The sequence below is a fragment of the Daucus carota genome, chromosome 3, assembly GCF_001625215.2.
Source record: "Daucus carota subsp. sativus chromosome 3, DH1 v3.0, whole genome shotgun sequence".
NCBI lineage: Eukaryota > Viridiplantae > Streptophyta > Magnoliopsida > Apiales > Apiaceae > Daucus > Daucus carota.
This window is the reverse complement of record NC_030383.2, coordinates 16,085,953-16,158,041: the sequence shown is the minus strand read 5'-3', so window position 1 is coordinate 16,158,041 and position 72,089 is coordinate 16,085,953. Positions and strand designations below refer to the sequence as shown.

The window sequence follows — 72,089 nt, the reverse complement described above, 5'->3', positions numbered from 1 at the left end:
TTAGGCCCTCGGACCGGGCCGGGCCAGACCGGGTTTTTTTCGGATCGGATTTTTCAGATTTTTTTTTCAGATCGGATCGGATCGGATTTCAGATTTCAGATTTTTTGAACATCTCTAGTGACGAGTGGGGGGCGACTCATTCAAAGTCAAGTGTAATCAAGCTATTAACCTTTACACCGTTTGTACCTTTGTGCTTTAATCATGCTGTGTGTACATTTCCCCCGAATACACGTAGTGGGTCCTCTGTATTTGTTAAGGGTCCCATGTAAAGTTCTCATGCTGCACGTGGCGTGATGCGATAAAAGGAAGGGGAGAGGGTGAGGAGATGACAACCAACGTTCGAATCTCATAGCTGTAATTTCATGTGTTTTCAGATCTAGGGACTATAATTGACAGTTGAGGCATTCACGAAATCATGTTAAATTCACTGGATTTTTTTATTGAAAAATTATTGCTGCGTTACTACGTGGTTTAATGAAATTCTAATTTACAGGCTGGGTCAAGATAAATTACGGATATGTTTCTTTTGTCAGGATTCAGATGATCGCAGATGAGTTGTATCGCTCGCAGATGAGTTGTATCATAAATACAATAACCGCATCATAGATTTTTTTCGTCCTAAAAATTTTATCATCTAACTGAAAGATACGCAAATATATTTGTAGACGTTTAGATAATAAGACTTTAAAGTCTGAAACCCAATCTCTTTCCATGATCCTGAAAACCAAACAATCAAAGAGAAATATAAGAATAATGAAATTACACACCTAGAGGGGGGGTGAATAGGTGTTATAGCTAATATGACCGATTTTTAATGTTACCGAATAGTTATACTGTCACAGACAGCTTGCTGTTAATTATCAGAGTAAACAGTTAGCTAGCTAACAATGCAGATGCAATGCAAAACAGATATAATCAGTAAGCTAGCAACACAGAGAATTTTAGCCAGGTTCGACCCCTAACCCTAATGGTCTACGTCCTGGTCCCCTACCAACTGGTAAGAGATTATATTATTAATCAATAATGTTAACAATTACAATGATTCAATAATATAACTCCCTTTAAACCTTGTTCCTGTTATCAGCTTGCTGAAACCCCTGAACCACGAACCAAAAGCTCTCCAAGACCTATACTTCCCAAGTATACTCTTCTAGCTAACTAGTCCCCTTGTTCCCTTGTTTCACAAGCTCGATACACAGCAACAAACCTTTACACTTTGAACAATACAATGTATGAGTGTAATACAACCGAAACTATGAACTCAATATAGATATATAATCAAATATAAGTACTAGAGCTCAAGTAAAGATTTTGCAATGTAAGTGTGTTGTATTTCAGAAGCTTGAAGTGTGTTCTTGTTCTCTACCAAAACAGAAACCACACTCAAGTTTATATACACAAAAATCCAACGGTCAATTTGCTAACAAATTCCAACGTTCTTGTTCCAACCGAACTCACGTATAATTTGTTCTCAATTTGAACGTTTAAACTTGTGAAGTTTACTGAGTAAAAAGCGTAGAAACGTTGAGAAGATATCTCAGTAAAACGTTTATATAAAAACCACAATTTGAAATAGGATAGGAGTAGTTTTAGAGATAAGATCGAAAGATATAAAAACTCCTATAAGTTAGGAAATCGTTTTTGTTTGAAATACTGATTTAAAACTGAGCTCTAATATTTATATAAGTCATATATATAAATATTAAAGTTCTTAAAAATCGATTCCTAATAAATCTCCTTGCTTTTCGACTTTGATCCTTATCCATTTGTTATTCTGTTCACGCTGTAAGCTCGCTGATAAGCCTGAATGACAACCTGTAAGCTTGCTGACAGTTGAACATAATACTAAAACAAATTAAGCTGTTAGCACAAGTATATATAACTTTAATAGCTCGCTAACAAGCACTAGTTTTATGCTATTAGCTTGCTGGCAGTGTGATCATCAAAACACTGAGAGTATCAATCTCCCCCTTTTTGATGATTACACCATATTTAGGAAAAGTAATAATACTCCCCCTGAATACAGCAATCTAATATCATTAAAACTTAACAAGTATAGCATTTAACCAATTAAAGCAAGTATAACAGATATAACAGCTATGCAACCAAATATATAAAACAAACTTGCATAGATAACTTAAATAGAATCCTAACCAGGATAAACCACCTGGTATCCAACAATTATCCAAAAACAACTTAAACAAATTCAACTCAGGATAAACCACCTGAGAACCAAACAACTTAGTACTTAGTCTGAATCAAAACAAATAGAGCCATAAAGTTGCACTTAAACACATAAGCACACACAGGTTTTATTAATTAAGTTCCTAAATTTCTCCCCCTTAATCATCGAAAAGGTGAAAAATTTAAGCCTCGTCATCGTCCACAGACTTCTCCTTCTCAGAGCCCAACTTCTTGGCAAGCTCCACAGCAGCAAGAGCTTCAACCACCATCACATTCCCAGCTGCATCCTTTTGAACTGTGCCAGCAGCTTCCTGTAGAGCATCCATCGCAGTACGTGGCCTTGGACTCTCAGTAGCCTCATCCGTAGAAGTAAAAGTGAACTTAACATCAGAAGACCCGCAAGACCCAAACATCCTCTTGCGTAACTCATACCCAAAACTTCCAGAACTGCACATCTCAGGAGAATTACCAGTTTTTCCTCCAAAGACAATATCCTTCCAAAAATCGAACTGATTTGACAATTCCTCCATCTGTTCAGAAAGCTGTTTCTGACCATCCACCAACTGCTTATGGTTGGCTCGCAGTTCCTCCATGTATTCCAAAATTTCTTTGGCAGAAATACCCAAATCAACACCAGCAGGAGCAGCAACAGGTGGAGGAGTAACAACAGGAACCTCCAACACCGACAAACTACCATCTTTCTCAATTTTTAAATTTGACTGATTCAAACATTTAACATCCAAAAATTCTTTTGCAGTAACAGACTCAACCCCATCCAAACTTACCCCATACCACTCAAAAATTCGAGTGAGAAGTAACCCATAAGGTAAACCAGCAGTGGTTTTTCCTTCAACAGCAGCAATCATATTGTTCAAAACTAAATCCCCCAAATCAAATTGTTTCCCAGCCAACAACATGGAAACAACAATAACATCTTGTGCAGACAGATTGGAACGAGTTCCCAACCTAGGACTCAAATTTTCAATAGAGACTCTAAAGACAGCATGAGCTAGAGGTAGAATCTGAGTAGTAGAGGGAAAAGTATCTACTGGACCATCAACCCCAAACAACACATTAAACTGTTGTTTAACATCAAAATCATCAAACTGCTTAAACCCACGCTTAGTATAGATCGACACAGAAGATGGAGGGGTTTTCAGAATAGCATTCAAAAACAAGGACGACAGTGTGATTTTGGTGTTGTTCACAAAAGACACACACTGACCCGATGCATTCGACTGAAGATTAACATAAAACTCACGAACGAGAGTGGGATAACAAATTTTAGGCATGTCAATTAAGAAAGATTCATAACCTAAATCAGTGAAAAGCTTAACTACACCACAGTTAAAGAAAGCTTTACCCGATAGAGGTTTCCCCAAAATAATCTTACGATCATCAAGACCCGAAACATCTGGCTTTTCTTCAGCTGACATACGAGCCTTCTTGCCCGATTTCTCCACCTTCGGAGCCCCAGACTTCTCATCACTACTTTCGATATCGACCAAATCAGGATCAATGTCGATATCATCCTCATCGATTAACCTCCGTTTAGTGACTGAACCAGAAGTGGACGTCTTCATTGATGCTCTAGTCTTCTTCTTCATAGCTACCCGAGCGCCGATTGTCGCAATGGTGAAGAGAAAGAGTCGATTTGTGAAGAGAGATAAAACCCTAGTGGGTTGTTGAGAGCTTTTAAAGAAGAAACTGTATAGACTCGGAGATAGGATAGATTTTAAAAATCTTTTGATAATGATTTCGGGAGAGGATTTAGGGATTAAATCTTTAAAACAAATTTTTCGGAGAAACGACATAATATATATCAGATAAAATATACAAACAAATCTAAGTTAACTGATCTTATCAGATCTCCACTTAAATAGCAACTCCTAAAATTTGAATTTTAACCTATTCTTAAATTCACATAGATTATCACATAATCACGTAGAAAAATTCAACACATAAATTCATGTAAATCAGCACATAACGGATAGTTTTTTAATTAACCTAAACTGCAAATAAACCCTTAAACTGACCCGCATGCAAAAATAATTTATAATATGGAAAGTACTAAGAGTAAGCTGATAGTACCCGGACCAAGCTTATTAGCTTGCTGACTGCACATCACACATACCCAATTCCCTTCTCAGCACGATATATCGTTCTTCAGGAAGAGGTTTTGTGAAAATGTCAGCTAGCTGATCTGCTGTAGCCACAAAAATCAGCTTGACAGCACCTTTTGCAATATTGTCTCTCAGAAAATGATGTCGAACATCAATATGCTTTGTCCTTGAATGATTGACTGGATTTTCTGAAATGTTGATTGTACTTGTGTTGTCACAAAAGATAGGAGTTTGCTTGCACTTGATTCCAAAGTCCTTCAATTGTTGTCTCATCCATAGCATTTGAGAGCAACAGCTACCAGCTGCTAAATACTCCCCCTCAGCCGTAGATAGAGCAACTGAAGTTTGCTTCTTGCTTAACCAAGAAACTAAGCTTTGACCCAAAAATGCACAAACACCACTTGTACTTTTTCTATCAGTTTGACTACCTGCATAATCTGCATCACTATACCCAACAAGATCAAAAGCATTTGTGATAGGATAGAATAAACCCAAAGTAATGGTTCCACTTAAATATTTAAATATTCTTTTAACAGCTTGTAAGTGTGAATCCTTTGGTTTTGCTTGAAATCTAGCACAAACACAAACACTATACATAATATCAGGTCTAGAGGCTGTAAGATAAAGTAAACTACCAATCATACCTCTATACATTCGAATATCAACATCTTTACCATTTTCATCTGCTGTCAGCTTGCTGACAACGCTCATTGGTGTTGATTTCGCCTTGATATTCTCATATCCAAATCTTTTGAGTAGATTCTTGATATACTTGGATTGATGCACATAAATTCCTTCTGGAGTTTGCTTAATTTGGAGCCCCAAGAAATAATTGAGCTCTCCCATCATACTCATGTCAAACTCACTATGCATGCACTTTGAAAACCACTTACACAAAGAATCATTAGTAGATCCAAATATAATATCATCTACATATATTTGAACAACTAATATATCTTGACCTTTGAAGATAGTAAACAAAGTAGGATCAATTTTACCTCTAAAGAAACCATTTTTGATCAAAAATTCACTTAACCTTTCATACCATGACCGAGGTGCTTGCCTTAACCCATATAATGCCTTCTTGAGCTTGTAGACACGATTTGGATATTTTTCATCCTCGAATCCTGGTGGTTGCTTGACATAAACCTCTTCCTTTAGATATCCATTTAAGAATGCACTTTTGACGTCCATTTGATGTAGTTTGAACTTCTTGTAGCATGCAAATGACAATAGCATCCTAATAGATTCCAATCTTGCAACCGGAGCATATGTTTGATCAAAATCAATCCCTTCTTGTTGATTGTATCCTTGTGCAACAAGTCTAGCTTTGTTCCGAGTGATAGTACCAAATTCATCAACTTTATTCTTGAACACCCATTTGGTTCCAACAATTGAAGCATCCTCTGGTGGATCTACAAGTTCCCAAACATCACATCTTTCGAATTGGTTGAGTTCTTCTTGCATTGCCATGATCCAATTTTCATCTTGTAATGCCTCTTGAACATTCTTTGGTTCCTCTTGAGCTATGAAGGCAGCATAAGCACAAATGTTGGCTTGAGCTTTCCTTGTCTTGATTCCAGCTGATTTATCTCCAATGATCAACTGAGGAGGATGATTCTTCACTGTTCTAGTTGATTTTGGTAGATTATGTTGAGCTATGACCTCTTCATTCCTTGTAGTCTGCCTAGGAGGAGTCTGATCAACAACATTTTGGCTTGCTGATGAAGTTTGACCTCTGGATTCATCCAATGTGAGCTTTGACATCTTATCCAAAGTTTCGTCAAGAGATGGAGTGGATTCAGTAGCTTTATTGCCTTCTGAAGTTGTGGCAGTTGACTTGTCAGCTTGCTGATTTCCAGTTTCCTGCACTGTCAGCTTGCTGCTAGTACCTGTACCTGCACATTCTTCCTCATCCCTTGCAAGATCATCAATAGACTCTTGAAATGAAACATCAATAGACTCTTCAACAGTATGTTTAGCAAGATTATACACTCTATAAGCACGACTTGTTAAAGAGTAGCCCAAAAATATAGCTTCATAAGATTTAGAATCGAATTTACCATCCCTATCAATGGTTTTGAGTACGAAGCACTTAGATCCGAAAACCTTGAAATAGCTGATATTAGGCTTCTTTTTCCTTAGCAATTCATAAGGAGTCTTGTTGAGAATTGGCCTGATAAGCACTCTGTTAAGAACATAGCTTGCTGTGTTGACAGCTTCTGCCCAAAAGCTTCTTGGCAGCTTGCTCTCCTGCAGCAATGTCCTAGCTGTTTCTTGTAAGGACATGTTCTTACGCTCTACAACTCCATTTTGCTGAGGTGTACGAGGTGCTGAGAACTCATGAGAGATTCCTCTTTCTTCACAATAAGTAATGAAGTCTTTTTGGAATTCCCCACCATGATCACTTCGAATACCTACAAGTCTTGTATCTAGTTTGTTCTCAAGCAACTTGATTAGTTTCTCAAATTCACTAAAAGCACAATCTTTAGTACGCAAGAATAATACCCAAGTGAATCTAGAATAATCATCAACAATAACAAAGGCATATTGTTTACCTCCAATACTCTTATAAGCTTCGGGACCAAAAAGATCCAAGTGAAGAAGCTCTAAAGGTTTAGAAGTAGATACCATTTTCTTTGCCTTATGTGGAGTCCTTGTTTGCTTTCCCAATTGACAAGCAGAACATGTCTCCATCTTGACATACTTAAGTTTTGGTAGTCCTCGAACAAGCTTCTTTGCTGACAGCTTGCTGAGATGATCCATATGAGCATGTCCAAGCCTTCTATGCCAAATTTCTGGATTATTATCCACAGCTGCTAAACAAACACCTGCCTCCTGTTCTTCAAAGTTCAAAACATATATATTTCCTTCTCGTTTTGCAACTAGAGGAGTTTTGTTAGCACCAACAAGTATAGTACATTCATTCTTACCAAAGTTAACAATATGACCATCATCAAATAACTGACTTATACTAAGCAAGTTATAAGTAAGACCTTTGACATATTGTACCTTGTTAATAGAAATGATACTATTACCTATAGTTCCTTTGCCAAGAATAGGAAGAGTTTTGCTATCACCAATTGTGACACGACCACCCTTCTTCATCTTCAAGCTTGGAAACTGAGATTTGTCTCCACTCATGTGCCTAGTGCACCCACTATCCAATATCCATTGATTTGGCTTTACTTTAGACACGAGACAAACCTACAAAACAAACACAAACAACTCAACGTTTTGGTACCCAAATTTTGTTGGGTCCAACAGTGTTAGTTGATAAGACATATAAAACATTAAGATCAGATTTCTTGATCCACATTTGGATCACTTTAGAACTCTTCTTCCATGTTCTGCTGGTCTTATCAGCATTCTGTCCTGGAGCTGTCTTCTGTCTGTTTCTGTTGTCAGCATACTGCCAGTGAGCTGACTTCCTTCCCCAGCTTGCTGATTGAGAATTCTTCATTGGACAATTATTAGCAAGATGGCCCTTCTTTCCACACTTGTGACAAGTCACCCAAGGCATGGCATAATTATATGGAATGCCATTTTTCCCTTCATATCTCATTGAAGAAGTGGATGTAGAAGCTGCACCAATGCCTCCTTTGTCATGAGAACCTTTAGCTTGTTTCATTATAAATTTGAGACTTTCTTCTCCTTGAACAAACTTTCCCATGGCTTTCTGAAGATCTTTGACTTCTTGCTCCAATGATTTGATCTTTTCAGCTTGAATAGAGATTTCGGCTAAGCTTTGAGATTTGCTTAACTCGAACGCCTCCAAGCTTGCATCCTTAGCTTTAAGATCTGCTCTCAGCGAGCTGAGTTCCTTCATGAGTGTATCATTCCTTCTTTGGATTTGCATGTTGTTCCCTTCAAGTTGTGAGATCTGTTCCTTGAGGGTAGCAATGATTCCACTACTAGCTTTGGCACTCTTTTCATTCAAGAAATCACCTATGACTTTCTTCAAATGAACATTTTCTTTCTCGAGCTCATAATTCTCATTCTTTAGATCAATGAGTTCCATTATTGATAAACAACTCTTATCCTGCATGGTTAGTTCACAAGTAGTTGTATCAATAGTATGTAATTCAGAATTAATAGAGTTTACCTCACTGTTAGTGTCCGTATCTGAATCCGTTGTATCAATTGAGCCATCGAGACCAACAAGAGCCAAATTCACCATCTCATCACTAGAATCATCAGAAGCTGACTCATCTTCATCATCACTCCAAGTTAGAAGTGCCTTGGATTTCTTTTTATTCTTGTAATCAGCTTGCTGTCTAGGCGGCTTTGACTTGTTTTTCAGCTTGTAGCAATCCCTTTTGAAATGTCCTTTCTTGCCACATTCAAAACATGCATCATCCTTTGGATCTTTCTTTGCACCAAAAGCTTTGCCCTTTTCTCGCTTCATTTTGTTTTTCTTTTCAATCATTCTCTTGATTTTCCTGGACATAAGAGCTAGATCCTCATCTGATTCTGTTTCCTCATCTGTTTCCAGCTTGCTGACAGAGGAGTGCAGTGCAAGATTCTTCATTTTCTCTGTTGGCAGCTTGCTGCTTTCTGAGCTGTTAGCTTCAATCTTTGCTTCAAATTGTTCCAACTCAGCAAATATAGCCAGGTGATCCATAGTATCAATGTTGAGAGCTGACTCCAATGCTGTGACCTTGGCACCATATTCGAATGGAACAACATTTAGAATATTCATGTTGATTTCCGATTGAGGAATCTTTTTGCCAAGTCTTTCAAGACTGTTGAGAGTGACTTGGAATCTAGCTTGGCTTTCTCGAATGGATTCTCCCTTCTTGATAGCAAAGCTTCCAAATTCTTTCATAAGCTTCCCGAGCTTGACTTTCTTTAATGCCTTTGAGCCTTCGTGATATGTCTCCAATGCATCCCAAATTTCTTTTGCAGATTTGAGAGAAGAGACCTTGTCATATTCAGCTTGATTCAGCCCATTGATTAATGTACTCCTTGCTTTTCCATTGGCAGCAACCTTTGATAGCTCGTCCGCTGTGAGAACATCAACGTCCTTGACTTTGCCATCGCTATCAAGATATTCATAAGGACCTCTTTGCACAACTCTTTGCATTAGGGGATCTCTGGATAGATGAGCCTCCATTTGGCCTTTCCACCAATTGTAGTTGTCAGAACCCGTGAGGAGAGGAGCTCTGAAATCGGACTTTCCCTGAAAGTTATCAGCCATATCGATCGATACTATTCCTGTTACAGAAGTATTAGTACAAACCTGGCTCTGATACCAATTGAAATTACACACCTAGAGGGGGGGTGAATAGGTGTTATGGCTAATATGACCGATTTTTAATGTTACCGAATAGTTATACTGTCACAGACAGCTTGCTGTTAATTATCAGAGTAAACAGTCAGCTAGCTAACAATGCAGATGCAATGCAAAACAGATATAATCAGTAAGCTAGCAACACAGAGAATTTTAGCCAGGTTCGACCCCTAACCCTAATGGTCTACGTCCTGGTCCCCTACCAACTGGTAAGAGATTATATTATTAATCAATAATGTTAACAATTACAATGATTCAATAATATAACTCCCTTTAACCCTTGTTCCTGTTATCAGCTTGCTGAAACCCCTGAACCACGAACCAAAAGCTCTCCAAGACCTATACTTCCCAAGTATACTCTTCTAGCTAACTAGTCCCCTTGTTCCCTTGTTTCACAAGCTCGATACACAGCAACAAACCTTTACACTTTGAACAATACAATGTATGAGTGTAATACAACCGAAACTATGAACTCAATATAGATATATAATCAAATATAAGTACTAGAGCTCAAGTAAAGATTTTGCAATGTAAGTGTGTTGTATTTCAGAAGCTTGAAGTGTGTTCTTGTTCTCTACCAAAACAGAAACCACACTCAAGTTTATATACACAAAAATCCAACGGTCAATTTGCTAACAAATTCCAACGTTCTTGTTCCAACCAAACTCACGTATAATTTGTTCTCAATTTGAACATTTAAACTTGTGAAGTTTACTGAGTAAAAAGCGTAGAAACGTTGAGAAGATATCTCAGTAAAACGTTTATATAAAAACCACAATTTGAAATAGGATAGGAGTAGTTTTAGAGATAAGATCGAAAGATATAAAAACTCCTATAAGTTAGGAAATCGTTTTTGTTTGAAATACTGATTTAAAACTGAGCTCTAATATTTATATAAGTCATATATATAAATATTAAAGTCCTTAAAAATCGATTCCTAATAAATCTCCTTGCTTTTCGACTTTGATCCTTATCCATTTGTTATTCTGTTCACGCTGTAAGCTCGCTGATAAGCCTGAATGACAACCTGTAAGCTTGCTGACAGTTGAACATAATACTAAAACAAATTAAGCTGTTAGCACAAGTATATATAACTTTAATAGCTCGCTAACAAGCACTAGTTTTATGCTATTAGCTTGCTGGCAGTGTGATCATCAAAACACTGAGAGTATCAAATAATAATTAAAATAAAAAAAGTGTATAATATGAAAAAAAATATATCTAATTATAACATAATTCCTGACAGAAAACATAATATCTTATTTAACAATATGAATATTAAAACTTATACAAAATAAGAGATAATTATGAAAAAAATATAATGTCTAGCCAAAGCGAGAACTTTGGTTAGACACAAGTAATAAAAATTCATAATTCATACTAATATTTTCTTATGAAAACAAATAAAACTAACAAAAGATTTTATATTTTTGTTAGGAAAATAAACAAAAAAAATTAATCACACTCTTTTGAAAACTTATATAATATAAAAATACATTACTAATGTATAATCTCCAAATTGCAAAATACTAACATTAAAATATAAATGGGAAAATAGATTTTTTTTTGCCACTCAACTTATAGTGTTTTTGGAAACTTGTCACCCAACTAAATTTTTTTTCTTTTTACCCACTTATGTTAGGTTTGGATCTTTTTTAGCCACCAACTTAGGTTCAGATTTGATTACTAGCATTATGATAATCTTTGTAGCATCATTTATACACAGTGATAGTATGTAATATTTTGATGATGTGTCGTATGTTTATATCTTTATATATAACAACAATAATATAAAATGAGCCGATGAAAAATTAATACCATGAAAAATCGTAATTAGAATTCTAAAAATTCAATAAATCATGAATATGAAATCAATGATTTCAAACAATCCACCCTCCCTGATAAGATAAAGTGTAATTGAGTAATATGATGCATCATCTTTCGCTATTAAAATTTCAATCGACTAACTCAGTCTAAAATCTCTCTCAAATCTATCTTCATAAATTTTAATAACTTTATCTTATTACAATTTTCAAGATAAATAAATAGAGAGGTTAACTTAATTTTCGATGATTGCCCTCTATAATGCATCATTTTATTATTATTACTCCCTCCGTCCCTCTCATTAGTTTACAATTTTTTCTACTGCTTAGCATGTATTTTAAGACTCTTATAAAATATAGTTTCATAACTTATTTTTGTGATTTTTTTTTGTGTAAAAATTCAAACGCTGAATTTTTACTCGGAAGAAAAAAGTAAAATTATTTATGAAAGTAGTCTTTTAAAAGCCATATAATGTGTGTAAAATTCTTATCGCACAAGGTAAACGACGTTGGAGACATAAAAAGTACTATATATAAAAATACAGACATATACTAAATCATCAAAATATTATTACAGACTATCACTGTATTTTAATAATGCTAGACAGAATTAATATAATGCTAATAATCAAATCCAAACCTAACTTCAGTGACAAAAAAAAAATGAACCTAACATTAGTAAGTAAAATAAAAAAAATTGTAGTTGAGTGGTTAATTTCTAAAGAAGCAATAAGTTTAGTGACAAATAAAATTATCATAATGCTAGTAATCAAATCCGAACTTAAGTTGGTGGCTAAAAAAAGATCCAAACCTAACATTAGTGAGTAAAAGGAAACAAAATATAGTTGGGTGGCAAGTTTCTAAAAACACTATAAGTTGAGTGATAAAAAAATCTATTTTCCCAATATAAATATATTAAAATAAATATTCCATAAGAAATAAAAAATAAACTCACTAGTTATATTTATGAAGAGCTTATAAAGAAAAAGTTATATTTATGAAAATATTTGATATTTATATAGATAAATATATACACAGAAAATAAGTTAGAGCCAACAAGCGTTGTATATAATTTATTTACAATGAATAACACTCTAAATAATTATCATTAAAATAATATATTGATATTTACTAGTCATCAGTTATGACATAAAATACCTCTTAAAGGCACAATTATGCCATCAATTATGGCCTCCCAAAAATGGCACTCAGACTATTAAAAGCCACTAAACAAACCCTAAGACTTGACCTCCAAGATATAGTACTCAATTTCTATCAAATATATATCACACAACATTTATTTAAAAAATTCATAAATTGAATCTTAAAAGCTTAATAAAAGTAATCTATTTTCAAAATCAAGCAAGTAATTAAATTACGGATATGTTTGTTAATTATTATGGATATCGGATCAAATAATTTTTCTAAAAAATTTGTCAAACACACTCACAATCTCAACACCCTCTGTTTAACAATAAATATAATGTTGAAAAACGTTTATTAGATAATTAACTCTTATATATTATTTATTCATCTGCAATTAATCCATATTCCGAGCATAGATGATACAGAAATATGAAATTTGTACATTTAATATATATATATATATATATATATATATATATATTTATTATATTATCACAAAATTAATTTATCTGGAACAATATAAATTAATGTCATCACACACGAAGTTCAACTCAAAATAAATATGTGTTCAACTATCAATACAAGTAAAAATTTGTTATGAATATACAGTTTTGATATAGGTATTCAATTCTTTATAAAAAAAATTAATGTGAATAAACAATCAAGTTCCACAAGAAATATAGGAGTAAATCTGTTATCTGTAACTTAAAAACTTTGCGAACCACCTCCATTCTTATATTAAATCTTTAATTAGCCACAATTATGCGTAACAAACAGATTGTTTTATTGGTATACAATAATACTAAGGTGTCGGTGTTGCAAAAACAAAGCTCAAAATTTACAGCATTTCTCTTCCTCGGCCATTTAATTGATGTACTATTGCATGTCGCATCTTGTTAATATGGTAGACCCTTGTGTCCAAACTTTACTTGTGAACTGGTCCCCTGTATGGCTGTATCCGTATCAGCTACCTCACCAATACTCGAATCATATTTTCGCCTTCATTTTCGCTTGTACTTTTGCTCCGGAGCATTTACGTTTACAGATTTGAATTTTTGAAGCGTGACAGAGACACGTCACTTTCTGAAATTTCGTTTTTTTGCTAAAGAAAATGATTTCATTTTAAGAACTTGAAATATGACTTTCAAAATGATTTGTTTGAATTTGTGTTTGAAATTAGGATAGCTGTCCCTGACATATGATTGTCAGGGAGCCGTTGGGCAGCTTACAGATCCTGGACCGTCATATGTCAGAGAGTCGTTGGGTAGCATTCAGATCCTGGACCGTTGGATAAATATCTAGCGGTCAGGATTATAACATTCTTTTATACATGTCTAGAGCCTTTTAACTACTAGACGGAGAGGGTCATTTTACCCGTCTAGCGGTCAAAAGCGCTAGACGTATTAAAATTTTGTTATAATCTTCGCCGCTGGATATTCATCCCACGACTCAGTACCTACTTAACGGTTCACTGACAATCATATGCAGGGACCGCTACCTTTGAAATTATATATTTTATCTTAAATTTTGAATTTTAAAAGACATTATCTGAGTTGTTATTTTAATTATTAGATTTATGTCAGTATTTGATCAAATTTAAAATTTGAAATGGAACCTAAGTTTTTAAGCATGTCATAGGATAAATCTCAAGAAGATTTTTCTTCGAAAATTAATCTTCGAAAAAAGTATTATGGGGCCGTTTGTGTGGGCTTAAAATAAGTGCTTATTACTTAAAATAAATAAGTGGAGTAGTAGTTAGAAGCAAGATAAGACTTATAAATGATTAAAGTGTTTGGGAAATAAGTAGAAGCCCTGAAACAAAAGCTAGCATTCCTAACTTTTTTTAAATGCTTATTGACTTCTTACACAAACGGTACGAAATAAGTGCTTCTAACTTATAAGTCGAGAAGTCCAACTTATAAGGGGGCCAAACACCCACTATGTCAGCTGGCTCTCATGAAAAAAGTGGCCGGGTAAATATTCTTTTTTTACATTTAAACATGCGGGTTCACTGATGAAAACTCATAATATTGTTAAATGAATTTATATATTCAAAAAATATATTCTGATTATTCAGGATGCTTTTGAGAACACTTGAGCTGGTAAAATATATTCTTATAAAAATTAAGAAATCACAAATTAGATGATATTTGGTATTTTTCTTAATATTTAGATATTTTGAATTAGGGTTTGTCTAGTGTGTGCTCATGACCACCACATTCTATAAATTTGGTGGATTTTTATTGGTATGTTTGGTGAATTTGCAGGGAGATCCACCCTTATAAAGAAGTAGAAGCCAATCAAAACCCACCATACTTATAGAATTCGGTGCTTAGTGCCTGCATATGAGCACACATTAGAAAAACCGTTCAAATTATAATATGAAAATGATAATTTGATAGGATTTGGCAGCGAAATTTGAAAGCTTTCGAGGCGAAACTGCTTTTCACTTGCAGATTTATCAAACTATTTTTTATCTTTATTCTTTAATCTAAAAAGTTACAGTACTCTTTCGTCAAAAAAAAAAAAGGAGAAAAAGTTACTGTACTCCGTTGTAATAGTACTACCAATTGCCGTCTAAGCTTGGCGAAGATCGTTAATCGTTTCCTCGTTGAGTCTATTATCCGAACAAAGCCTAAGATTTGTTTTGCCCAAAACGTTATATAACGTAAATTTTCATTGGGCTTCATTTGGGCCACAGCTCTTGCGACCTACAGAGTCCCGTTACTCCCGGACGACCTGATTGCAAAACAAAGGTCAATTCTGACCACTAATAAATGATACTAGAGTGAAATCTTAAGTATATAATAATTTCTGAATGATTCCCGGTCAACAAGTCCACGTAATTCGTTAAATGTCACGTAAATGTCACATAAAATCCAGCTCAATGATTACTTTAAATATGTAATCTCATATTTTCAGTCTTGATTTCTGCTTCCTATTCTAGAAATGCCAAGTCATAAAACCCAGCTCATTGAGTACTTTAGATTATCATCACATAAATTATTTATGCCAAGTATACTACACAATCTCATAAATTAAGCAATCATTCCAGCTTTTATTTTTAATTGTCTTAACTAATATGTAAAGCATTGATTTTTTTCAAAATCAAATCAAATCTTATCATCTATTTTAAAAATTCAAATTCAAATTCATCCTCTAATCTTTTTTATTTTTCTCCTCCTCTCTAAGTATAGTTTCAAGCTCTATGTTAGTTAAATAATATGTATAACTTGCACGGTAAGTTTACTAATTATAACAGACTTTACATTACTAATTTTGATTCTTTTAGTTGATTTTATATGTATGTGTATATATCCATATATTTGCGTATCTATAATTGTAATTAATTACCTTCAATTTCTCTCTGATTAAATATGGGAAGACTTCCAAGCACTCTGAAGACTTTATTGTACGATGTTGCATGAAAAATTAAAAATTAAAAATTGAATTATCTCTTAAATTGCTAATCTCCTTTTTCTTAAATTATTTAAAATTAAAATATATTTAAAAAAATTCAAACAATAATTTTCTTATCATTATACATTTAATTTATTTCACATCTACATGTATAGTTAAAATATTTTCATGAGATTATATAAAAAAGAATAAGGTATTAATGCACAATTAAATATGTTATATTATAAAAAATTATGATTTGACTATTGTTTTGTTAAATTTATTTATGTGTTATTGTTTTCTTCATTATTTTATTTTTTTTCAGTTTTAATAAAGTAATTCTTATATATAAAAAAATATGAGATGTGTCATTATATATGTTTTACTCTCTAATTTTTTGTTTTAAAATAAATATGAAATTAGTTCAAAATTATATACGTAACAGAGCGTCGTAATGGTAATATGTTGTGAAGCAGCATTTAATTAATATTTAATTGTTTTGAATTTTTTTAAATTTGTTTGAAAAATAATATCTTTTGAGGATCGGAAATTGGATCTGAGAGCATATTCAATTTTATTTCACGATCATCATACCAAGATCATAATTTCAAAATAGCATTAATCACGCATCCTTGAATCGTGCCACTAATCACGACGTCAGTTCAGATTTAAGCTTTGCTATTTATTTGCATATGATATTCTTATCAGATCAAAGCAAAATATTTGAATTTCACATTCGAAACCATTCTTTCTTCCACGCCTCTAATCGTGACGGGTATGTTTTCTTGCTTGGCTTTCGAACTGATTTGTGTCCTCGGTCGGATTTTGCGGCAGTACTACTGATCTTGGCTTTCTTTACACATTAATTTCTCTATCTACGGACTTTGCTTTGCGCTTATTTATTGTATTGTATAATAGAATTCTACTTATCTTACACAAATCGCGTTGATCCATGTATGCATCAGGTAATATCCGTCAAAGCCTCTTGCGACGATGCTTCGACAAGGGATGACGTCTCGAAGTCAAAAAGAGAATAACACAATTGGTCGTGTAATAGGTCTACACTATTTCTAGCTTAATTTACAATATTTGCTCCATTGTGTATATTTGTTCATTCAATTATTGGTGTACGGGTTCTGAAGTTTGTTGTTTGAACGCTGCAGGTATCATAATCAGCACATGATTATGTATTTAACGTGTTTGATAGTTTGCTACAAAGAAAAGCGGAGAAATCCGTCCTCACGATTTTAATTGATTTCATAATTTGTAATTAATTTTTTTTACATTTTTTTGCATAATTTCCATTCGTATTGATAGTGATTATGATGCATATATGTCCTCTAATGCATTTATTGAGACACGTTTTGTTATTGAGTTTTCCTTGCAGCTGCTGAATATAGATGATTCGTCCAGGCCACTATCGGATGTTCATCGTGAGAAGATTTATATTCACTTTTCCTCAACATCTGCTTATTTATCTAGACTTTTTGTTTACATCTTACCGTGAGTCATTATTGTTTGACAAGAACCACCGAGAATTAATATGACGCAATTTCCGTCCAGATACATGAATCTAGCCTGTTGTTATATGTAAATAGGGAAAAGTAATCAAAATATTGATTTTGAATGATTTTTGCATTAATCCTTTTTTGTATAATATATAGTTGTTTCCATTGTTGACACCTTCATCTCTTCTTCCCATTGTTGATTGTCTTTAGGATCTGAAAACTTCTTGTATGTTAGAAACCTCGCTCTGATACCAATTGTTATTCAGACAATTCAAACAATAAGTTAGATTGTAGAAGGGGGGTTGAATACAATCTACAAAAATTTCAATAACTTTTTGCACAGCAGATCATATTCAAATTACAAGAGAATATAAAAGCTAAAACAGAAATTTAAAGAACAAGGATCTTAAAAATTTCAGGTGGATTGTTTGATCCACCTGAGAGATTTTTATATCAAGAACCTTCCAAGTAAAAATACTTGGCTGCTTACAAAAGAATGAAGAGCAGAAGCTTACAATTTCTTGCTTACTTTTTCTAATGCTTTGCTCTTCAGTTCTTGGTGTTTGATACTTTGGAATATGAAATTACAAAGTGAATATATACTACTACAAACAAAACTAGTCTGTAAAAGTATTTTCCTACTCATTTTCTAGCTAGTACAAATATAGAATTTCTTGGACTTGATACTGCATTTGGCAGCTTGAAATTCTTGTTGCTTTGCCAGAAATGGTAGGCTTCGAGGTTCTCAATATTTGACTAAACTCCTTTTGGTTTAGCTTCCAAAGCTGGTGTAGCATCTGTCACATCAACCCATATGAACTTTGTCTTTTCCCTGACTTGTAGCTGTCAATTGCTGATAATCAACTGCTAATATCATCAATTGATGATACACTGAAATAGCAGTTGATAGTCTTCCTTGAGTTATGGGATAATGAGGATGTTGATGTAGCGGTTGATAATCTTCTTTCCAAATAGCCATTGATACTTTAAATTACCGATCGATCTTCACTTCACTTGGATAGATTACATGACTTCTCATATTTACAATTATGTCACCCTATCTAAACATCCATTGATAGATCAACTGCTAATCTAAAAGTACACATTATTTTTACATCAACTGCTAAAATGCTCCAGCTTTGTTACAATACCTCATCAGCCGTTGATGGGGGTCAATCTGATCAATTGATACTGTCTTAGCATGCTATCAATTGATCAGCTACATGCAATTTTATTCTAAGTAAGAATAAAATACCTTGTATCATCAAGCATCACATATTCCTAACAATCTCCCCCTATTTATATCTGTAGGAATTTCAGATATAAATTTGAGGTGCTTGATGATTACAAAACACATAATAAAGAAAACAAATATCTTTGCATTAAAGAGAAGAATTTTTATTGCTGAAAGATAAGAGTTTTACAAGGATTGGATTTTTGCTCCTCTAGACTGAGCAGATATTCATTGTTTCCTTTTCTTCTGTTTGGACAATTTCTTGTTGATCTCCCTCTCTAGATCTTCAATGAACTTGGCCTCTTCTGTGATCTTAGAGTTGAGTTTGTTCTGCATTGCCATCAAGATGTCTATATCAGCATTTCTAGCATGATCCTTTAATCTGAAAAATCTTTTAATGCCTTGATCATCTCTAAAAGTCATCAGTCTTGAGGGATGATTGTGAATGCAGCTACCAGTATTAGGAAGGGACAATCTTAAGGGGAGATCAGAAGGTTCATTCCATTTCTTCCTTATATCTTCAATTCTTTTAAGCATTTCACTTCTGATTCCCTGTGAGTATGAAGTTCTGTTGTCCAGCTTCAGGTACACTGTCTTCAAATCATTGTAATCTTGATCTAAGATCCTTTCTAGTGGCCACACAATTTTTGTTTGAGATGAGTAGAGGAACTCCAACCTTTCTGGAAACTTCTTTGTTCTTGTCAAGGCCTTCACACTTAGCAATTCATTCAGATACAGATTGATTGGAGGTTGTTCACTGATATGAAATGCATAAGCATAAGTAGACTTAGGAACCTTGACAATTTCTGGCACAGGAGGAATCACCACTTCTCTTGAGGGAGACTTTATTTGAATAGGTCCAACTGGATCATGCCTTTTAGGAGTTCCTCCTTTCTTTTTGATGTTACTAGGCATGCGTTTGGCTTTTCCTCCAGTTTGGTTTTTCTTTGGCCTTAGAGAGTCTGCCAGCTCATCATCTTTAGTTACAAAGATTTTTGGAAAATTCATGGATGAGATGTCAAACTCTATAGGTTCTTCTTAGAGCTCTTTAGGATTTATGAGAGGTTCTGATTGAGTAGTAGAAGCAGGAGGTGGATCTTGTCTTGGAGACTTAGCTTTTTCTTCTTCATGTACCACAGTCAAGTTTGGTACATTTTTCTTCACACCAGCCCTGGACTTCTTTCTAGCCTTCTTTTCCATATTTTTCTTGGCTTCATCCAGAATTTTTTGCTGAATAGCAATGTTGGATTCATCAGCCAAATCACCAACTTCTTCTCCAAGTTCTTGCAGTAACTTTGCAGCAAATCTTTCAATGTCTGCATCTTCATTTACAGAGGGTCCTTGAGTTCTTTCTTGTTCTTCTTTGGCCTTGGCATACAAAAGGGGTGTCCAGGAGGCACACATATAACTTGATTGTTCCTTGTAATGTAGGCAAATTCAGATCTCCACACAGAGTCTTGATCTAATTTGCCAACAACTAGCTTTGGCTTGACAGACTTCCCTTCTGCAAGATCTTTGGCTTCTTGCTCAGCCCTCTCCTTTTCAGCTTTCTCTCTCTCTTTCCTTTCTTCTTCAGTCTCATCCCACTTCTTGCCAAATTTACCCATATGAATGGCAAGACCAAGTAGCTTAGATTTATCTGATTTTGGCATGGGGAAATCTATAGCTAACTTGTTCTTACCATGTGGCTTTATTGGGGATGGAGGATCAATCAAGCAAGGTTTGAATTCATTCACAGAAGATGTCTCACCTTGACATTTTATGCTCTTGACAGTGACAGTCTTAGCTTTCTTTGGTGGCTTCTTCTTCCTTTCAACTGGAGGAGCTTTGGATTTAGATACAGGGGCAAGTTGCTCCCCCTTAGACAGTGGCTCCCCCTCAGATGTAGGCAGTTGGTCTTTGGAGGGTAGAGACAGATTTGCAGGTGGATGTTCAGAGATGGTGGTTGATGGTGGTGTAGTAGAGACAGCAACAGGAACAGAAGTGGTAGTTACAGTTACAGAAGTAGTAGTAGCTCTTGAAGACTTCTCCCCCTTTTTGGAATCAGCAAGCACATCACTGGGAATTGGGATGTTCTGAGCTTGGAGGAGAGTAAGAAGTAACTTCTGTTGAGTGTTTTGATTGATAAGAACTTGATTGAGTTGACACTCAACATCTGATACTCTTTTGTCTAGAGCATCAATAGAAGCAGCAAGTGGAGAGTCTTGATGTAACTTGGATCTTATGTTGGCCATTGTGTCATAAGACATTCTAGCATCCAGATTTTTCTCATTATCTTTCTTAACATCAGAGACTGTAGTATGAAGATCTCCAATTTCTTGCCTGAGTTGAGTAAGATGAGATTTGTGAAGTCTCAAATTATCCTTCACAAACATAGAGAGAGTTTTCTTCATTGGATCTTCATCTTCAGCCCACTCCATTGCTCTCTTATATTGCCTTAGAATTTCCATTTTAGTGTCACCAAAATTGACGTTTTGGTTAAACACCCAATCTGGCATTTCTGAAGGCCCAGCTACTTCTTCATTTTCATCATTATCTTCATCAGCCAGAGAGTCATCATATTGAGAATCACCCTGTGTAAAGAGCATGCCTTTGGGAACAGCAGCATGTGCAATTTTTGCTCTCTCCAGTGCTTCAGATGTATGAATCAACCCCAAAGTTTCTTCTGCTAGGACATTGGATTGGCCAGCCATAATTTGATAGGCTGACACTGGATGAGTGAATGTAGAGGCATCCAAGGGGTCCACAGCAGATTCCATCTTTGTTTCTTCTGTACCTGCATTTCTCTCATGATCTCTATATTCTTGCATCAGGGTCTCACCCTGGCTCACCACACTCTCACCTTCACCATCTAAGGTGGTACCCACAATCTCTCCTTTTGCCTGGGAGGAAAAAGTTCCCAGCCTCTCACTCTCATCCTCTCCTTTTGCCTGTCTGCAAGACAGCCTCTCCACTAACTCACTTTCTCTCAGACCTAAAAGTGCAGTAACAATGAGAAGTTCTTCACTGACAGCTCTTATGACAGCCAGATGATCTAATTGAGTTGCATCTGCCAGAGGTAAGACAATCATAAGCATTGTCTATAGCTTAGTAAGACAATCAGAAGCAGTAAGACAATCTCAGGGACACGGTAAGACAATCAGGGCACGGTAAGACAATCTATGGGATTGTCTTACACTCCAAACGGTAAGACAATCATCCTGATTGTCATTGTAGCCACACGGTAAGACAATCAGAATGATTGTCTTGCCATCTGCACGGTAAGACAAATGCATGGCACGGTAAGACAATCTGTGGGATTGTCTTACCGTGTGTTGGAGGAGGGAAATGGCACGGTAAGACAATCTGTTTGATTGTCTTACCTTGTTATTTCTTAAGACAATCAAGGAAATTGTCTTTCCTTTGATTCCAACAAGACAAATGCTTATTTCTCTTTAATTAATTAACCAATTAACATCCACTTAATTATATTAAATGCATAAATTCATAAATTAAATTAATTCGAGATAGAATTAATTTAATAAATAAATTACACATCATATATAATTATTTTGAGAAGTGGATTAAATAATTAGATAATCAATTATCCCTTTTCTTCTTCTTCAGAGTCTTCAGTCTTCTGTAAACAATTAAGATCTTCGACTTGAGTGAACGGCCACTTTCTTTTGACGTAGAATATTTAATCTGAGGAGCTGATACACAAATGTACTGTCTGGTTCATCTGTAACTAGCTCAATTAAATATTCCTTGTCATTTAAACAATTAAGCTGTGACTTGTTCGTCGATTCTTCGTCTTCTTAGTTCTTCTTCATTTGTAGACACAATGATGGAATCTTATGAATAAATAAAGTATTGAAACTTTATACATTCTGATCTTCTGGACGTGCTACAAAAGATTATTTGTGTGACGCCCTCCCAATCCGGGGTCTAGATTGAGGAGTCACAAATCAACTTTAACATGCACAACCTGGATTTAGCAATATAAATACTCAACCCCTTTACACCATAAGGATCTTTAACAGGTGATGGTATGAAACAAGTTACAACTACTAACCAAAATAATAAGTTATAAACTTATTACAAACTCTTAATAAATAGCATCAACCATAATTCCGACTTGGAATTATATAAAACATCTCAAAGGTACTGTTTACAACGGTCCATACTAACATACTTACTCCCCACTGACTATATCCAAAGCGTCCTCTAGCTGAGCTGGTAAAGTAATCTAACGAAATAGAGAGGGGGATGTAGACAGCCTAACGAACTGAGCACCTAGGACTGGCCATCTTCCTCTTGCTTAGCTGTCAGGGTTAGATAAACAACCGAATGAGCTACAAAAGCTCAGCAAATAACTATAAGGAACAAATAAATTAAACTATTCAACAAAATAAGATGGAGAGCTTTCGATTATAGACTAAAGTTACAAAGGTCATAATAGAGATTAAAAGTACAAGATCATTACATAAAAACCATTTTTGTAAATGAATAATTCATAAAACATTTCTCTTTTCAAAACTTTCGTAAAATTACCCTTTTCATAACATTTTCCTTCAAATCAATCCTTTCATCAAAACTTTATTTTTCCATCACAAAAACTATCTCATTTTCAAAACCGTCCAACACTTGGACATTTCTTTTCATAAAATATTTTACTTGATTGGAGTGTATAACGCTCTGGATTGCACGGGTGATCAGCCACGTACAATCCCCATACCGGACTTTACAGTCCCTCTGGACGTGAATAGGGTACCCGAAAGGCAACTTATTTGGCCTTTCAAATGCCAGCCCTCACTGGTCTTCATAATGTGCCAGCCCTCACTGGTCTTCATAATCATATAGCTGGACCGGCGTTACTCGGCCACTTACGCCTCCAATCTATAGAATTCCGTGGAAAACCATTAAATTGGAAAACTTTCTTCTTTAAAAATATCTTTCATTTTAAAACCTTATCAACCTTTCAAATCATTATGACACTTGCAATCACTTGCAAGTCTAACACCATTCTTAGTTTCATTTACAGATACCAGTTCCATTTACTTGTGGTGGTCAAGTATATGGAAAAGAAATATTCTTCGATCAAAAGATAAATATTTGAGGATAAAAATATACTGGATACAAAAGCATGAACTTCATGAACGAATTTGTATTCAAAAGTGAGACATTATATTCAATAAGAAAGGAAATCAGGCTTTTATAATCCAGAAAGTAGATCAGGGGTGACAGTACTTATTATCATTTATCAATAAGCTGCTTAAGAGAGAGAGAGAGAGAGAGAGAGAGAGAGAGAGAGAGAGAGAGAGAGAGAGAGAGGAAAGTTACTTGCCTCAACTCGCTTCCCACTTGGCCAAGTAATTCTCTAACTGTCACCTAACAAAGCCTTTCCTTTCCTAAGTTTCACAGTCTCGTCTTTTGAATCTACACGCGTAGAGACACTATTTTAGTATCCTAATAATCAATCGACGTTCACCCTGAACGTCTACTTATATATACCCTTTCGATAATTATAAATATTATTGACTGCCTTTAATCACATAGGCTAGTAAGAGTACACATACACATTGGAACATATATAAAGCATATAAGCATATATCACTTAAGCATGCTACACATAGTAGTCACATACCATAGCCACTAACATACATCTAAAAAAAATATATCTATCTTCGAAAAGATTTTACGCCAAATTACATGTATAACTAGTATTGTTTGTTTGTACATATTTTCTAATAAAAACAAAATCCCCATACAATATTCTCGACTAGTAGTGATGACCATACTTGAGGGATGTGCTGATAAGATTTTGAAAATTAATATTTTTAGAAATTTCGGCATCATCTCTTCTATTTATCGGACTATCCACCTGTTTGAAAATAATACCAACAACCAACCAATCAAATTTTAAATCAAACAAATTAACAACTACTGACCAATAACCAGTAATACACATTTATACTCTAATAAATCACAACTCAACTCATATATTTGAATTTGTGAAGAAAACTCTCTTTGTGACCTTAAAACAGAATTTTCACAAAGTTGCGCTACCGACATTCAAACATTTTTAATAAATCAGAAATATATGATTTTCACTTGAAATTTTGAGGAGACTTTCCTGAACTCCCCAAGTAGCTACAAAGTTTGTTTTGGCTTAAAAATCAAAGTCAAAGTAATTTAACTATAATTTATAAAATCAAAAATCGGAGCAGTTTTGCTTATTGCACATACCTCACTAAAATAATCATAACTCCCAACTCATTAATCTAAATGCAATGATTCTTTTTGGAGAGTAAACTAGACTCCAATTATCATATAATATGACCAGAAACTACTGCTCATGCATATCATAATTTACCCAGAAAATGACTCCAACAGATGCATCACAACAGCACAACAAAATTTCGCACATATGTCACTTAAATGGCTATATCTTTTAGCTCATATAATGAAACATCGAAATTCTTTTTCGTACTTGATATAGACATCAAGGAACACCTTATCACAGAAATATTAGGCACAAAAGTCGATTCAATTAACCCAAAATTATGCTACAAAAACAGCCCAGCAGCAGTCTACAAATTTATAACGTTCTAAATCATTAATCCGCTACTTACACTCTCAAAGTACCATTCTAAAAGCATACCATCATACTTGTATGCATAATCTTAAACCCAATCATCAAAACAAATCAATATTAATCAAGCCCAACTCATAAATCTGTTTTAAAAATTTACAAAATCCAATATGCATACAAAGTTATCATCTTATCAAGATTTTTCCATGAATCAAATTCAAGAACACAAAAATCGAACTAAACCCGAAGTGGGTTCTAATAAACCAAGCAATACCCACAACTATATAGTTTAGGAAGTGATTCAAGACAAAAATCCGGTCTCAATTCGAGAATCGGACACGAAAAAGGAAGAGGGAGTGAGGAGGGAGAGAGTACCAGAGAGAGAGAAGAGCCGAGAGAGATGAAGAGAGTTCGAGAGAACTCGACACTGAATAAGAAAGAACTGGGCTGGTGGTTTAGAGGATATAGCCGGGGACAATTTAGTAATCATACAATTAAAACTAATACCCTTTTACTGCAAAATTCCTGAAAAACGAGCTTGTAAATTATAAAACTTCTATGAAATTGCTCTGAACAACTCGAACTATATTTTTAAAATATAGAATATGAAATTACCTCTCTCCCCATATTTTTAAAATAATTTTTGAGCACATAGATTATTTTATATGAATTTTACAAGATAATGCTCGATAATCAAAATTATGATTATAAAATCATTTTAAAATAGTAAATCACTGAAATAAATTCAACGATCATTCTTAAAATATCTTTAAGAATATTCTAGAGATAATAAAGCAAATTCCATGATTTTATCACATCTCAAATATTTTACAAAAATATGTAAGCTCATATACTCATATTTTCACATGATAAAATATTTAAAATTATCTAAAGCCACATCAATCACATATTTCAACCCGTACAAGTCATATAGCACGTAGTCATACATCCACAATCAAATCTCATACTTTCATTTAATTAATGTATCAAAATATATTTATTCACACTTTTCTATTTCCGTCATTTGCGTAAAATCTGATATCCTTTATCGGTCATAAATTCACTTTATCCACTTAACCGTATCAACACATACGGGTCACAAAATCATGTACTCATATATTTTCCATGAAATTAATAACCCACTCATTTCTCGTTTAAATCCTCATAAATAATCACTTTTCGGTTCCTTGACCGTTGACTCAAATTCATAAATCATATACCACCTCATCCAACTGAAATATTATATAATATTTATTTATTTTCTAATTTCACATAAAATGGCACATTTGCATATAATATTCGATATACAATTCGCGAAATCCCCGGATATTACAATTTGTACACTGAGGCTTGATCATATTAATGAACTTCTTCCGGTGGTTTGCAGCAGCATCCTGAAATTCTTCTGACATAAAATCTTCAATAAATCATTTGACGTTCTTCGTACGGATTTCGGATAACAGTACTTGCTATTTACTTGCTTTCTTATCAGAGTTGAGTTGATTCCTCTTAATTACAAATAGGCTTAACATATGCCTTTCAATACTTTAAATTACCGATCGATCTTCACTTCACTTGGATAGATTACATGACTTCTCATATTTACAATTATGTCACCCTATCTAAACATCCATTGATAGATCAACTGCTAATCTAAAAGTACACATTATTTTTACATCAACTGCTAAAATGCTCCAGCTTTGTTACAATACCTCATCAGCCGTTGATGGGTCAATCTGATCAATTGATACTGTCTTAGCATGCTATCAATTGATCAGCTACATGCAATTTTATTTTAAGTAAGAATAAAATACCTTGTATCATCAAGTATCACATATTCCTAACAAGCCTGTTATAGCCCATATATAAATAAAGAAAAATAGTCAAAGTTTATTTGGTTTAACCGATTTTGGCCGTTATTATTACAATCCTTTTTTCTACAATATATACTGGTTTCCATATTCAATACATGTGATTTCCAAATTAAGACTTTTTGTTATAATTTCTAATCAATGGAACACTTTTTAACACCACAATTTAGCACTTGATGATGAAATATTTATATATTATTTTTTTTATATTTTGAGAAACATGGATATAGACTGCTATAGTCAAACATGATTTGATTTAACTTATTTTAGCATTTGTTATTACAATACTTTTTCATATAATTTGTGCGGTTTTCATTTTCACTATATTCAATTTTTAGATCGACTTTTTGTTATAATTTGTGATTAATGGATTATTTTTTCACTCCACAATTTTAACTCCTGATAAAGAAGTTTCTATATATATATTAGACTTTTTAAATTTTAGATACATGAATTTAGCCGGCTATAACTTATATGTATATATGAAAAATTGTCAAAGTTTATTTGATTTTCAATGATTTTTCCATTTATTATTACAATCCATTTTTATATAAAATATAGTGGCTTCCATATACAATATATTCAATTTTCAAATCAAAATTTTTTGTTATAATTTCAAATTAAAGGAGTCCTTTCTCACTCCATAATTTCAGCTCTTGATAGGGAAGTTTTCATATACTAAATTTTCAAATTTTCGATACATGCATCTGGACTGTTATAGCTTATATGTGAATAGAGAAGTCAAACTTCAGTTGATTTCCTCTGCTTTTGACACTTATTACTAAAATACTTTTATGTTTAATTTATGCGGTTTCTATGTTTATTATATTCAATTTTCAGATCAAGACTTTTTGTTTTGATTCCATTATTAATAGAGCATTTTTTTTCCGTACCGTATCATACCCGTGTGTTTAAAATTTTTACATGCGGTTAATTATGAATTTTTGTATTTTATTTAAGATGCGAGGAGTCGACGTTAGGCGATGCCGATTTTTTTTTAATTATATAGTCATTACTATTTTCATGCCTTTTATAAATATTTTTAGAAAATATTAACTAATATTTTTTATTATTTTAACTATATAGTTAATGATTTAATAATAGATCCATAAACTTATAAATTCTTATTCCAAACATTAAAATATTATTATTATATTAAATATTTGGTTATATCAATGATACTAATGAAAAATCTATTCTGTTAAAATAAATACAAAATTTATTCCATTATAGATATTTATCACGTATATCTTATTATTATCAATTTTCAATATAGACAATAATTGTAGCATATAATTTTAGTAATGTAACTGAATTATGACTACATATGTATTCATTTATAGATTTTTTAAACACTCTAGAAGATTTTTTGTATGATATTTGCATAAAAAATCAAAAAACTGAAAAGACGATTAACTCTTAAACTGCTTATTTTTCAAAAAGCTCTTAAACTGCTAATCGTCTTTTCTTAAAATATTTAAAAATAAAACATAGTTAAAATATTTTCATAAGATTATATAGAAAAAAAGAAAAGGTATTAATACACCATAAAATATGTCATATAATAATTTGAAAAATTATGATTTAAATTGTTTTTTGTTAAAGATACTTCATTATGAATATATATATTTATCAAAATGTATAATCTATTAAAATGGATTATCCATCTAAAATAAAATATATTTAAAATATTTTCCAACAATAGAAAATAGATTCTTTTGTCACCGAACTTATTATGTTTTTAGAAACTTGCCACTCAACTATTTTTTTTTTCATTTTTAGTCACTGATGTTAGGTTCGGAATTTTTTGTGCCACTAAAGTTAGGTTCGGATTTGATTATTACCATTATATTAATTCTTTGCAATATTATTAGAATATAGTAATAACCTGTAATATTTTGATGATTTGATATATTTCTATCTTTATATATAGTACTTTTATGTACCCAATATCGTTTATCTTCGGTAATAAGAGTTAAACACGCATTTTACGGTTTCTAAAAGTGTGGTCTCATAAATTATTTTATTTTTTTTCGAATAAAAATTTAGTGTTTGAATTTTTATACGCAAAAAGAAAATCTAATAAATCAATAAATCATCGAAGATTAAGTTTTCCTCTCTATTTATTTATCTTTATCTTGAAAATTATAATAAGATAAAATTATTAAAAATTATGAAGATAAATTTAAGAGAGATCTTATGCTGAACTAGGTGATTGAAACTGTAATAGTGAAAGATGATGCATCGTATCACTCAATTAGACTTTATTTTATCATGGAGAGCATAAATTATTTGAAGTCATTGATTCCATACTGATGATTTAATGAATTTCTAGAATTCTAATTACGATTTTTCCTGATTTTAATATTATATCATCTCATTTTATGTTATTGCTGCTATATACAAAGATATAAACATACATCATATTATCAAAAAATTATATACTATCACTATGTATTAATAATGCTACAAAAAATTATCACAATGCTACTAATCATATCCGAACCTAAGTTAGTGACTAAAAACAAATCCAAACCTAACATCAGTGACTAAAAGGAAAAAAAATTTAGTTGAGTGGCAAGTTTCTAAAAACATAATAAGTTCGGTGACAAAAAAATCAATTTTCCCTTTTCATATCTTAGATTCATTTGATTTATTTCACATCCACATGTATAGATACGTACATTATTCAATTTTAATTGTAATTATTAACTTCCTATCTCTTTCGAATTAAACATGGAAAGACTTCCTAAACACCCTAGAAGATTTTTTATATGATACTGCTTTAAAAATAAAGTGTGCCATGTATATTTAAATATAGTGTATCTCTTAAATTTATGAAACATTTAGATTCAATCAAGTATAGGTTATCCGTTGTAAATTTTAAATTTCAATGCGGTTTGAAATCTCAGTATATAAATTATAATCCGTGTGTCTAATTTATTGATTTAATATCTTATATATTTATGTAACATATATAATAAGCAATGATATAATTAGTTTAGTTCTCCATTAAAGACGTCTTTATTTTATTTAACTATTAATCAAATGAAGTGTAGAGATGAAATCTTTATATATTTTTAATAAAAGACATATTATATGTATTTTTAGAAAGATAATATTTAAGTCAAGTGAAGTGAATCAATTATAATTCTACGTTGACTATCCCTTAATATATACATACATTATAGCATTTGTATTTAACTGAGATAACTAATCGGTGTTTTTTTAACCGTCAACTTTGAATGCTTGATGAAATACAAACTATGTAGTCTGACCAATACATGGAACAACATGTCTACATTTGTTGGCTGATAATCGATATAAAGGATGGAAAAATTCGTCTATACTCTCATTGAAGAAAGGAAGACTACAGAAGGATACTAAACCACCTGGTTGTGAAATTGTTTCTTCAAGTACCTCCGGAGTCGGAGCTTACGGTCCAACTTGCACTTGCTCAAAATGAGAATGGCAAGAGTAATACAAATATGATGCATGAAGAAATAATGGGTGGTAAGTTTGATGTTTTCATATCATGGACGAAGTAACTTCATCTGGTTTTTTTGAACGAAGTTTGCTAATCCATGTGTAATCTTCCATTTTAGTATATCACAATATTTGCAAATTATATTCCTGTGAAATATCTTGATGAATTACTGCATCAGCCTTTAGATATCAAGTTATATCTGCGATTCATGTTTATCAAGACGATTTAGAAACACCAGTAATCTTGATGAATTACTACATCAGTCTATGTTAATCCAAGTTTGAGTGCGGTATATAGCAGTGAGACATAGATATAATTGTATATTTGATTTCAAAACAATACGAGAATAATTTATAAAGTTTTTATGTCGTTCTAGGCTTAATCGTGATAAATATGTATTACTGCTAGATCTCTGATTATAACATCTTCAAGATAGCTGAATAATCGTACTACAATATTTAGATTTTTATGAAACAATAACGTAATAAAGTATTTGAGAATATGCTCAAATCCTTTATATATAAGACTATGAGTTTTTCATCCGAACTATGTTGATTTTAAATGACGTTTTATTCAATTTAATTTAATTCTAAATTTTGGATTATTTGATGGTTTGATTTTCTGTTCTTAATCATAAAAATTATTTCCCAACGTCACAAAAAAACAACTACAATATCAAGACACCCGTGCGTGGAGCGCGAGTAAGAAAAGTTAGTATGTATAATGGTTGATTATATTGATTGGTTAAATTGATTATCTAATTTTTTGCTAAGGGTAATGTACATGCTTTGTTGTTGTGTAAAATTATACCTAAGGACTCACTTGGTTCGACAAATATAGCCAACCAAACATGGTTGATTATATTTTTTATTAATGGGATTGAGGGTCGAAGTTGTGTAATTTTAGATAATCTCTATGTATAGATGTCACCTAAAAGCCAAATAGACAATTTTAGGCTAAGGATTTTTGGGGTTTAAGGTAACTCATGGTTGGAAACAAGCCTTATGGAGATACTCTTAGAGGTATAAGTACTATTAAAATTGATTAAATATAATACTACGTATCTTAAATTAGTCCTGTTATTAATATTAATATATGAGTGGAAGCAATTAAATACAACCAACTAAATATATGAAAAATAGTTTAGGAACACTTCTTTAGAATACCTGATATTTGAAAAAATGTTACATACTTAGAAATTGTTCCCACTTTCCCCAAATCCTAGTTAGCAATGTTTGATTGATTTCACTCACAACAATAATGGGACCCCTGTATGCACATAAATCACTCAATTAAAATCATACAAGTGTTCGACACATCATTTGAGAAAGACTTCAAAGACAAAATTTGAGGTATGTAACATTATCTTAATTGATAACATGTATAATAAGAAAATTTCAAACTTAAATCATTTAAAGTTCAATAAGTTAATCACAATTACACCGATAACTACAAAATATGAATTTATAATAAATTAAATAATCCAATTTTAAAGAAAATTATCGTCTAAAATTGATAAATGGCACAATTCTCAACAAAATAGAGAAGGAATGTCCCGGATACCAGTCTCATAAAATAACTTCAAATATCACTTCAAAATGCTAGTTCTATTTTCATTCCAAAACGCTAGGTGGAAACTCAATATATGTGAAATTTCGTTTTGAACTAAAAATACACTTGAAATAGCTTTTTCAATTTTCTTTTAAAACGGTACCTGAGGTTATGTTTTGAACGTTAATGTGATATTTGGGACCGTTCTTTCACGATATGTTATTTGAAGTCTTGTTTCACGAAATTGTGAATCAGCCAATCACATTAAATCATTGATCGAAAAAGTTCTTTCAAGTCACTATTACACCATTATAAACCATCGCTATACCACCATTACTAGTCAATGTCATGTAATTCTTGCCGATCCTGACTTTCATAAAAATTAGATCGAGATTCTAAGGGGTCGTTTGATTGATGGGAATCTGGAATCAGGTATGGAGTTTCTTCATTCCAAACTCATACCTGTTGTTTGGTAGTAAAAATTTAAGTTTCAAACTCATACCTCAAACCCCCAAGATATGAGTTTTTGATATCCTGGGGAGGAGGTGGGTATGAGATGAAGGATACGGGAATCAATTTCATTTTTGATTTTTTGTCTCTGTTTAAGTAATTAAATATTAATTTTTATTACAACAACAATCAATGATGTAAAAATATATAATAATAAATTTTTAATTATTTTTTTAATTAACACAAATTAATAATAGTTTTTTTAAAAATTTGGATTTTTTTATTCCAGAACCCAACCAAACACATGATATCAGATATGATACCTTAAACCCATACCACCTTAACCTGATTCCTCATTCCAACCTCATACCACCCGGCGAACCAAACGATGTATTCAATTGAGTTATTGAGTTTTTAAAGAAACATTTATGAAAATGAAACAACACATACAAAATTTATAAGTTAAAACATGTAACATATATCTAAATGAAGGGATGTATTCAACTGAGATTATAATGAATTTTATATAGTATATGAATTTTAATGAATTGTGTCTGATTTTAATTTTACGCGGATTGTTGATAAAATGTCGTTAAATTGACGAGAGTCTTGGGATTTAAGCACAATACTGCCAATATTTAATATATTACTTTTCTAAGAATTATATACCATATTATTTTTGAAGGAATGATTTAAGAGTAACATTTAAAATGCTCACTCCCTTATATTCCTTTTTTGAAATAACACTCCCTTATAGTATTTGGGTCCCGGTCCCTGACAACCGTGTGTCAGGGACCGTTTATATAACACACACTACCAGGGCCGTCAGATTTCTATTTGAAGTGTCCAGATTGAAGCATTTTTTTTTTACCGATCCGCTATAATTTTTCACGGATCGGTAAAAAAAAGAAGCTTTCATCTCCACCATTAAAATACAGATCTAAGTTGGATAAGGACTCCGTAACAATCACTTGTTACAGACCAAAACCCATAGTATTTTTATTCACTTATCCAAGTCGGTTGTTCTTTCTGTTAATAAAACTGCATACCTCCTAAGATTCTTCTAACTTTGTGTTGTCTGATCCTGGAGCAATGTACTTTAAACGAAGCTGTTCTGTTTTTTGTTTGTTTTGGATCTTTACTAATCAGGAAAAGAATAACTACGCTCGGAATCTTAGCACTATATTATCATTCCATCACATTCACTCCTCCAATCTCCTTTTCTAGACTTTTCACATATCAGTTGACTCAAGTAGCTTATTTATTTTATGTGTTTCTGATGACGACATTGCAAAAAGTTCATAATTCTCTTCTTGCCATGCCTAGTCCTGATTGTTTTATTAATCGCAAGTGCTTAGAATGTTTTCGACACTGTGGCCTTGTTGTCCTATCACGGAGACAGTAGACACTAAACAATCGCGTCAAACATTGTCTTCAGCTGCACGAAATCATTAAGCACATCTATAAATGGTTCACAATTAAAGTCTAGTATGCAGACTTGACTGTATTATCTTCCTTTGAGGTTCCATCTTAAATTATGAATTCCTTCAGATTTTTACCACCAATACTCTTGGTAGTGTACTTTGTTGGCCTATGCTCAAGTGTAGGTGAGCTTCGACTTTCGGTTTTTCCATGATTTTAATCTAACTAAGATTGTTCAGCTATCCTTATAACTGATCAGTTTTTTGTTATATTGTGTTTGCAGGAGCTTATGATCCCTTGGATCCGAATGGAGAAATAAAAATTAAGTGGGATCTCGTATCTTGGACCCCTGATGGATATATAGTAAGTACATAAAATTTACAGACAGGATTTCGGTTTTTTCTGTTGTTTTATTCTCAGGTGAATATTTAACATGGTTTTAGTAATTATTTTTCTGTCGAGTTTCAAAATTTTATTATGCTGATTTAATTAACAACTTTATACTGAAAGGTTTGCAATTATGTGATTTTTGCAAGGCAATGGTGACTATGATCAACGCTCAAATGTATCGACATATAACGACCCCTGGCTGGACCTTAGGATGGACTTGGGCTAGCAACGAAGTCATTTGGTCAGTGTTAGGAGCTCAAGCTACTGATCAAGGAAACTGTTCAAGATTTCATAATAATACTCCACACTCGTGTATGAAAAATCCGTATATTATTGATTTACTGCCAGGAGCTCCTTACAATCAACAAGTTACTAGTTGTTGCAGAGGTGGTATTTTGGCCTCCCAAGGACAAGATGCTGCTTCTGCAGTCTCAGCGTTTCAGATTAATGTCGGAAATGCTGGTAAAACGGATTCTACTGTAAAAATGCCGAAGAATTTCACTTTGTTCACTCCTGGATCAGGGTATACTTGCAGTTCTGCAGCAATTGTACCACCAACATTTGCCTTAACACCTGATGGCCGGAGAAAGACACGAGCAATGAGTAAGTTTTTCTTTCAGCTGCCTCACATTTCTATGACAAATCCCAAAAGAGTTACACTGGAAGCAATAGGCAATAGTTATCTAACTGCCTTCTTGATGTAAACTGCAGTAAGCTGGGAAATAAGTTGTACTTACTCGCAGATGCTGGCCTCGAGGAATCCCACCTGTTGTGTATCACTCTCATCTTTTTACAGCTATGAAGTAACTCCTTGTTCTGCTTGTGCTTGCGGCTGTGAAAAGATAAACAATTGCATAATGTAGGCTCTACTAGATCGCAGCTATACATCCTTAAACTTTAATACTTGTGAAAGACGTATGATCCAAATATATCTTCCAGCATCTTGAGCTGGTACATTAACATTGTATCAAAGATCAGGTTCACGAGGATTTAATTGTATCATATATGTCCTTGACAATTAAAATACTTTAACAGAGTAGGATTTTCCTTCAATAAGTTAGTACGATACATAAAACATCTCATTCACATAGCTGGATTATATTTCAGGGAAAATGATTCGAGGATTCAGAGTGCTCCAGAAAATTCTACGCAAATTAATGATAATGCCCTTGTGCAATGTACACATCACATGTGTCCAATCAGAGTTCATTGGCACGTTAAAACAAACTACGACAAGTATTGGCGTGTGAAAATCAGCATCACAAACTTCAATTACGGTGCCAAATACAAACAGTGGACACTTGTAGCTCAGCATCCTAATTTCAAAAATGTCGCGCAAGTTCACAGATTTGGTTATAAGCCTCTTAATCCCTACCCGAGCACAAGTATGTTCAAGACTCGCGTTTCTCATGTGTTAACTTAACGTTTAACTTCTTGTACTAAAATTTTGTAACATGCAGATGATATTGGAATGTTTTATGGCGTAAAACATTATCAAAACGAGATCCTGTTAGAAGCTGGTTCAGATGGTAATGTGCATTCTGAGTTGATTTTTGAAAAGGACAAGGAGATATTTACGCTGAATCAGGGTTGGACGTTTCCTAGAAAAATTTATTTCAATGGAGATGAATGCACAATGCCGCTTCCTGATTCTTACCCAAAGCTCCCAAAATCGGTCTATACGAATCTTCACATTTCACTCCCTAAACTATTTATCTTAGTTCTTATTGTATTATTGGCCTTGAGATTTATATTATGTAGAAATTCAAGTCAGATGTACCAAGGTATTTAGAAACTATAAAAAAGCATTACTATATATGTGAAGCCAGCAATTGCATCACACTAGATACTGAACTCAGCCGGCTATCAGTAGATGGTTGACAAATGACAATTAACTATATATCAGAAAAAATCTAAAAGTTCGAGCAGGCTCCCCATTTTCATTTGGTGCTGGATAAACATGATCTTAGATATAATCCAAGTGATTAAGACCCCGGATGACATGAGCGTCTGAGCGAAGATCATAGGTAAGATTTGAGAATGTAGAGTATAGAATAATGCAGCAGTTACTATCTGCTTGCTCTACCAGCCTGCAGGCCTTGCCTATTCTTCACACATATATATATTTATGTATCATGATGCAATGAATCATGTTGTAATGTTTAGTACTATTTGCTTAAGATCTTATGCACATATTGCATATCTGTATGTATATATGATCGTTTTCTCTCTTTGGCATTGTGTACATTTTTATCAGAACATTGTACAGTAAAGTATGAAACGATGCATTTTGTGTACCTAAATTTTTTTCTCGGTGCATTTTGAAACTAGTACCAGTACTAGATAGTTGAGGAACTCGGGAAGCAAGTCTTAAATCACCCAATTTTCCTGATTCGACCTGACTGCAATTATTATTAAGGATGTGTTCAATTATATCAGATAGCTAGACGTTTAACTGAGGATTAACACATAGGGATGAATGAATAATTGAAAGCATGAGTCTGAGAAGAAATTGACAAGATGAAATAGGAGAGTGCTAAGCCCTCACTTTCCAAGAAATTGATATGAAATTGACAGAAGCATGTGTAAATCCCAAGTTTTGATGATGACACACTTTAGCAAGCTACTTTCATTTCAGCTTGACATAATGTATTTACTCTGTTACAGCCTGCTATATTGTATTGCCAATCTAACCCTGCAGGATTTATAAGTAACAGATAGATAGCAAGCTATTTTAGCTTGACATACTGTTATAGCCTGCTGCTTTGTATTTCTAATCTTGTGTTGCAGGAATTTTACTATAACAGAATTATAGCGAGCTGTTTTATAATAGCAAGCTATAATAGAGTCCTACCAGAAGCAGAACACTTCAAAGATTGCAGCTGTTGACTTCTACAATTTATAGGACTTAAGGTGTACGTTTTCTAATCTGAATATGAGTTAAATATACATATTATAAGCTCAGATTATTTAAATGAAAACGTTTCCTAAAATGTAGGAGGTTGTTAGTGCTTTTACTTATCTTTTCTAAAACAACCTACCTTATCCCATAATCTTAGGGACTGTTGCATTCAAACGTTTTCTAAACTCAGTCCTCTACTTTTATGGAAGCTTAAACGTTGTATAAACAACCTGTAACGTTCATATGATGCAACGTTCATGGAGGTTTGGTACAATGTAGCCGTTATAGCTTTTAGTATATATACGGCTTGCTGTTTTCAAGTATAGTTAACAACTCACCATCTTGAAAACATTCTGAAATTCTCTTCTGAGCTTATATCGTGTGTTTGATTCATATCTTATTAGAGAATATAGTTTGAGTTGTAATCTCTTATTGTTATTCAAAGTTTGTATTTGATTAGTCACTAAAGCTAGCGGGGTTCTAAGTATAGAACAAAGGGGGAGTTAGATAGAATTAGTCTTCACAAGGTCTGAGGTGCTAAGGTTCGAGGAACAAGGTGAATTCAAGGAGGGAAGCTCAAGGAATTCAGAGGTTCAAGAACAGGTGCACAGGGGACTAAAGTGTCGAGCTGTTTTCTGTCTGCTCAAGGTTTCAGCAAGCTGCTTTAGGTGACTGGGTAAAGGGAGATATATTATTATTCTGTAATTGTTGGATTTTCAGTAATAATATATTCTCTTACCAAGTTGGTAAGGGACCAGGACGTAGACCATTAGACATAGGGGTCGAACCTGGCTAAAATTGCTTGTGTCTGATTTACATTTCTGCACTTTACTGTTTTGGATAATAGCCTGCTATAATCACACTTGATCTGAAAACAGTAAGCTGAAATATTCGGTAAAGTTTAAAATTGATATTGTTAGCCATTTACACCTATTCACCCCCCCTCTAGGTGTATTTACAGCATGCATTATGGGCGAGGAAGGGCCCAAGAGCAAGTCCAACATCCTAAATCAAAATTAAAGACATTTTGAAGAAATGAGTGTTCTCATAATATTCTTATCTTAAAACACCGGAACATCCAACGAGCGCCTTATTTTTAGGACACTAGTATGTTTGTCATAAACTATTTTTATCAATAAAATATTAGCTTCACTCCATTTCAATACATCTCTCTCCTCTCATCTTTTCCATCCCTTCAATAATAATTCAAATATATTACTATTTTTTATAACAAGACACAATTACAAGACATGTCGTTGAAGTTTATATGTCCTAAACCACCTTGACAAGATTTGAAGTGAGGTCTCATGCGGATGTATTTATTCTGGACTTTGCTTTCATGAATAAACATAACAAAAAGGGTTAAATAGCTAATTCGTCACTAACCTGGCTGAAAACTTGCAATTGGGTCATGTTATTGAAAAACCTTTCAAACGCATCATCAAATAATTAAAAATTTTCAAACGCGTCACTCTCTGTCAGTTCCGTCAATTACTTAACGGAAAATCCGAAAAAAAAATTTAAAAATATGAAAAAAATCTTAAAAAATTCAAAAAAATCTGGATAAAATTAAAAATTCTTGATAAATTCAAAAACAATCTGAAAAAATGAGGAAAAAAATTCAAAAGTTCAAATAAATTATGAAAAAAATTCAAAATCTTAAAAGAATTTGAAAAAATTCGGAAAAAATCAGGTGGAAAGTTTTTTCCTTTCCAGTTTTTTGAAAATTTGAAAAGAACAAAAAAAAAAAGCTTGCCATCCCCCCCCCCCCCCATTTTTTTGAATTTTTGATTTTATTCACATTTCTCAAAAAATAAAAAAAAAAATTAGATTTTGTTGAATGTTTTCAAAATTTTCAAATATTTTTTAAGGTTTTTTTTCAAAATTTTGATTTTCTTTTTGTTTTTTTTGTATTTTTTTATTTCTTTTTTGGATTTTCCGTTAATTACTTAACGGAACTGTCGGAGAGTGATGCTTTTGAAAGTTTTTAATTACCTGATGATGCGTTTGAAAACTTTTTCAACAACATGACTGAGTTGCAAGTTTTCACCTAGGTTAGTGATGAATTAGCTATTTAACCCATGACAAAAATCATTATTCACATGTTGCATTGCGACGTAGCTCTGGTGGCACATCGGTAGTTGCAGTAGTCATATTCCAGCAATAAAGCAAGCAAAGCAGGACCCGTGATCGTGTTGTGTTTAGCTATCAATACATTGCACACATGGTTTTTGCTTGTTTATACAGCGCACACACGATTTTTTTGCTTGTTTGTGGTTGCAAAGTTTATATGCACACCAAGAAATCTACCCAGAACCCATTCATTCAAACTTCAAAGAAAACAGTCACAGTCTGTTCCAAAATTTTGGTTTAATTCGAATTAATAGTCTTTCAAATTTTATACTTTAAGGCAGTGTTGTAGCAGCCTTGTATACACATCAGAAACTTAGGCCGATTAATTTGTCAAACACTTTTTTCTTGCTGAACATATGCTACTAACATATGTGAGATCCGGATTCAAAATAAAATAGAAAGTAAACATATTATTTAGGAATCTGTCACATTGGTATCATAAATGTGTTGACAAGTTGGTTCTAACCATGATAAGAACGACTGAACGAGGTTAATTATATTTGCGCATGCACTCAGTATGTAGGGTTGTATATGTTCTCTATATAAGCAGCAAGGTTTGATAAAGTAAAGGCCACCAGAAGAAATAGAAAGGTTGATTGTGAATAACCAAAAAGAGATAAATGGATTTAGCAAATGTTCTACACATGAATCCAGCAAAAAGCGCATGTAGCTATGCCAACAGCTCCATCCTTCAGGTCTCTCCCCTTCTCTCCTTCACACACTAGCTCCTCACCTATGTTATCCGAACTCGACTCAAAGTGTTCAACATGCATATGTGTCCAAGTGTCGGACTCAGCAATATTTTGAAAATTTTCCATGTTTTTTTTTTTTTATCTAAGATAAGTGTCCAAATGTCCATACTCATGTCCGAGTGTCGAGTATCTGACACGAATACTCGAGACAAAATGAAGAGTCGGAGTAACATAACTCTTCACTGTAAACTACTTGCATGAGATGCCAAGCTAGTTTTTATAGACCCATAAATTTAAAGATTTATTTATTTATATATATTTGTTATCATTCTGTGCTCTGCAGAAACATTTGATGTTGCAATCTAGAGAAGTTTTAGAAGACACCATCAAGAACTATGGCACCCACGGGTTCCCGGAATGCTTTAAGCTAGCTGACTTGGGTTGCTCTTCTGGACCTAATTCCTTCTTGTTCATAACAACTATCGTCGACATTGTCCATGCAGTATGCCAGAAGAAAAATTCGAAAACGCCTGATGAGTTTCAAGTGTTTCTAAATGATCTTCCGAATAATGATTTTAATGCACTTTTTAAAATGACACCGTCGTTCAGTTCAGTGCTTGAAAATGAGAAAGGTCTTGAAAAAATTGTGAATTGTTTTATATCAGGAGTGGCAGGTTCTTTTTACACAAGACTCTTTCCAAGTAAAAGCCTTCATTTTGTTCATTCTTCAACTAGCGTGCACTGGCTCTCTCAGGTAGTTATACTAATATGAAGTCCAAATTTATAAGGTTGCAATTTTATTATGGTATAGACTAACAATTGAAGTTCAGGTTCCTGCGAATTTGTTGGATTATAACAAAGGGAATATTTACATGGCAAAATCGAGCCCTCGATGTGTTTATGAAGCATACTTTTCCCAATTTGAAAAGGACTTCACAACATTTTTGCGTATGAGATCTGAAGAAGTGATTCCTAATGGCCGGATGGTACTGTCACTCGTCGGAAGGAGCAGTGCAGATCATACCATGAAAGACAGTTGTTATATGTACGGATTACTAGGGAAATCACTTCTGGACATGTCTGCTGAGGTATGAACAATGATACTGTGTCAACTACTAGTACTAAATTAAACCAATGCTGATAATGTAAATGTAAGGTCCAAGTAATTGCCACCTATGTTACCAGACTCGGCTAAAAGTGTCCTACATGAATACCTGTCCGAGTGTCGGACTTAGCATTATTCTGAAAAATTTACATGTTTTTGACGTAATATAAGGATCAAGGTGTCCATACCATGTCAGAGTGTCGAGTGTCCTATACCGATACTTAAGGTAGAATAAAGAGTCGGAATAACATAGATTGCCACACACTTTATATATGTTTGTTTGCTTTTCAAGGGTATACTTCATGAGGAAGACATTACTTCATTCAATCTACCTTTTTATGCCACATGCACCGAAGAGTTGGAGGCAATAATTGGATCTGAGGGTTCGTTTAGTCTTGATAGATTCGAAACATCTGAAGTTAACTGGGACATTCGTGAAGAAGATGAAATCATGGAGTCTGGGGAGAGCAGTGGCAAGTTTATAGCCAAGACAATTCGAGCCATAACAGAGTCGATGCTTGCCAGTCATTTTGGTGATACTTTCATTGACGAGATATTTGAGAGGTGTGCGCTGCTGGTGGCTGAGCATCTCTCCAGGGTGAAAACTGACAACTTATTTAATATTGTTGTCTCCTTGATTAAGAAATGAGAAGTTCTGGTTATCTCATACTCTTTTATTTCGAATATCAAATAGTTTTCTTTAATTTATTTACTTCATCCAAATACTGTATTTATATAAAAGGCACACAGGGGTTTTTTGCTTTAATTTAAAAAGAGTGACATTTGGCTCAAAGTAAAGAAAAAAAATATAAGTGATAAGTAAATTTGACTTTTAAATTATTAAATGTGTTTGGATAATTTTACTTATAAGTTAATTGAGTATTTGGTAATTTAAATTTATAAATTAATAAAAAATCAAAATTTTAAAATACAATAAATTTTATTTATAAATAAAATTTATTACACATTAAAAATTTAAAAACTTTTTAGTAAAATACAAATCACCAAAAGAGCCCAAAAAAAAAAACTATCATTTCTGACTTTCAGCTTATGACTTCAAAAGTCAAAAAAAAAAAAAAGCACCTCCACCTCTTTTGTCAAACATATGAATAAGTTGCTCTTAACTTGTAAGGCCCGAAGCCAAACATGCCCTAAATATGTTCGTTTTAGCTATAATAATAATATTCATGACAGAATTTGTGATGTTGGGATGAGGTTTAATACCTTGGTTTTAGCTGTAATAATATCTTCTAGTTAGAAGATATTTTGTCGTAAATTTGGCGAGATTTTGATAAGTCGAGGCTCGCATAATAATATGATAGTATTTCCGTCGTAAAAGATTTGTATGATGCATGTCGTAACTTTTAACAAAATTTATACAAGCGATCAAAAATCGAATTTCAGACGCCTTTCAAAAATGACAAAAATAATCCGTCGTAATTAACACTAATTACAATGAAACTAGAGTTAAATTTTTATCGTAAAAAGCCGGTTTGATGTAGTGAAGAACATATTTCATCTTACCTCTGCAACCAAGTTGTCATTTTCTTCTATGTATCCCTTCCGTTGTTGGATATATGTTTTTGATTTTTTAACGCACATTTTAATTGTTTTGACTAAATAATTTAAAATATTATTTTTTAATTTTTTGAATTAATATATATAATTAATGCTTCTATTGACAAAAAGAAAGATTTTAAAGAATATATTCCTAACTATACAATCAAAATACCATAAAATGTGTGTTAAAAGTTCAAAAGATAATATTAAAAAGAGTAGTGCTAGGTGCACATAATTGTGTACATAATTTTTGTACATAATGATGTGGCAAGTGTTGTGGTGAGTTTTAATTGGGGTTGTTGATGTAAATGCAGGGGGCCATTTCAATTAAACCCATCACATGTCATTATGTACATGTTTTTGTACACAACTAGGGAATTATGCCCGCGCTTCGCGTGCGGGTAAATTTCGAAAAAAATATATTAAATTAATAATATTAACATTATTCGTAAATATTTTTTTAACATAAGTATATTTTCAGGTACTGAGTCAATATATATCAAAATTTTCAGGAAAAACCTTTAAAACTCCAAACTTACCATAACTTTACATACATTATGAAATATTATCAATAAGATGTACATTTGATAAATGTCCTCATTTTACACATATATTACTTTTTAACGTAATATTAAATGAATGGTTTTTTAAGAAAGTCATAGTTATTAATTATCAGAATTATAATTTTAAATAACTATTGTTTAAATTTAAAAATAATATTCGAGCCGTGGCAAAAAAAATAAAATAATAATAATATTCGAGAGTTTTACTCCAACAAAGAACTTTTTATTTTTCGGACCCAATTAATGTTAAGGCACTGCATAGAAGAGTAACACATGGAAAAGGAAAACCTATAGTATTTGCGGGAACCTCAACCGTTGCCTGAAACATCTTACGGGTCGTTAATCTTTACAAACACAAATTTGTTGAGTGGTACAGTGTAGTCCTATTCATTTATTAATTCAACACCGATCATTTGTGTAAAGACAATGCACTTTGGGGTAGAAACATGCCTAAGTCCTCGAGTTGCTTGCCTAGTATAAAATTTTGACACAATGTACAGGTACCTGCCTTCAGCTATAATTTGATGTAAAGAATTCCACTTAGCAGGCATGACAATAGCGTGTACTGGTAGTTCCTACAAAGTGGACAAATTTAAAAAATAAATGAAATGTTTGTACAATAAAAAAGCAACTAAGTTTAAATGTTAAGATTTTCAAAATTCAAATCATTAAACAGATATAAGGAATCAGGAAGCCATACTATCCAAGTGGAGCTTCTTACTAATAGTATTTGGCTTATCCACCACTGAATCTGGATGCGAAGTTGAACTCTTGCTTTGTTGAATCCTAATCATCCGATCATACGGATACCTATCGAGAGCGGTATCATGGGAATTTCGCGTGTGCGCTGTATAAATGTTGGAATTCTATTTAGATAATATTATATATTCACAAAATTAATGTCTGTGAATCATACATTACCCGGTGCATTTTCATTCGAAATTTTAGTCCAGCACCATTTCCGAGCTGCATCGGAGATTCTTGGATTAGGGATTAAACAAAAACAAACTCTTACAAATAGATTAAAACACCACAATGCTATCTTTGGGGAAGATTATTTTTGAAAATTTACCGGTATCATTCTCCTTGTTATCGGAGAAGCTGAGCTTGGAATCCATAAAAGAGGCTGTGAGATAAAAGATTGTAATGCATGAGTCTAGTGTGGGAAGGTGAGTCCAGTAAAATATGAGCTGATTATTGCATGACTACTGAATCCTCCAGTTAAGTGCATATGCTTCTGGCTAAAACAATGCACTAAAAATAGAAAAGAATTATTATTATGGCCGACTTCACAGCAATGTCCATGTCTTGTATTGCTCAATGTTAAAGCTCACAGAATTGTATTAATATGAACAAACCCAAGCAACTATTCCAAAACTACAGAAAAACTAATTACCTACCTTCTGGGTATTTTTTTCATTCTTCACGACTCCCGACCCAAAGTCCTGTGATCTCACCAAAGAATACAAAAAAGTTTTGCTTGCAAGTCCCTGAAAAGTATACAAAAAATATCTTAAAAACCTTTTAAAGTTTCTTCACTCAAGCTAAACTTAACTTCACATTTAACAAACTCGTGTTTCAGTAATGGAGTTATGCCCGCAGTACACATGCTAAGATAAAAAATAATGTGAGAAATTATGTTAACTTAAATTAACAAAAAGTAATTAAAATTTTATATTTAATATATATTTAAATTCATGAAATTAAAAAGGCAACAATCTGTACTGTGATTGAATTGAACATATTGTCATGTTTATAAAAATCAACATATTATTGAAATTAAAAAAATCTTTACATGTATATATTTATTAAATAAAATGCTGATTTACTAAGGAGTGTACCTGAAAAGAGTTAATGACAGATCTGATGATGAGATTGATGAAATGTATTCTACTGATTCTGTCCCGGACATGTCCACTACTCCTGCTACTAAGATAGTGATGACTGATTGATAGGTCCATTATTTTGCACATTTTAACTACCTATTTATTGCTTGTTTTCGTATTTTATTAGTTAATTATTTTGTTTTCAGGAATTTTTAGGGAAATCGAGAATTCAAGAGAAAAAGGAACAAAAAGGTGCAAGAAGGGAAAAAGAGGAAGAAAAAGAAAAGAAAAAGAAGAAGAAGAAGAAAAGGAAAAGAAAATCAAGACACAAGGATCCTTCTACCCCTAAAACCCTAATCTAGGCCTATATAAATATCCTTTTCTCTCATTAGCCACCAACTTAGTTTTAGCTTAGTCTTTACCCTAGTTTTTACCTAGTTGTTAGTAGCCTCCTTTATCATTCTCAACATCTAAAATAGCTTGTTCTTTCAAATTGTAATCTCTCAAATATTGTAAACACTTTCATTTATACAAGTTCAAGTTTGGTTTCTTTATCTCTTGAATTCTTACCTTGTTGAAATTTATGGCTATGACCAACTTTCCCTTCAACAAGTGGATAAAGTGGCATTTGTGCCAACCACTTGTGGGTTGAAAGAGCCTTTAGTTTATGTTTTAAGCTTACATTTTTAGTATTTAGCTTGAGCCCCTTCTAATTCTCAATATTATTAGTGGGTTCAATGATGTAGTTGATATTTTGGTTTGTATTTTGATGGGGTTTTGTTAGAAACATGGTAGATAAGCTAGTTTTGAAGTTTGGCTTGATTTGAAGTTAGTTTGGTATGCTTTGGTATTGTTCTTGTTCTTGGTTTTAGTATTTTTGGGGGCTTTTTGGTGTAAATTTTAGTTTATGATTTTAAATTGAGGTTAGTGGGTTTATGTTGTAAATATTATGTTTAGGCTAGATTTGAAATTTGGTGTAGTTTGGAGTTCATTTGGTTTGATTTGAGTCTTGTTTTGGTCAAAAATGGGTAGTTTAGGGGCTTTTTAGTGTATAATTTATTGTTGAATTTGGTTTAGAGTTTAGTGGGTTTTTATTTGTTATATTTGGAATGACCAAATTTTCCGGTAAAATCAATTTTCCGGTGAGATTGAGTTATTCCGGTGAAACCTTGATTTCCGGTGAGCTGTCGGAGGGGCTGTCGCTTGATGATCGTTTTATTCACTCCCGTAGTTTAGTTTTGTAGCACAGTTTCTTTTTCCGTTTAAATCACGTGCTTGTGCATCTTTTATATGTTTATTATTATTTTATTTTCTTTTCTCCGGTTACCTGCCGCGAGTCACTGTACTTGACAGTAGTTATGTGCATCACCTTCCTTTTCTTTTCCGCGCATTACAATTTACAAACACATTCACATCTAAATCTTTTTATAATTAATATATAATTTTAGTTGTTAAAACTTTTTTCAAAAATTCTAATTATTTTCTTAGATTACGTTTTGTCATTTAGATTATAAAATCTCTCAAAATCTTTTGGTCTAATTTGATTAACTTAAAAATTAAGGTTTTTGCGAAAATAACTTTAGTCCTTGTGGAACGAATCTAAAAATATTAAAACGGGATTGTGCGCTTGCAATCAAAATCATTATTTCTAGCACATCAACTTTTTGGCGCCGCTGCCGGGGACTAAAATTAATTTTCGCGACTTAATTTTTAATTTTTCGGATTAGTTTTTTTTTAATATTCTCTCACTTCTTTTTGTTTGCATTTTAGGAAATTGGAGGAATATGAGCTAGCTTGGAATAAGTGGAGAATATTCTTGAAGTATTGGAAGCTTGCTTGGGTAACTTGTATCTCTCTCCTATTTCAATTTTTTTATTTAGAAAATCACAAAAAAAATCTGAAAATTGAAAAACACAAACAAATTATAATTTTAAAATCCAAAAATATTAGATAGAATTACATATGTGTTGCATCATGCATTTTGCACTTAGTGCACATCATTTAGATTTTAATTTTTGTTTTTAAATTTTCGTACCTTTAATTGTGCTGATCGCTGGAGGACCCTAAGGTGCGTTAATTTCTTTCTTTCTTTAGATAAAACACATAGTTTAGAGCATCCACAATTGTTTATAGCTTTAATTATATCGTTGTGTGGAGCATCATTTTAAATAAATCTTAAGGGCAAAACCCATTCATAAGATAAGGGGAGGGGTTTCATCACTCTTTCCTTGGCCCACAACAATTTAATTCTTCATTTTGCATTCCCATGCCTCTTTAATAAAATGAATTAGATGTTAACCCCTAGGATTTTCGCGCTCAATTAGGAAGGTACCTAAAGAACGAGGTAATCTTTAATTATTCCGACTCTTCGGTGTCTAAGGCTAGCGAAAGCTTACCTGACCGATTAAGGTTTGGTGTCTAAGCGCGGAGATTGGCCTCTTGGCAATGCCTGCTCCAAACTGGCCAAACCGGTCCGAATAATAATTGATTTATCGAGTTTTTGGTGGTCCTTAACGTTAGGAGCAAGGTCTAGTTCTTTTTATTAGGGAACCCTAGAATTAGGTTATTCTTTCGCTTTTACACCCTTTCTTTTATTTGTTTTACTTTTTAGCACTTATTTGCTACGTGTTTACTATCTTGTTTATGCGAACTACTTGGGTTAGGAACGAGTCATCTAGATTAGTAAGACCTATAATCGAGATTCCCTTGTCCTCTTCGGATTCCAAAACCCTATAAGTTCAAGAACCGATAGTTAACATGGCCCTTTCACTCAAAGATCGTTGTTACCCATCTCGTTCAAGTCAACCATCGTGCATCACCCTTCCTCCGGTAAATGGGAACAATTTTGAAATCAAAGCTCATCATATTAGCATGTTACCTAAATTACCGGGAGTGAGGGTGAGGATCCTTATCTTTTCATCCAAGAATTCGAGGAAGTTTGTTCCCTTCAAAAGCTCCACCAATTGACGGAAGATTCGATTAGACTTAGGCTCATTAATTTTGCGCTTAAAGAGAATGCGAAAAAATGGTTATATAGTCTTCCCGTTAATTCTATTTCCACGTGGGAGGGGTTTTTGGTGGTTTTTCTTAAAAAGTATTTTCCAAATCATAAGACTACTCGAATTACAAATGAAATAAATCAATTTCATCAAAGGGAAAATGAGTCTTTTTGGAAATTCTTTGATCGTTTTAAAAATCTCCTATCACAATGCCCCCACCACGGAATAGAAAAATGGAGACTTTGCAAAATAGTTTACGAGGCCTTAGATAGTCAAACCACTGCGTTATTAGAGTCTATGTGCCAAGGTAAATTCATGGAGAAAGATGAGGACCAAGGGTGAGAATTTTTCGAAGATTTAGCGGAAAAGACTATGTTGTGGGAGTCAACGAGGGAACCTAAAAAGTCGATCGAGTCATCTAGCTCGAGGGGTTTGCACTCGATAGGAAACAATGTGGCAACCGATGCCAAATTAGTTACCCTAACTAAGAGACTCGAAGCTTTAGAAACTAGTAAATCTCCCCCACATATGTCAACCTACCCGAATTACAATCACTACACCATATTTGACCTGTTGCAACGGCATGTTGCAAAAAATGTTGCAATAGGCCAAAAAATAGCTACTCTTTTGTAATAGTTTTTGAAAATGTTACCTAAAACTGAAAAGTGTTGCATGCTTGGTAATTTTTAGTGAGAGTTAAAAAAGTTGATGCCAATTGTAACACTTTTTTTAAACGTTACGGTTGTTTGCAACATATTTGTCAAGTGGAATAAAAAATTAGGCGGGCTTCTTCTTTTTTTCAGTGGCGGGTACCAAAATAGTTACCCAAAAACAAACACCCCAAAACAAACATTTCACTTTCAAAAAACAAATATCTCCTCTTCTCCTTTGTATATCCATTTTGTTATCATAGCCAAATCCATGTGCTGCAATAGAGTATTAATAAACAAAATTATACTATTTAATTATGAATTTCAAATTTACATATTTATTGACTTTGGCACTAATCAATATTCAATTTAAAAATATATATAAGGTCGTCCAAGTAAATAAATATTTATATATTTTAAATGTTGTAAAAATATTTAATTATTTTTAAATAAGTTTAAATTTTTTTAAAAAATAATTTTAAAATGATCTTATCATCCAACTTAATGTAATTAATATGGATAAAATTAATTGTAAAAACATTCTAATTAGCAAATAATTGATTAATTTATTTTTATAAATATTAAAATATTAGATTTTATATTAATATTAATGGTTAACTTATTTTAATAAATATTAAAAAATTTGAAACAACATATACCATAAAATAATAATTTTTTATAAAATTAAAAAAATTAAATAAATTTTATGAGTTGTCCGTGTGCACGCTTAATAAAAAATTAAATAAATTTCCCCCCTTAATCAATTTCACAACTCCCGCTTTGTAACAGTTTCTTAAAATAAAACATTAAGTTTAACAGGTTTAAAACATAAACATTAAGTTTAACAGGTTTAAAACATAAACTTTAGACAAAAAACATTAAAACATATAAGCTGCCGTCTTCTTTGGGAACCTTAGCCCCTTCTTTCTCATTCTTCGATTTGTTCATACAAGCTTCGATGCGATCATTCTGGTTGAGTAAAAGCTCATACAAGCTCTTATGGTCAATTAGAAGGTCATACAAGCTCCGATTTGTTTCCTTTAGAGTTTCGATTGTTCGATTTGCTGGTACAAACTCATAAAACCTCCGGGTATGTCATTGTCTGGGTCTTTCTTGCATAGATTTGTTTCTTTGTGTCAAGGATGTCTGTTCTAAGAATTCAATATTTTAATTACCTTCTTCTTGTGTTATTTTGGTTAGTTTTCAATGGGGTCATGTGGGTGTAAGAGGGTCAAGTGGGTTTCGACCGGACTTTAAAGCTAGAAGTTCAGGTGGGTTTCAATTGGAGTTTGGAGTTTTTGTTTGTGATTGGAGTTTGGATGTTTGGGTTTTGGTTAGTAGCGAGGAAACCAAAGCGAGGTATTATTTTTTTCTGTTACTTCGTTGCTTAGTCATCCATTTTTGGTACTTGGTTGCTTAGTGTATTGCTTGCTTGGAACTTTGCTCGTTTTTGCTTTATTACTGAGTATGTGTATGTGTTTGTCTGTTTTAATGTAAAAAGATGTCATGCCTGTTTGTTATTCTGTCATATGCCTGATCCACATGCCAAGTTAAGTTTTATTATAGTGACCTTTATTAGTTTCTTTTTTGACTTTTGGAAATAGTTAGATACTAAAATGGTTAATTGGTTGTGAAAGAGCATATGTCAAGCTGTGTCTTGGTATTTTCACTTTGACAGAATGTTAAACACTATGCTGCAGGACAATATTTAACGAAAAGGAAAACAATAATGAGAAATTGAGAACTAACTGAAACAAGGATGATTTAAGTTGATTCTCTCATCCATCACACATTGTGTTAATATTAACAAACCATTTACATATGTTAGCTTATAATAAATCTGAGATGAATGACATAAATTGTATCAGGCTATAAAGGAGGAGCTGTCTTCTTTAGAATTGCGGCCAGAAGAAGAGCTTGATGCACACAATGCTGCCAAGATGGTGTTTTATTTATACATATCTTTTTATATTTAATTTTCTAATCTTGTTTGTATATGTTCATTATTGATAGTTTACTCACTTTCACTCTCTGTTTACTTAGCCTATGTGTGATAAAAGCTAACCATTACGTACAAAAAACTTTGAAACTTACTTTAATACTACCAGTAGAACTTAAAGTAGTTACTTTTAAGTATAATGCAGGTTACTAGACTTGTAAAAGAAGATCACCGCTGATTGCACTGAAGGTGGCATTCTCACTGCTTCATATGGGTACATACGGGGGGCATGAAGGGAAAAGTATATGTACCTCGTACATTCATGAGGTATAAAAACTAATTCATTATTTTTTTTATATCATATATATTTGCTGATGCTTCTCCCATCAGCTTTGATTAGATAATGTTGTGATTCTCTATAATTGCTAACCATCCATAGTAGAATAAGGGCTGCGTCTATGGAAAATGGTACACAAATCAATCTACCTCATTTTTTAATTATTTACCTTTGATTATATTGCATAGTAGTACTTATGTAAGACTATCTCATTATTGCAGGCTACTAAAATTAGTGTAGGAGTTGATGTTTGCATGGTTAATGAAAGAGGCTTCTATTTCAACCTTGCAGAAGTTCAGAAACCTCTTTATGCTAATATGACTAATTTAAGTATGAATGGGTCATGTGCACAAGGTTCATGTAACATATATAACTAAATTGTCGACAAACATATGTAGTATTTGTACTTATAGAATTTATATTTGGTTCTTGTTATTGCCTTGCAGTCTATTAAACTACACTTATGCAGATGAAAATATAGAATGCAGCTTTTAGTCACTTAAGAATGAGGAGGATGGGAATGCAGCTTCTCAACATAGTGATGAATGAAGATTTTTAGTCACTTTTTATTTTTACTTCTTCATCTATTCTTGCTTTTAGATTGACTTTTGTAAGGATGGTTTATAAATTGGTACATTACTCCGGTTTCTATGTATCTTTCAACTTGATGACTCGGTTTGTACTTTGTATTTTCTTTTGGTTAGTTTCAAGTCAAGAAAATTTCATAGTACTATTGCATTTATATAGTATCATTGTAAATCAGGCCTCAAAAGTATTGTAAGAGAATACATAATGTTGCCAGAAAATTTAAAAGCATTACAATACACATAAAACTGTTGCACAAATGTGTTACCAAAAAACTAAAAAGTATTGCAATTGGTTTAATATTGTTGCACAAAACTGTTACAACAAAATTTCAAATTATTGGTATGCAACAGTTTTTAAGTATATAGTGTTACAAAGAAATGTTACAGTAAATTTATTGTAACACTATAAAATTGTTACCAAAGGTCTCGAAAATGTTGCAATAGATTACAATTAAAAGTCTATTGCAATACCTCAAAAATGTTGCAAGAAACAAAATATATGTTGCAACAGGGGTCTATTGCAACGGCAGCAAATGCAACACCAAATTTTAACAAAAATGTTACCAAAACGTTTATTGTAACAATTTTAGGCCCTAAGGCTACATTTTTCAGCCGTTGCAACAGGTGAAATATGGTGTAGTGAATCCCGCAACCCAACCCTCGCACGAATTTGAACATGTGAGCGCAATGTTTCAAAATCCTAGGAATGACCCATTTGAACCCACGTACAATCCGGGTTGGAGAAATCACCCAAATTTCTCATGGACCCAAGGTCAAATTTTTTCAAAATCAAAACCCAACTTTTCAAACTCATCAACCAAATTTTCAACAAAGGCCCAACCCAAACTCTTGCCCAACCCAAAGTCCGAATTCATTTCCTAACCCAATCCAAACACCTTTGAATCCTCCCGGTTTTAATGATTCGGATAAACGTCTTAATTCCTTAGAAAAAAGTTTGGAAGCCTTAGTGAAATCGTAAACTAATTTGACCCAATCTCAACAAACCTTCATGCAAACCCTAACCCAAGATAGGCAAATTTTGCATTCTAATGTGCAAGCCGTGTCTAAGTTAGAGGCCCAAATGAGTCAATTAGCTAGCACATTGTGTGAGCGAGAGAAGAACAAGTTGCCAAGTCAACCCGAGGTCAATCCTAAGTTTCCTCTCAATCAAAGACCTCCCGAGAATGTTAATGCGATTATTTCTCTAAGGTCGGGAAATCAAGTGGATAACAAAGTAGGTGAGCACGTGAATGAAAATGCGGAGTCGATTCCTAAAACAAATCCTTCTTTGTCTAGCACTAATCATGATAAGCCCGAATGTTCTAGAGTCAGTGAGTCTATGAGTGAACCTAGTCCTGGCCCCATCTCTCAAAAGCCCAACGAAGAAGTTTATAAGCTAAAGGTTCCTTACCCGCAAAGACTCATTCGCCCTAAACAATCGGCCCAAATGGAACAAATTCTAGAGGTTTTAAACAAGTCAAGATAAACATTCCTCTTTTAGATGCCATTCAACAAGTTCCTTCGTATGCCAAGTGTCTAAAAGATTTGTGTACCCATAAGCGAACCACCCATGTTCCTAAGAAAGCCTTTTTAACCTCGCAAGTAAGCTCGATTCTCTCGAATCAAATTCCCGTGAAATATAAGGACCCCGGTTGTCCTACAATTTCTTGTGTCATAGGTAATACTTTCGTGGATAAAGCTTTACTTGATTTAGGAGCGAGTGTGAATCTTCTTCCGTTCTCGGTCTACCAAGCCCTAGGATTAGGGGATCTTAAGACCACCAATATGACCCTTCAACTTGCCGATCGTTCTATTAAAATGCCAAAGGGGATTATTGAGGACGTGTTGATCAAAATCGGTGACTTTATCTTTCCCGTTGACTTTGTTGTTCTCGAGACTCAACCCGTCTCGAATCCTAAGAACCAAATTCCTATCATTTTAGGACGACCTTTTCTTGCTACATCCAATGCCTTAATCAATTGTAGGAATGGTTCAATGAAGCTCACTTTTGGAAACATGACCATAGACTTAAACATTTTCAATGTAGGAAAAGAACCCAATGAACTTTATGAGCAACCTATAGGGGTTAATGTGGTCAACAAGTTTGTCACATGGTCTAGTTTCGAGGATAGTGAGATTGAGTCTCTTCTTGGTGAGGATTTCAAAGTCAACAATGAGAATAATAGGGAATATCATGAGTCTTTGAAGGAGTTGACCTCAGAAGAGATGTTAGGAGAATTGAACGACATTTATTCAAAATGGGAAACTCCACCCGAGATTGTTAGCATTGACCCTAAGCCCGATTTTGAGAGTCATGTTGGTAAACCATCGACATTTGACTCATTGTTCCATCATTCACATAGCGCCTTAGGAAAGGATGACATCATTTCTTACATCGTTCCTAGTGATTTATCCCATGACCAAAATTGCATAGTCTCTAATTTGCTTGATAATAAAGAAGCATTAAGTTGGTTTAGGGAGAACATTAGTGATGCTTGTCATATAGGGGTAAACGATGGTCACATGCTAGAGAAAGTCTTTTTGCTTAAAAATTTTTGCACACATTTTGACTCTTTCTCGAAGCTTCCTCCTATATTTCCTTCCGGAATTGGTTGATTTGGTTCTTCTTAGAACCTTCCCTCATGAAGTTCAGGTATGGGGAAGGAAATGTATGAGTGTGTGAGTCGTGTTAGTGTTTCGTTCGTTAATAAAAATCCTCTTCATATGCAATTCAGGTTTTTTTCCTCTTTACTCTCTCATTTCAATTCTCTCTTTTGCATACATTGAGGACAATGCATGATTTAGGTATGAGGAGGGCTTTAGTGTAATTCTTAAAAAATGAAAAAACCGTAAAAAATGAAAAATTAGAAAAATTCAAAAATAAAGATGTTTTAGCTAAGACTGTCTTTCCCTCACTCGAACTTTAGGAGTAGTTGGTGTTTAGCATGTTTTCGAAAAGTACATATATGTAGTGTCTTTTAGATAATTTGAACGTAGTTGAGTAAGGTTGTCTTTTTGAAACTTGTATCGACCGATTTGTACTCGTAATTCCAAGATTGCACACACATTTGCACAAGACCTTTGATGGAGAGATTGTCTAGTGATGTTATTGCTTGTTTTCGTATTTTATTAGTTAATTATTTTGTTTTCAGGAATTTTTAGGGAAATCGAGAATTCAAGAGAAAAAGGAACAAAAAGGTGCAAGAAGGGAAAAAGAGGAAGAAAAAGAAAAGAAAAAGAAGAAGAAGAAGAAAAGGAAAAGAAAATCAAGACACAAGGACCCTTCTACCCCCAAAACCCTAATCTAGGCCTATATAAATATCCTTTTCTCTCATTAGCCACCAACTTAGTTTTAGCTTAGTCTTTACCCTAGTTTTTACCTAGTTGTTAGTAGCCTCCTTTATCATTCTCAACATCTAGAATAGCTTGTTCTTTCAAATTGTAATCTCTCAAATATTGTAAACACTTTCATTTATATAAGTTCAAGTTTGGTTTCTTTATCTTTTGCATTCTTACCTTGTTGAAATTTATGGCTATGACCAACTTTCCCTTCAACAAGTGGATAAAGTGGCATTTATGCCAACCACTTGTGGGTTGAAAGAGCCTTTAGTTTATGTTTTAAGCTTACATTTTTAGTATTTAGCTTGAGCCCCTTATAATTCTCAATATTATTAGTGGGTTCAATGATGTAGTTGATATTTTGGTTTGTATTTTGATGGGGTTTTGTTAGAAACATGGTAGATAAGCTAGTTTTGAAGTTTGGCTTGATTTGGAGTTAGTTTGGTATGCTTTGGTGTTGTTCTTGTTCTTGGTTTTAGTATTTTTGGGGGCTTTTTGGTGTAAATTTTAGTTTATGATTTTGAATTGAGGTTAGTGGGTTTATGTTGGAAATATTATGTTTAGGCTAGATTTGAAATTTGGTGTAGTTTGGAGTTCATTTGGTTTGATTTGAGTCTTGTTTTGGTCAAAAATGAGTAGTTTAGGGGCTTTTTAGTGTAGAATTTGTTGTTGAATTTGGTTTAGAGTTTAGTGGGTTTTCATTTGTTATATTTGGAATGGCCAAATTTTCCGGTAAAATCAATTTTCCGGTGAGATTGAGTTATTCCGGTGAAACCTTGATTTCCGGTGAGCTGTCGGAGGGGCTGTCGCTTGATGATCGTTTTATTCACTCCCGTAGTTTAGTTTTGTAGCACTGTTTCTTTTTCCGTTTAAATCACGTGCTTGTGCATCTTTTATATGTTTATTATTATTTTATTTTCTTTTCTCCGGTTACCTGCCGTGAGTCATTGTACTGGACAGTAGTTATGTGCCTCACCTTCCTTTTCTTTTCCACGCATTACAAACACATTCACATCTAAATCTTTTTATAATTAATTTATAATTTTAGTTGTTAAAACTTTTTTCAAAAATTCTAATTATTTCCTTAGATTACTTTTTGTCATTTAGATTATAAAATCTCTCAAAATCTTTTGGTCTAATTTGATTAAGTTAGAAATTAAGGTTTTTGCGAAAATAACTTTAGTCCTTGTGGAACGAATCTAAAAATATTAAAACGGGATTGTGCGCTTGCAATCAAAATCATTATTTCTAGCACATCACTGATGAGTGATATGTTGAGGTATACAGAAACTGGGATAAAGCTTATTGATCTCCGTGGAACCTCATATAACAAATAAAATAAACATGAAAGTCCGGATGCTCCTACAAAGATGCTTGAAAGACACATCAAAAGATCAGTGTGAGGGTGGCTGCTTGAAAGGTGGAACCTCAGTATCGGCACACCTACAGCCACTTGAAAGAATCCATGCCTAAAAAACATTCCATACCAGTAGACCCCTCATTTAACCTTATGGCGATTACTGGTGGTATAATACTATCCCTAATTCTGAGGAAATTTTAACGAAGCTTTAATAAGGAACTAAAGGATAATCATAATCAGCTTATACACTATTTAACAGACTTAGCCGCTCCACCAATTGCTGCTGGATTTGGTGCTCTATCACCCACTCTAGGTACCATTATCACCGTGATTGGAGAAAGTGGCTTTGCTTATGCTACAACTGCTGGAGGTAGTGTTGCAGGTTCTGTTGCAGTTGCTGATACATGTCTACTGTCAGAATTATAGCTTGTTGATATATTTCACATCTCACTATAAGTACGCACTATCTTCCTTAATAATATGTTCCTTGACTGTTCTACTAATTGCTGAGTTTGGACCATAGTAGGGGAGATTTAAACCTGTAGCCTAATATTGCTAGCATACTTCCTACAGTAGTATGCCAACAATACAATATTTGCTCTGTACTGACCCAATATAGAAGAATTTGCAAAAACACGAAAACAAATATCAAAAGACTAAAGTAATGTCATACCAAAAGAAAATGCCTCAAAGAATTTTAGTCGAAGAAGAGACAATAGACTCATGTGAGTTATTTTCCATTTTTAGGCCTGCAAAGGATCACGCGAGTAAGAAGACTTGATAAAACAGTTGGGCAGACATTATAAAATTTAAGAGACATACAATTGAAAGCCATGGCTGATGTAGAATTTCATTGTGGTAGAGCAACAAATCACCAACTTCTATGATTGTTTCCAAATTAGAACCGATTTAGAATTTATTATTCGTGGACAGAGGAGATATTGGATCAGGTGGGAATCTCCAAATTTTGATAGGAATCCAAATCATAAACCACTGTTGATTCTCCAGCCGCATAGCCTCCGACCTCTCTCGTTAAGAGTTTTTGTAATGACATATTAGCAATAATTCTTTCTCATCCATTATAATTTGCACATATGTGTCCACAACCGGCTCCCAAGCTCTCTGCATATAAGGAGTACCAAAATTTTACCAAAATGCATTATAACTGCGTGAAAAACCACCTGTATTTATTCTTTTTTTGCTCGAATATAGCCATGTGCCTTATAATACTGAATTTAACAATGCCTTCTATCCATATAGCAACTCTTTACCCATCATAATTCCAAGCCCAAAGCCTCCAAAGCTAGGATATATACTTGTGTTTCTGCAAATTTAGCAAGATAGAAGTATATCTAAGCAGTTGGATTAGTTCAGTCTTTTAAAAAAAAAGGAGCACGACTATCAGTGTCTTTATCAAATTCTAAATCATAATATTCCTATAATATATGCACTTATATAATTTTTCATGTGGTGGAAAGTCATGAGCTATAGATCCTAATGGGCGCTAGAGTATGCAGCTTATTGTTCATATGCTATATGTACAACTTTTTTGTTTGATTTCCTTGGACATAGCTAAAGTCGCGGTCTTTCCTTTTCCTGTTCATTCTTCTTATCATTGTATCCGTAATGAATTCTCTCAAGAAACATCAGGATAAATCATCTTTTTTCGAAAATTCTTTACTTTACTCGATTCTGCATCATATAGAGGAGTGAAAAGGTTGGATTCAGGCATGTTTTTAAGTCCCTTTTATTACAAAACAATTATTTTAGGCACCTACTTAATTGTGGTACAATTTCTTGCCAAAAATCTGTTCTACATATACACTTTCTGTTGCTTTTCTGCTTTGATTTATATTTCTCATTTCGACTTTTTTTAATACACTCTCAATTTCAGAAAAGGATTTCTATTTGACATGGTCACTTTCTTTGGTGATAGTAGTGTAGTACAAAATTATAAAGGCTGATACATAATTACATACTTTAACTTGTTATGACATGAATTTATACTGAAAACTTTATTCTTTACGTGACACTTTAACAAAGTTCACTCTTAGTTGGGCAAATCTGACAATGCCACTTCCTGTTAAAGCAATGAAGTATCTCAATTTCTGCATAATTTCAAACCCTAACTACTTGTTGGCCCACAAATTTAGATAAAGGAAGGTTAGTTCCTTTCATAGAAATCGGTTAGCATATCATAAAAAATATTACAATCGATTAAAGCTAAACATGATTGAAAATATAAAAATCAATATCATATAACACAAAATAATACAAACTCTTAAACTCGGACGGGATTAAAAGTACGAGAATAAATGACATATAACAGGAAGTCTTACAACAAAGCCATGTAAATTATATTTTAAGCTTATTATCATAGCAGAATCTTTAAATTTTAAATTAGTTAGCCTTTTATATGAGTTATATGAATCCTCTCCATCATTTAAAAAGCTAAAAGAATAGTGAAGAACCTGAATAATGTCTTTTCGTGCTCCTGAGTGGATTATATGAGTTTTAATTGGGATTGTTGATGTAAATGCAGGGGACCATTTCAATTAAAACCCACCACATGTCATTATGTACATGTTTTTGTACACAAATATTATGTACTGATAGAGTATATATTTATATATATTTTAGATGATAATTATTCTCATATTAGCTATATTTTGCATTTAATTGGACATATATTAATTAGATTTTAATATTTTATTGTAGGGAGCAAGGAATTCTAAATTGGAAAGGATTCGGAGCAAATTAGATGAAAATTCGTAACTCTCGGGCTACCCGCATAAGGAATATTGTTTGAGCCATATCTGGAGTTCTAGAAGTCGGATTTGGGCGAGTAAACAGCCCACGCGAAGATAATTTAATTTTCTATCATTCTAGATGGGTTCAGATGTCAAAAGCCTGCTGAAACAGCCCAGGAACAGGGGAGAAAGTCAACTGCGAATTTTGACCTTTGGGAAACCTATTCAGTTTCGGAATTTCCTTGTATATTCCTTTTAGAAAAAAATCACTTTTGTATTAGGTATAATTAAGGAGAGTTTTACATACGTGCTATTGAGGAGAGCCACGGAGAAGAAGAGAAAGGATCGGCACTCAGTATCGATTTCTATTCCTTTTATGATTCTTACGTGTTTTACTATGATTATGATTGGCTAAACCTCTATTGTTGGAGGGCTGTTTTGAAGCCCTAAACCTTATGAAATTTATGCAATTTTGATTCTTGAAAGTATGTTTTGATTGTGCTTATATACGCGTCAATGCTTGTGAAGATACTTGAATTAACTAGGGTATGCGGTCATCCCAATATGTTATGTGATTGATATCTTGGCAAAGTCAATTAATCTTTCTATGCGGTCATGGGATTAATTGTATTAGTGTGTAATTCGTTTTAACCTTTCTATGCGGTCATGGGGTTATACGAATAGCAGAATTTGTTTCTATGTGGTCATGGCAAGCTCTCTATAAGTATCTTTCAGAACATACCAACGAGATGTAGAGTTGTTTCATGGGTTTAGTGGTGGATATTCATGCTGTCCAACATGTTTCTCTACTTGTGTACACGTAAATTTGCTTAGTTTAATTCTTAGTTAATCATTAGTTTATTAAAAACCCCAATTATTATCTTTTAACAAAATATAAGTTAAGTGAGCCCTTGATCCTTGGCGTTGAACGATACCCTTACTTTCACTACATTATATACGACACAAAAGGGTTTAAATTGGTTCACACCAATTTTTGGCGCCGCAGCCGGGGATTGAAATTTGATTTACTTTTATTTTGTTTTAGTTTGTGTTATTGTGGTTTAAACGGTTTGTGTTTTCAGGTACATGGTTAAAACCTGGACATCTGAAGAACCTCTTGAACCGTTTGAAGATAATCCTGAAAAGCTCTTTCGTAAAAAGAGTAAGAATAAAAGTGATCAATTTGAGAAGGAAAGTGAAGGGAAGCTCATTGTAGTCGATATGGCTATAGTACCTACACTTCGTGATGATGTTGCAGTTTCGGTTGCTAATATTGGCCATTCATGTATGGTCTATCCCAATCCGGCTGTGGGGAAAAGCAACAGTTTTTAAATCAAGCAGAATTTGCTCATGAGACTACCAGTGTTTCATGATCTTCCAACTGAGGAACCTAATCAACATCTCTCTAGGTTCGTGACTATTGTGGAAAGCATGGGACCTGACGTGGCAGACCCTCAAATTCTGAAGATGAAGGCTTTTCCATTTTCTCTTGATGGATCAGCTCTTGACTGGCTCGAAGAATTGCCAGTGGGTTATATTACTTCTTGGGAGAAACTGCCCCAGGAATTCTTGCAGAAATTCTATCCGGCAACTCGAGTCATGAACATGAGAAGCCAAATAGCTGGAATTCATCAAAATGCCACTAAAACTTATGCTGAATATTATGCAAGATTCCAAAAGCTGCAAAAGAGATGCCCACAACATGGATTTTCTAAGTGGAGTCTTCTTCATTTTTTCTATCAAGGTCTTCATGAAGGTGAAAAGAAACTCTTGAATTCAGCTGCTGGTGGTGCTTATGTAGATTTATCTCATGATGCGGTGGAGAAACTAATTGCTAAGGGAGCTGCTAATGAACTTCAATATGGTAGTCGTGCAAGTTCTGGCACTACTCAGGGAGCTCAATCTGATCAAAGGCTCTCAAATATTGAGCAGAGTATTGAAAAATTGAATGCATTACTATTGAGCGGTAAAGCTCAATAGTAATGCTATTGGTTGAACCTACTTTAGAAGATGTTAATGCTATTGGCTTTGAAAATCAAGGAGCAAATCAGTTTTCGAATACTTACAATTCAAGATGGAAGGATCATCCCAATTTGAGGTATGGGAACACTAACAATGCTTTGAATGGGTTTCAGTTTCAAAACAATTCTGCACCATCTGGTTTTCTACAAAGGGGTCAAGTCCCTCAAAGCTCGAACAATGATAACACTATTGAGAAATTATTGTCCAAGTTGGTTGACGGGCAAACGGAGATGCAAAAATAATGCACTACAAATTTTCAAGACATTAGAGAGATGCAAAAACAACTTGGGGATGTGATTAAGAAAATTAATCAAGAACATGAGCCTGGACGGTTGCCTGGAACTACACAACCAAATCTGAAATTCGAGCATGCTAACATCATTACTACTAAGAGTGGCCGGAATGTCATTTCCACTCAGAAGATATTGGAAAATCAAGTTGATAAGCATGACTTCGAAAGAGACCCAGCAACTGAAACAACTTCACACAACAAATCAAATGAAGCAAAGGAGAAGTCTCAAGCCAAGGAGGATAGTCATGAGAATGAGGATGAAGCTGAAATTGTGCACAACAATTCTGAGGAGAAACATACTTCTCCAATTTCTACTAGTAAGTCTCTTAAACCTTCAAGTTCGGTTATTACTAATAGTCGCTTTGATTCTGTCCCTTTCCCAGCTAGGTTGGTTCAGACAAAAAAGAGTGCATTAGAGACAAATATTTTGGAGACTTTTCGCAAGGTTCACAATAATTTGCCTTTACTGGAGTGCATTCAGAATCTCCCAGCATATGTCAAGGTATTGAAGGACTTGTGTACTAAACGAAGGAGGCTCAAGGGGAGTGAAGTTGTTGAGATGAAGGAGAATGTGTCTGCGGTTCTACAAGGAAGGTTACCAAGAAAATGTAAGGATCCAGGAAGCTTCACTATTCCTTGCACCATTGGTAAATCTAAATTTGAGAATTCTTTACTTGATTTGGATGCGTCAATTAATGTTATGCCATCTAGCTTGTATGAGAAATTGTGTATTAAAACTTAACTTAAAACAGATGGTGTTACAATTTTATTAGCTGACAGATCTCACGTTTACCCGAAAGGTGTTTTGGAGGATGTTCTTGTGCAGGTTGGCAGGTTTCAATATCCGGCTGATTTTTATATCTTAGACATGGGAGATGCGACTAATGCACAACTTATTCTTGGTAGACCATTCATGTGTACTGCTCAAACAAGAATTGATGTTGCAAGGGGAGAGCTCAGTATGGACTTTGACAATGAAACCATAAAGTTCAACATGTTTGAAATGATGAGGTATCCCGTGGATACTGAGACGTGCTATACAATGAGTACAACTGGCAACATTTCTCAAAAATACTTCAAACTGATGAATGATGATGCATTAGAAACAGTGATTGATAGAGCATATATTTATATATGTTTTTATATGATTTTATTCCCATAATTTTTAGTATTTTGTAAATAATCGGGATGTTACTAATTGATTTTAAGTGTTGAATTTCAGGAAAATAAATATTCCTAAAGTTGGATTAAATCAAGCTTATTTGGGCTTAATCAGATGGAAATTCGGACTTTATGGATAGCCAGCGAAGAAAATCTTGTTTGGGCCGTAACTTGAGTTCTGGACGTCAGAATTGGGCGATTCAACAGCCCACGCGAAGATATTGAAATTCTCTACAAGTTTAAGGTGGTCCAGATGTCAAAATCCAACTGGATCAGCCCAGAATCAGGCCTAAACAGCAGCCTACGAATTTCAGCATCAGAATCCAACCCGCTTTAGGATATTATTTTATTTTCTTGTAAATTAAGAAAACTCTTATATATATATTAGGGTTTTGATAGAGATTAGAGACAACTAACTTGTATCATATAGAATAATATAGAGATAGCCTTTTTAGAGAGAAAAGGGAGAGAAACACTTGTGAGAGAGATTGGAAGAAGGAGTGAAGGGATTCATCCGGACGTCAAGCACTTTCGTCAAGTTGTATTCTTTGTACTTAAATTCTTACGCTCATGGTTTGTGGTATAAATATATATTTGTTTCACCTATTCATGAGTAGCTAATCCTTTGATCCAAGAGTTAGGTAGTATTTTTTGGCTTAATATGTTTGTTTAGTTGGATTGTGTTTTCTCTTGATTTGTTAATCTGTCATTGAGCGCTTTATACAATTACAGGAGTAGCTAACTTTTAATTGAATCTTGAGGAGTTATAACGAATCGGGAGAGGAGTTATAATTCTAGTACATGATATGATGGACACAATTTGAGTATTCGATCGGGAGATTGATATGAGAATTGTGAGACGTAAAATCCTTGGTTCTTAATAGTTTACAAGTGTTCTTTGATTGACCATGGGAGTGGCTTTTAATGGATAATTGTAGGCATTATAATCTACCTTGGGAGAGGATTTTATAAATATTAGAAGGATTGTCTTTAGCAAACAAGAGACACAAATTAGATATTCATGATAGCCATTGAAGAACTCTAATTCTTGGGTTGTTTTCTCTCATATTTATTATATTTATTTATTATTATATTAATTAGTTGATATATAAAAAAACCACCAAATTCTTCTCCACACTTCTGAATTACAAGAGATAAAAGACTTGAAATTGGTATTGATATCAGTCCTTCCCTGCGAACGATACTCTTGAAAATACTCGACAACAAATTGGCGCCGCTGCCGGGGAAGGCAGCAATACTGATTTTTGGGTTAATTGTTTCTTGTGGTTTAGATTTTATTGTTGTATATTATTATTTTTCCTTCTTTTGTTGTTTTTGGTGTGTCTACAGGTTCTTTGAGGGTGACACCAAAAAAGCTGTGAGCTAAAGAGACGACATGGATTACAATTTTGGTTGGAATAATGCTCAGAATTTCTACAATGATCAAGAACGATATCTAGATTATAATTCTTTTCAGGATTTTAATGCGTATCAGGTGAACTCGTTTGATTGTTGCAACTCATATTACCCTCCATACCCACCTAACATTGATTGTTTTTATGCATCTGAAAATCAATGTTATGATCCTTACCCATGTTATGATATTGATAAAAACTTAGTTCAGTACAATTCTTCTTTAATGTCTATGGGACTTTTTGACCATATTGATGAACCAAAATTTGAAGTTGCTAATAAGACTGATATAATATGTCAAGATTCGATAAGTTGGTACGAGGAGAATGCTAAAAGAAATACTTTTATTATGGAAGTTCAACTTGTGATGCATAATGGTTGTTTTAGGATTCCTCCTTGTGTCGATTTTCCACTTTGTCATGATACTTATTTAGCAATTCATGAAAATATTGTGTTTAATGAATCGACTTGCTTAGATTATAATTGTCCCGTGCTTGATAATGAAAAATTGGATACAACTGAAATTCTGCCAGATTTAGTAGATAATGTTGTGCTTAATGAATTGGTAGACGAGATAAAAATTGATGAGTATCCAATTCTAATTGAGAACGATGTGTTAATTGATGATTTTGCTTTAGAATATAAGGATCCAATTTGGGTGGAGTTTATGAGTAGTACTTATGATGATTATTCTGACGACTTTTCTAGCTACTTTGATTTTTCGAGGTCTCTTCAGCCAGTATGGTCCATACAAATTTTCCTATATGTTTGTGGATCAATGATATATTTGCACATCATAATCATATTATTGATTCGTAGGTATGTGCATTTATTTGCTTTTTCACCACATTAGTTTTGTTACCTGTGTGTGAATAAGTCGAGCTAATGACAATAAACAAGCGCTTCTTGGGAGGCAACCCATGATTATTATATTAGGTAGATTTTGATTTGTTTTTACTCCTACAAGTTACCTTGATGTGTTTGTTTGAAGTGGTTATTACAGGTGCTGAAAATAAAAAATTCGCAGCAATTTTTCTGGTTGCATCAGCTGCATTGTTTTTGCGTTTCCCGGAGTTTCAACGGTCGGATCGTCCTGAATTTTGGACAGCATCTTCCTTACACTAATATCTAAATTCTGAACGGTGGAGATCGGATTTTAAGGTCCAGAAAGTCAGTTTATGAAGTCCGGGCTGAATGATTCGCACCATGGGCATGGTTAAGGTGCCCGCGGTGCATCGACTTAGAAGCAACACACTTCGCTTATTTTTCAAACGGCACTTCATGCATATGCATAGGGGAGTATTCTTACTTTTCTTTTATTTATAGGAGGAGTATTAGTGTGTCACTGAGGACATTGACTCATTTAAGTGTGGGGATGTGTTCTCAATAGTGTGTTATGTTATTAAAAAAACAAAAAAATATAATAAATATAAAAATCAAAAATAATTATAGCCTTGTAAAATAGATAGATGATCATATCATGCTAGGATAAACACTCATACATTGCATACATTAGTTCATATAATTGCATTACATGTTAGTTTCATTGCATGACATAACATAGCATGATCCCATGTAATAGTCCAAGTTAGTAACCTATGATACTATGTGTAGCTTGTTTTTGATTAATTCTTGCTATGATCACATATTAGCGATGTTACATGCGTAGTGTCACTAGTGCAGAGCTTCTTTATTGACACAAGCTTATTATGCCCTTGAATATTGAATTGAGACTTAGATATACTTGCTTCTTGAGGGGTAGCCGCTTGTTGATGATTAGAATTTTGACTATTCTCTTTTGAGCTTAGTACGTAAATGCTTGAGTTTGAGGTGATTGTGGGGTGTAAATGTTTTCTTCAAAAAAAAAAGAGAAAAAAAAAAGAAAAAAAGAAATAAAGTATCAAGTACTCCTTTGAGATCAATGGGTGGCGAAAATGAAAGGGACGATCCATGTACTTGTGCTGGTATTAAGTGCAATTGTACTAGAAATATAATTTTCTTGGTGACTTTTCATTATCCTTGATTACTGGAAATTACTTGACTTTAAAAAAAGAAAAAAAAAGAGCTTGTGAAGTCTTTTGGTGGTCGTAACTTACTTACACTAAGGAGCGTCCCGACCTTAGACCGATCATGTGGAAAAAAAAAGAATTATCTATAGTAGTATTATAGAAATAAAAAGAAGACATGGAAATCCCATGTAAACTTGAATGATAGCTAGTTCTAAGTAACGAAATGTTTAAGATTTATTCTAGTACTCAACTTGGGAGCTATTAACTCGCATGACTAGTCATGTTGAAACTTGTGTGTCTCTGTTCTTGATTCAGAGAAGAGCATGTTGTTAAGCTAAGCACACACGCACACTCTGTACTTGTGTTCACTAAGTGGTTTTATTGCGGTGTGAGCTTGATGTGTCTAAACTTGTTGCATAATCTGATGGTTATCACTGACTTGGAATATACTATTATTATTGGGATCCATACATATTCATTTATTAGTTGCATTCATGTAGTTGCACTCCATGCTTGTGTTCTTGTGGTCATCTATATTATTATTACATGAGCTAGATGGATTTTGTGGGTACATTCACTATAGACCCTCACGAGACCTTACTCGTCCACTAGGGCTGCCTAGGGGTTTAAAGGGCTTGTTGCATATGCCAAATGCAACCGTGATCACCTACGAAAGTGGTATATATCTATTAGGTGTTAGTGTTATTTATTTTATTTGCCCGAGGACGTGCAAAAGACTAAGTGTGGGGATATTTGATAGAGCATATATTTATATATGTTTTTATATGATTTTATTCCCATAATTTTTAGTATTTTGTAAATAATCGGGATGTTACTAATTGATTTTAAGTGTTTAATTTCAGGAAAATAAATATTCCTAAAGTTGGATTAAATCAAGCTTATTTGGGCTTAATCAGATGGAAATTCGGACTTTATGGATAGCCAGCGAAGAAAATCTTGTTTGGGCCGTAACTTGAGTTCTGGACGTCAGAATTGGGCGATTCAACAGCCCACGCGAAGATATTGAAATTCTCTACAAGTTTAAGGTGGTCCAGATGTCAAAATCCAACTGGATCAGCCCAGAATCAGGCCTAAACAGCAGCCTACGAATTTCAGCATCAGAATCCAACCCGCTTTAGGATATTATTTTATTTTCTTGTAAATTAAGAAAACTCTTATATATATATTAGGGTTTTGATAGAGATTAGAGACAACTAACTTGTATCATATAGAATAATATAGAGATAGCCTTTTTAGAGAGAAAAGGGAGAGAAACACTTGTGAGAGAGATTGGAAGAAGGAGTGAAGGGATTCATCCGGACGTCAAGCACTTTCGTCAAGTTGTATTCTTTGTACTTAAATTCTTACGCTCATGGTTTGTGGTATAAATATATATTTGTTTCACCTATTCATGAGTAGCTAATCCTTTGATCCAAGAGTTAGGTAGTATTTTTTGGCTTAATATGTTTGTTTAGTTGGATTGTGTTTTCTCTTGATTTGTTAATCTGTCATTGAGCGCTTTATACAATTACAGGAGTAGCTAACTTTTAATTGAATCTTGAGGAGTTATAACGAATCGGGAGAGGAGTTATAATTCTAGTACATGATATGATGGACACAATTTGAGTATTCGATCGGGAGATTGATATGAGAATTGTGAGACGTAAAATCCTTGGTTCTTAATAGTTTACAAGTGTTCTTTGATTGACCATGGGAGTGGCTTTTAATGGATAATTGTAGGCATTATAATCTACCTTGGGAGAGGATTTTATAAATATTAGAAGGATTGTCTTTAGCAAACAAGAGACACAAATTAGATATTCATGATAGCCATTGAAGAACTCTAATTCTTGGGTTGTTTTCTCTCATATTTATTATATTTATTTATTATTATATTAATTAGTTGATATATAAAAAAACCACCAAATTCTTCTCCACACTTCTGAATTACAAGAGATAAAAGACTTGAAATTGGTATTGATATCAGTCCTTCCCTGCGAACGATACTCTTGAAAATACTCGACAACAGTGATATCTCAAGGCATTGGTGTTGATAAAGAAGGGAATCCTCAAGTTCTTGAGGATGTCTATGTCACTCATACAGATAGAATTATGGAGCAGTGCAACGCCTTACAAGGAGTAGAGAGCTTTACAAGAGAACATAACTTTGTACTCCCTAAAACTTCTATTGAAAAGCAGTTGCCTTCAGTTGTTCAAGCACCACAATTGGACCTTAAGCCATTGCCTTCCCATCTCAAGTATGTTTTTCTTGGGAAAGACGAGACACTACCAATCATTATCTCATCAAAGCTCACATCTGTGCAAGAAGAAAAAATGGTGGAGTTGGTCCGTAGTCATATTAAAGCTATTGGTTGGAGTTTGGCGGATATTAGGGGAATCAGCCCCACACTATGTGTTCATAGAATTCACTTGGAAGAAGGTGCCAAACTTGTGAGAGTTCCTCAACGGCGACTTAATCCTCCTGTGATGGAGGTTGTGAAGAAAGAAGTCATCAAGCTTCTAGACAATGGCATCACATTACAAGAAATCTCGCATTTACCTGCCAATAGTTTAGCTACTATCCTGTATTAGTAGGTAAAAACACTTTTTAACTACTAATAACTATTGGTAGATAATTATTGGTAGTTAAATTTTTTATTTTATTAAAAAAATACAATCCTCGCTTACAATGATGCTTACGTGCAGGTAATTTCAGTTATTTATGGAGTGGGAAGTTTCTATATTTTATCCTTTTAAATACCCGCTTACGTGTCAAAACCTTTTTATGTTATCACCAGCAAAAGCAATCACTTATCCCAGTTAATTGCCACGTAACTTGGTCTAACAAATTATGTTATACAGGAACTATAATCAATCATCAATCATCAATATATATATATAAAGGAGGATGCGGGCGTCTCTAGAATTGTTCGATTCAGTCTTCTGATTTCTCTTAAATTTCGGATAGAAAATATAATTATAATTCAAATATTCATGTTTAAGAATTCTAAAGGTAATACAATTCTTTTTTTTTATTGGGTTTTAAAAGTAATATAATTCTTCTTCTTATTTAGGAATCATAAGGGTAATACAATTCTTATTGTTAATTATATATTAATATATGAATTATTAAAAAGTACGATTCTTATTTTCAAAAATTATAAAATTTATAATTTTATTTTATTATATTTTTTCAAAAGGAGGTTGCAGAGCGTTTATAGAATTGTTCGATTCAGTCTTATAATTTTCTTAAATTTCAAATAAAAATAATAATTATAATTCAAAAAATCATGTTTAAGAATCCTAAATTTAATACAATTCAATTTTTATTGGGTTCTACAAGTAATACAATTTTTTTTTATATTTGGGAATCATAAGGGTAAATAATTCTTATTGTTAATTATATATTAATATATGAATTATTAAAAAAGTACAATTCTTATTTTCAAAATTTATAATTTTATTTTCTTATAAAATTCTAAGTAGTTTTTTTTAAATAAAAATTCTAAGTAGTTAAGAAATAGGAATCTTAAAAGAAAAGAGAGATAATTCTAAACAATTAAGAAATAGAAATCTTAAAGAAAAATATAATAGCTAAAATCTGTGAAATTGAATATATTTATCCAATTATAATTATAATTTTATCATAATGTAAATGATTCTTGATTAGTATTGTGTTTGAGGGGAGGGCGGCCCAAATTAATTTTTATCTAAATAATAATAAATTTTCTATTAGTATTATGTTTGACGAGAAAGCGACTAAAATAATTTTTTATCTAAGTTATAATATATTTTTTTATTAAAATGGGACCACAGCTTAAAATAATTTTTATCTATTTATAATTTTTAACTTTATCATAATTATAATAATTTTTATTAGTGTTGTGTTATTAGTATTGTGTTTGACAAGGGAGCGGCTCAAACTAATTTTTATCTATATTATTATTATTATTTTTAATATATCATAATTATAATAATTATTAATTAATATTAGTATTGTGTTTGACAGGAGGGCCACTTAAAGTCTTAAACAAATGTTTATATTAATTATAATATTTTTAATTAATGATATGTTTAACGGGAACATAACTCAAAATAACTTTTATGCAATTATAATATTGATTCGTATCAAAATTTATAAAAATATTTTTAATTAGTATTGTGTTTGAGGGGAGGGCGGCCCAAATTAATTTTTATCTAAATAAAAAGAAATATTATTAGTATTATGTTTGACGGGAAAACGGCTAAAACAATTTTTTTACCTAAGTTATAATGTATTTTTTTTATTAAAACGGGATCATGACTTAAAATAATTTTTATCCAATTATAATCTTTAATTTTATCATAATTATAATAATTTTTTATATGTATTATGTTTGACGGTAGGGCGACTCAAACTAATATCTATATTATAATTTTTTGTTATTAGTATTGTGTTTGACAAGAGAATCGCTCAAACTAATTTTTATCTATTATTATATTTAATTGTATCATAATTATAATAATTAATGATTAATATTATCTTTCATGGGAGGGCGGTTCAAACAATTTTTTTATTAGTACTTTGTGTCTAACAAGAGGGCCACTTAAACAAATTTTTATATCAATTATAATAATTTTTATTAATGATATGTTTAACAGGAACATGACTCAAAATGATTTCTATACAATTATAATATTAATTCGTATCAAAATTTATAAAAAATCCATAACGTCATATATAAAGGAGAAGCGAGGGCGTGTAGGTGACGCCTCTCAGATAGCTCCGTTTTATTTTTCTAATTTTCTGAAATTTTTGGATGAAAAATATCAAAAGTAAGAATTATTTTTTTTAATTTTGAATCATTGATATAATTTTTATAAGCCGCCGCAATGCGCCACTGGGCGTCTCTAGAATTGTTCGATTCAGTATTCTTATTTTTTTAAATTTCGGATAGAAAATATAATTATAATTCAAAAATATAAGTTTTAAGAATTCTAAAGATAATATAATTTTTTTCTTATCGAATTCTAAAAGTAATACTCTAGAATCTATTTCTAACAGTAATACAATTCTTTTTCATATTAATTAAGAAATCATAAAAATAATACGATTCTTTTTGCAAGACGGATCCATGTTAGTCGTTTCAGAGAGAAAACTGAATAACGTTATTACATAAATTTTTTGGACAAAAAAAGATAAAACAAGCAGTTAACCACAATAAATGATGCTGGCAGAGGTGGGAAAGTGGTCTAAAAATAATTTTCTTAAATTTTGAATAAGAAAATAAAATTATAATCTAAAAATTATAGACAAGTACAATTTAGAAAAATTAAATTCTTATTTTCAAAAGTTATAAATTTATATTCTTATTTGATTATTTTTTTCAAATTATATATCTAAAAAAATATAAAGGAGGATGCAGTACGGTGATGGCGTCTCGGGAAACTCTCCGTTTAATTTTTCTAATTCTTTGAGAGAAAATTGGTAAAGTAGCTAAAAAATAGTAATCGTAAAAGATATATAATTCTAAGTACTTAAGAAGTAAGAATCTTAAGGCGTCTCTAGAAACTCTGTGGTTAATTTTTTTAAATTTTTTGAGACAAAATATGTAAAATAGCTAAAAAATAGTATCGTAAAAGAGATATAATTCTAAGTAGTTAACAAATGGGAATCTTGACAAAAATATAATAGCTAAAATTTGTGACATTCTAAATAGTTAACAGATTGAAATTTTATATTAAAAAATAGGAATCTTAAGAAAAATATAATAGCTAAAATTTATGAAATGGATATATTTATCTAATTATGATTATAATTTTATCATAACATAAATGATTCTTGAGAGGAAACACGGAGGTTACGTGGAGTCTCTAGAAACTTTCCGTTTAAATTTTTGATTTTTTGAGAGAAAATAGGTAAAGTAGCTAAAAAATAGTAAAAGAGATAAAATTCTAAGTAGTTAAGAAATAGGAATTTTAACGAAAATATAATAGCTAAAATCTATGAAATTCT

At 33.0% G+C, this 72,089-nt stretch overlaps 2 protein-coding genes and 2 long non-coding RNA genes across 8 annotated transcripts; 3 read left to right on the top strand and 1 right to left on the bottom strand.

Annotated features, from left to right (window-relative positions):
• Positions 1 to 22,741: 22,741 nt before the first annotated feature.
• On the bottom strand, positions 22,742 to 25,780 carry LOC135151137 (uncharacterized). Of its 2 annotated transcripts, XR_010289677.1 has the most exons (3): positions 25,660 to 25,780; positions 24,037 to 24,128; positions 22,742 to 23,014 (listed from the first exon to the last, which is right to left on the bottom strand). It is a non-coding gene; the product is annotated as an uncharacterized LOC135151137 (long non-coding RNA). The 2 variants fall into 2 exon arrangements; XR_010289676.1 differs by lacking the exon at positions 25,660 to 25,780 and having other exon boundaries at positions 24,037 to 25,649.
• An 8,139-nt stretch (positions 25,781 to 33,919) lies between these two features.
• Positions 33,920 to 36,476, top strand: LOC108212314 (COBRA-like protein 4). Its single transcript, XM_017384043.2, has 6 exons — positions 33,920 to 34,250; positions 34,349 to 34,428; positions 34,602 to 35,058; positions 35,167 to 35,314; positions 35,563 to 35,840; positions 35,916 to 36,476. The coding sequence occupies exons 1-6, from the start codon at positions 34,181 to 34,183 to the stop codon at positions 36,245 to 36,247; spliced, it is 1,365 nt and encodes a 454-aa protein (XP_017239532.1). The 5' UTR covers positions 33,920 to 34,180; the 3' UTR covers positions 36,248 to 36,476.
• Positions 36,477 to 40,073: 3,597 nt separating this feature from the next.
• On the top strand, positions 40,074 to 42,034 carry LOC108212313 (benzoate carboxyl methyltransferase-like). Its single transcript, XM_017384042.2, has 4 exons — positions 40,074 to 40,185; positions 40,526 to 40,936; positions 41,013 to 41,270; positions 41,580 to 42,034. Exons 1-4 carry the CDS (start codon positions 40,111 to 40,113, stop codon positions 41,934 to 41,936), a joined length of 1,101 nt encoding a protein of 366 aa, XP_017239531.1. The 5' UTR covers positions 40,074 to 40,110; the 3' UTR covers positions 41,937 to 42,034.
• Positions 42,035 to 49,741: 7,707 nt separating this feature from the next.
• LOC108211203 (uncharacterized) lies at positions 49,742 to 51,891 on the top strand. 4 transcript variants are annotated; one of them, XR_010289561.1, is made up of 4 exons: positions 49,742 to 49,975; positions 50,086 to 50,244; positions 50,754 to 51,515; positions 51,608 to 51,891. It is a non-coding gene; the product is annotated as an uncharacterized LOC108211203 (long non-coding RNA). The 4 variants fall into 4 exon arrangements; XR_010289562.1 differs by having other exon boundaries at positions 49,744 to 49,975; positions 50,754 to 51,292; positions 51,383 to 51,891; XR_010289563.1 differs by having other exon boundaries at positions 49,745 to 49,975; positions 50,754 to 51,151; positions 51,383 to 51,891.
• The last annotated feature ends 20,198 nt before the right edge of the window (positions 51,892 to 72,089 follow it).

Excerpts from the sequence above, each read along its gene's own strand:
- LOC108212314 (XM_017384043.2), top strand. The coding sequence starts at position 34,181 with ATGAATTCCTTCAGATTTTTACCACCAATACTCTTGGTAGTGTACTTT. Across the intron at positions 35,059-35,166 it reads GAGAAAGACACGAGCAATGA|TAAGCTGGGAAATAAGTTGT; the intron begins GTAAGTTTTTCT and ends TGTAAACTGCAG. Across the intron at positions 35,841-35,915 it reads TAATCCCTACCCGAGCACAA|ATGATATTGGAATGTTTTAT; the intron begins GTATGTTCAAGA and ends TGTAACATGCAG.
- LOC108212313 (XM_017384042.2), top strand. The coding sequence starts at position 40,111 with ATGGATTTAGCAAATGTTCTACACATGAATCCAGCAAAAAGCGCATGT. Across the intron at positions 40,186-40,525 it reads CCAACAGCTCCATCCTTCAG|AAACATTTGATGTTGCAATC; the intron begins GTCTCTCCCCTT and ends TGTGCTCTGCAG. Across the intron at positions 40,937-41,012 it reads GCGTGCACTGGCTCTCTCAG|GTTCCTGCGAATTTGTTGGA; the intron begins GTAGTTATACTA and ends ATTGAAGTTCAG.